Genomic DNA, 50667 nt, shown 5'->3' with positions numbered 1-50667 from the left:
TTTCCCTGTCTCAGTCCTGTGTTAGTATTCTGTGCACCAGTGTTAACACTGGTCTATATCTGTATTCCGGTTACCTGTCCGCTTCACCATCCAGCAGCTTCCAGACGAAGTAAGTTTTCCTGTCATCTTGTAGCGTCACTCAGGGACTTTAGTTACGTTCCAGATAGCAGGTTCGCCCTTGTCAGGGCGGTTTATCTGCTGCAGGCAGGGCCTTAGCCCACAGGGACGTTGCAGGGAGAGCTAGTCTGACAGCTAGCGTCAAGCCTGGTAGTGGCTGCGAGGTCGCTGGACAGGTGCAGACAGTAACTGTAGGTAAAATAATGTATCTGTAACATGGCAGATTTTTAGGATGGTTTTGGCCAATTGGGCATAAGGGCCAGTAAACCAGGCTGTGAGAAGATGTGAAAAGGCATGTAATTGGCAAGAAAATTGTAGAAGGGTAAGGGGTATTACAATGAAGACATGATTCTTCAATTTACTCAGAATACAAATAAAAAGAAAAAAGAAAGAGGATCACATGTTGCTATATCATTATTTATTGTATTACATTTGCTTTTAACGTATAAACTTTGGATATGTTGATATGTAATGTCATGTACAATTTAATATATTGTTATTCTGAATAATAAATAAAAGTTAAATTAAAAAAAAAATATATATATACAGGCGGTCCCCTACTTAAGAACACTCGACTTACATACGACCCATAGTTACAAACGGACCTCTGGATATTAGTAATTTATTGTACTTTAGTCCTAGGCTACAATAAACAGCTGAAACAGTTATCAAATGTGTCTGTAATGAAGCTTTAGTATTAATCCTGATTCTTATGACAACCCAACATTTTTAAAATCCAATTGTCACTGAGACCAAAAAAGTTCTGGCTGGGATTACAATGATAAAATATACAGTTCCGACTTACATACAAATTCAACTTAAGAACAAACCTACAGACCCTATCTTGTATGTAACCCGGGGACTGCCTGTACCGGTATATATATATATATATATATATAGATACGCAGGATAACAAAGCAACACATTGGGGGACATGTATTATCGCAGAATTGTTCCAGATCATTTATAATGAGTTGGCTCCCGAAAGAACAGATGTTTCTGACTACCCCTACTCCTCTGTTTTTTTTTGGCACAAGTGGGCATGGCCTTACTTTTTCACACTATCCGTCACATTAATGTGTATTTTGTCGGCGTTTTTTGGCACAAATTTTGCCGCAAGATAGACCAGGATAAAATTGGTCAGAGAGCAAAATTGAGGCGCAGTCCATGTAAGATTTTGGCGCACATTTCATTGATGTTGGCAATTTTATGGTGCACGACTGATTAGTTCCGTCTACCCATTAATTATTAACAGCCATGTGCCACTTTAATACATCGGACTGTGCTTTCCCGGAGACTGATCTCCGATGCCGACAGTCGTGCTTGCGCCAGAATTAGTAAATCATTAAAAATTATCCGCAACAATGCTGCGCCAAAAAAAAAGTAAACTCCTGGCATTTTCTTGATGCAGATACGATAATACATGTACCCCATTATCTCATTCAATGTTTTTAACAAAAATACAGAATTTCAAAGATAGAATCCCAACCTGTCTCTATCAGTTCTAGTGTTTACATTTTGGTCGTCCCTGGATCGAACCATAAGCCTGTGACTCTACAAACTACAGACAGAGGCAAGTCCCCGGCCACACTCTGGAATCTTACACTGACCATCACTGAGTGATAGGGTAAAAAAAAAAAACTATAAAACTGCGTAAAATTGTAAAGTAAGGTGTCAGATTTTGAGAACTTTCTTTCATGGGTAAAACCCCTTTAAAGGAAATGTACCACCAGGATGACGCATTGTAAACCAAGCACACTGACATACTGGTGAAAGCCCCCTCTGGCAGGTTCTGCTTTTCTTTTAGCTTCTTAGGACCTTGTTTTTACAATAAAAAGGTTTCACAAATTATGCAAATGAGCCACAGGGGCTCCAGACTCTATAGATGTCAATGGAGTTTGGAGCCCTGAAGGCTCATCTGCATCATTTTTAAAACCTCTTTTTCTTAAAAACAAAGGCATACAAAGCTACAAGAAGAGCAGCTTCCTTCAGAGGGGGCACACACCAGTATGTCAATGTGCTGTTTACAATCTTCATCCTGGTGGTAGATTTCCTTTAAAGAGAACTGGGATCAAAAAAGGGTATATAAGAGCAACCAGGTAGTGTGCTCCGGAGATCCCATCTTCTCAGTTTTAACGTATTGTTTTCTGTGTGGTTGAACACGTTTCAGCATTAGTATATGTTAAGTATAAAATGAACTTTATGGAAGATCAATCTTGCACATTTGCCTGACCATCATATTTGATAGGACTTTATGGGGCAGATTTACTTACCCGGTCCATTCACGATCCAGCGGCGCGTTCTCTGCGCTGGATTCGGGTTCGGCCGGGATTTATTAAGGCAGTTCCTCCGATGTCCGCTGCTCCGCTGAAGTTCCCTGGAACGCGCTGGAATACACGGAGACGGGCTGAGTGAAGGTAAGTGCAAGCTCCGCAACACATTTTTTGTTTTAAATGCGGTGGTTTTTCCGAATCCGTCGGGTTTTCGCTCGGCCACACCCCCCGATTTCCGATGCGCCACAATCCGATCGCGTGCGCCAAAATCCCAGGGCAATTCAGGGGAAATCGACGCGCATCGGAAATATTCGGGTAACATGTCTGGAAAACGTGAATCGGGCTCTTAGTAAATGACCCCCTATGTGTATAAGGGCTTTCCTAAATTTCATATTTAATGGAAATGCATATTGAGGAGGCAACCATAAGGATAGTCTGTTTCACCATGAAAATATATTGGGATGTCTATAATCTGATAATCTGCCACTGATCAAGTAGTGAGCGTCCCCACTTCCTTAGGTTAACTGGTTGTGCCCTTACATCTGGCACAGCCTGCCTGGTTCTTCATAAATTTGTGGGCCGAGAGAGTGAAATTTCAGGCGATCACTGCTGATACACAGTTGCGGGGCTGGCAGGAGAGAGACTTTCCCTATTGAGATTCAATGCCCCCTATGCTATATGCCACTAGTATCAATTCAGAGAAACTCTGCACACAATATTTTCTAATACTGGCAACGATCTGATGCTTTAGTTCTGATCACCTGTGTAAATTTGAATGCAACACTACTTTGTAAGGGCTGTAGTGATGTTGCTATTTGTGATGCTCCAGGACTTCTGTTAGCGATATACGCCTTGTCAGGCCCACTGGACCTCAGTGAACAATGACGTAAGCCGACACCTGGGACCGGAGTCTAAGTGGTACCTGGTTTTCACCAGAGCCCACTGCAAAGCGGGTTGGACTTGCTGCGGCGTGGTACCACCAGGTCGTTCCACACGTGCGACTCTGTCCGCGGTGACAGCCAAGGAGAGGTACAAAGACGTTGAGCAGGATCGTAGTCGGGGACAGGCAGGAGGTCAAGGCAGGCAGCACAGGATCGGAGTCGGGGACGTAGAGGAAGATTAGGACAGGCAGCACGGGATCAAAGTCAATAAGGGAACCGGGGTCACAACAGTAAATCACAATAACAGTGCAGAGCATAGGAACAAAGCTTTCTCTATGGCACAAGGCACGAAGATCTGGCGGGTGAGCAGGAAGAGGCTGGGTAATAAAGGGTTCTGGGAAGGACCAGCACCAATCAGCGGTGCGCTGGCCCTTTAAATCTTCGAGAGCCAGCGTACGCACGGCTGCCGGAACAGGAATAGGTAAGTGGCGTGGGTGCCCCGCTTGTGAAAAGAGAGGGGCATGGGTGAGCCCACAACCCGAGATATGAGTCGTGGGAGCACCTGTTACACTTCTACAGCTCTTACATTGCATTAGCAGTTTGTATACTAACTCTTAGGCCCCTTTCACAAAAACGTTGTGGGGATGTATACCCAGTATTCTTTCCGCACGTTGGCACACACGTGTGTCAACGTACCGTCCGTCGCAGGGAAAAAAAATAGAGCATGCTGTGTCTTTTCCCATAGCCACTAGATGTTCCTATGGAAAGGGGAGGGGTGAGCAGTGCTCATCTCTCCGCCTCTCCAGCCAAATGTGTGCTACAGCCGGGTCCCAGCCCGGGCTTGGCGAACGTTTGTGTGAAAGAAGCCTTAGGCTTTGTTCACACACTCCACTTGAATCGCGTTTAGACCTAAATACTTGGGTTTGGGAACGAACAACATGCGCTTTGCTGGTAAACAGACCGTATTTCTGGCTCCTAAACCCAATCTGTGTTTGGGAGTAACTCTTCCCCACTGTACCAATGTGTGAACATGCCTTTAGTGGTCAGGCATCTAGACAGGCTAAAATGTCATCTAGGGGTGAAAACAGCCTTCTCAACTATTTGAATTTTTCACATTTTGGTGGGGATTCCACTAGTATTTTGTTTGGGTGTTTTATGACTTGTTTTTAAAATGACTAATAATCAATAAAAGTGAAGTTTTACTCCATATTCTGTAATTCAGTGATGCCTTGCTAATATTCAGGGAGATGTTTATGTATGAGTGAAGTAAAGTGTTCTTGGCTACAAGAAATGTGCTAAAGGAAATATATATGGGGTATATATATTAATACAGTGGCTTACTGTAAAGGAAAGATTAAATGGACATATAAGCTATACGTTTATTACAGCCTTCTAAAAAGCAAAAAAATAGAGGAGATTACTGTGCCATTAAACCAAAAGTAACATGAGGTAGTGAGCAGGTGAGAACAGGTTCTCCTATTCTCACGCAGATCAGACATGAAGAAAGATAGCTGGGAAAGAAGGATGAGGCAGTGAGCCAGTTACTTCTACATGTATCTTATACAATGGGAATGAGGGAGGAGGCACGTTCCTATATATTAAATAGCTGAGAAATTTCAGGATAAGAAGGTGTGCTTGGTTAAGGGGGGAGTGGTAGCCCAAGGAGGCAAGGGTGTGGTAAAGTGCGGAGGATGGAGCCGGTAATACCAGAGATATAGGGAGGAAGGTATGTATTGAAGGAAAATACTATAGAAGGAAGATTAGATCTGGGTAGGTTTCTTCCAGTTGATTTGAGGGATCTGGCAGAATATGTAATCATTACTTACATGGTGAAAGCACAGTAAGTATATTAGGTCAGGAAAGATGATATGCTCCATTTTGCTCCACTCATACACATACTGAAAGATATAAGGTCTTGCTCTTCAGTTAGCCATGTACAGTCAAGGCCAAAAGTTTTGAGAATGATACAAATGTTCATTTTTACAAAGTCTACTGCATCAGGTTTTATAATGGCAATTTTCATATACTCCAGAATGTTATAAATAGTGATCAGCTTAACAGCAATTAATTGTAAAGTCAATATTTGCCTAGAAAATGAACTTTCCCCCAAAACACATTTAAAAGGAGCAGCTAACATCGTTTCAGTGATTGCTCCAGTAACACAGGTATGGGTGTTGATGAGGCCAGGGCTGGAGATCAATCTGTCATGATTAAGTAAGAATCACACCTCTGGACACTTTGAAAGAAGGCTGGTGCTTGGCATCATTGTTTCTCTTCATTTAACCATGGTTATCTCTAAAGAAACACATGCAGTCATCATTGCACTGTACAAAACTGGCCTAACAGGGAAGAGTATCGCAGCTAGAAAGATTACACCTCAGTCAACAATCTATCGCATCATCAAGGAATTCAAGGAGAGAGGTTAAACGTTACCAAGAAGGACTAGCAAGTGCCAGGACCGTCTCTTGAAAGTGTTTCAGCTTCGGGATCGGGCTACCAGCAGTGCAGAGCTTGCTCAGGAATGGCAGCAGGCAGGTGTGAGTAAATCTGCACGCACTGTGAGACTGCAGTGACTCTTAGAGCAAGGCCTGGTGTCAAGAAGGCAGCAAAGAAGCCACTTCTCTCCAGAAAAAACATCAGGGACAGACTAATATTCTGCAGAAGGTACAGGGAGTGGACTGCTGAGGACTGGGGTAAAGTCATTTTCTCTGATGAATCCCCTTTCCGATTGTTTGGAACATATGGAAAACAGCTTGTTCGGAGAAGACAAGGTGAGCTATACCACCGGTAAAGCAGCCTACAACCATTCATGTGTGGGGTTACTTCTCGGCCAAGGGAATCGGCTCTCTCATGCCACAATCTCGGGGAATAGTCCCTTAGGACTAAAGTCTTGTGGACTCCCTGGACCAACGCGGGGGATAAAGATGCTAGCTGCTAGCCGAATAACGAAGACTCCTGGAAACACTCAGTAAGGCTTTCTCTCCAGTAGAATGACCTGAAGATCCGGCAGGGGATGCTGGGAGTCGCCAGGCTATATAGCCAAGCCGGGAATGCCAGCACCAATAAGGAGGACGCTGGCCCTTTAAATTCTTGAAGAGTCAGGCCCGCACGCCCTAGAGAGCGGGGGCGCGTGGCCTAGTCCGCGAGCAGGAGCGGGACCGGAGCCGGGACAGGTAAGTAGTGATCCGGGGGAGCTGGACAGCGGCAGCACAGCAGGACACAGCTGCCCAACCGTCCAAGAGCAGTTTGGTGATCAACAATGCCTTTTCCAGCATGATGGAGCACCTTGCCATAAAGCAAAGGTGATAACTAAATGACTCAGGGAACAAAACAGAGATTTTGGGTCCATGGCCTGGAAACTCCCCAGATCTCCCCATTGAGAACTTGTTGTCAATCATCAAGAGATGGGTGGACAAAAAAAAACCAACAAATTGTGACAAAATGCAAGTATTGATTGTGCAAGAATGGACTGCCAGGATTTGGTCCAGAAGTTGATTGAGAGCTGCCAGGGAGAAATGCAGAGGTCCTGAAGAAGAAGGGTCAACACTGCAAATATTGACTTGCTGCATTAACTCATTCTAACTGTCAATAAAAGCTTTTGTTACTCATAATATGATTGTATTTCTGTATGTGATAAAACATCTGACAAACACACATAAAAACCAGAGGGCAACAGATCATGTGAAAATATAATATTTGTGTCATTCTCAAAACTTTTGGCCATGAGTGTAGGGTCAGCTCACCGGTCTGTAGCATGCAGGTTGGTCTGTGCTGTAGATCCCTCCTGGACTGCAGACAAACCGCACTAGAATTTCAAACTTGTTACCATCCAGCAAACAGGACACTCTGAAACCGATTTTTCAAAGATAAAACTTTATGCTTTTATTTCAGGACCATAGTCACAAATTTCCAGTTCCCACATATAACAGCTTAAAAAAAATGTAAATCTGAAATGCGTTTGAAACGCACTATGCATGCTTCCTCGTGGCTGTGATACAAACTGTTTGTTGTTTGCTGGATCGTAACAAGTTTGAAGTTTGGGTTCAGGTAGCCATCCCTGCGACTAGAAGGTGAAAAAACACATTTTCTATGTGCACAAATTTCTTCTTGAAAAGTATTTAACTAACCTTAAAGTGGCATTCTAGTCTTAGACAGTAAGAGGACCCTACTTTACTACTTCAATCAATCCCAGCTCTTTGCATCCTTAAATACATGTTGCTCCTCAGATTGGCATGTTCTTTCTCTAGTCTCCTCGTAGTTTCAGTAGCATCTATTCTCAGGTAAGTGGCGCCAAGCTTAAGTCCAGGCCTGCCTACCTGACAGTAGGTAGCCTAAAAAATATACAGGGTACTGAATCCAACAGTTATATAAAGCTGGAAGGAAATCACTGGCCCCAGGTAGTTTTTAGGTAATCAGACTTACATACCGATGGTACGATACTGAAACAGGATCTTATCATCTGTAACACTAAAAAGCTACAAATCCGGAGAAAATCGATTTATAAAAATATGTGAATTGAGCTTGGGCACTCCTGTAAGCATTATAAAAGCTGCTTGGTGCTCCGTTGGCTTATAATTATGATAAGCGCCTCTTTAGGCGCTTGTTCTTCTTACGTCACCAAGTCTCAGGGAGGGGAATGGCAGCAGAGGCATGAATAATTATAAGCCGGCGGAGCGCTGAGTAGTTCCTCTTCCTCCCATGCTCCACCCCAAGAGAAATTGACATATTTGTATGAATCAATTTTTTCCCTGGATTTGAGGATTTTTAGTGTTAGTGAAGATAGAATTCTGTTTTAGGATCGTACCGTTGGCATGTAAGTCTGATTACCTAAAAACTCCTTGGGGCCCGTGGTAAATTTCCTTTAAGATTATTGAGGGTTACAGGAAAAAAAAATCAGGCTGCTTTGTCAGGTTAGAGAGCATGTTGGCACACCCATTATAGAGATTCTGTAGGTACAGATCTAAGAGTTATGCTGCTTGCACACCTAACGTATGCTTGCCCGACTGTATCCGAGCAAGCATAAGGGAGGCACGCTGGAGAGAAGGAGGGATGAGTGCTGCTTACGCCTCCCCTCTTCATAGGAAACAGTTCCGCACAGCAGTCCCCACGGCCAAAGAAAGAGCCTGCTCTATCTTTTTTGTAGCAACGGCATGGTACGGTGTGCACAGGTTATGCTCACCGTACCACAGCCAGGTGAAATCTCAGGGGACATATATCAGGATATACATCCCAACAACGGTTGTGTGAATGTGGCCTTAGGCAATGCAGAAGCTTACGGCATTTCCTCCTACAATATAATAGCCTGTATAATTTCTGCAGATTTGCTGGATAAACACACTAGACAAATATAAAAAGGGGAAAATGGAGAACCAGTGAAATAAACCAAACAAATGAAAGCAGGGTTTGAATAAAAACAAGTACATATCTTTATTTTAGCATATATACAGTTTATTATACAATTCATCAATGGTCAAACTAACAAATAAATTCCAAAAAGGCAAATTGACAGAATGAGAAACAATTTTTTGTAAATCTCGTATGTCCTAATGGTATGACATGAAAGGGACCAAAATGCTGTAAAAGACACACAAACAATGGCCCTGGTTCACAGTTGTGATTTAAATCATACATTTTATGCTAGAAACTGGCACATTTACACAGTTTCAACCACTTAAAAAAACATTTACCAATAATTCATTTAGCCATAAAGAATAATGCATGGGACCTGGGAAGTAACCAGGAAAGGCTGGGCCCCATAGTTGACTTCTGCATGGGGTCAACATTCCCTTTAAAAAATATATACATCCATCACATTCCATACGTTTATCTTTCTTACACAACCCAGAATTCCAGGACAGACATCCACACCGTGGGGGAAATTTATGCCTATGGCAACCAATCGGAGCTCAGCTTTCATTTTATAAACAGCTGAGGGAAAATGAAAGCCGAGCTCTGACAGGTTGCCACGGGCACTTATCAGACACTTCTCTCATAAATCTCCCTCCTTGCCTTTACACATGGTATAGGGTAGGCACTGGTCTCTATCACTGTATGTGGGCCTTCCCGATAATCCAGCATTTTTTTGGACACAAGTATGGCTTTCCAACCAAATACCTCGAAAACTATGTTCTCAGACCTGATCTGGGTGATTTTTCGGGTTCACAGGCACTGACACTCATCGCTGCACCAAGGGCTATATGAGACTTCAAATGGCAGTGGCTGCAAAAGTATCCTCCAAACTCTGCTTAGCCCCACTGCACCCCCATTTAGAATTTTTTTAATCAAGCTCACATTCATTACATATGTGGATTGGTTCGAAGCCTTCTTGAGTAAGCTAATTGAAACCTTCTGCATTGCCCTGATGCCTCCTGAGATGAAGAAGGACATTAGAGAATGCTTTGCAGTGACAGTATTGTATCAAGAGCGACAGAGAGACCCGAGAGACCATGGAATTCTGTAACTAAGTGGTACCTTGCCTGGGATGAGATGGTGGGACTTGGCCTCCAGGTATGAGGTGAGGAGAGGTGTCATGTCACGTTTTATTTATTTGTGTTTAATTATATGTCTTAGACAATATGTTTAGACAATCGCACACATTTATACACATATGCACATTTATGTAGTCATATATACATGTATACAAACATACATACAATATATACACAGTATCCATACATTTATACACACATAATGTATAGTACATTTGCATTATATACAAACATACTTAGACTTACAGTATATACACATCATATTTCCACATATATACAATATAAATACACCATATACACACAAACTGAATATACATTGTACATACAGTATATACACTCCATATACACACATACAACATGCACATACACTTATACACTCATACACACATGTACGTACTCACTGACAGGCAGTCTTCTTATCCCAGCGGGGTGTCATAGATCTGACTTAATGCAGCCCAGTAGCTGCTGACCATTTGGGGGAAGTAGGTGGCAGGAAGTAGAGACAAGAGATCCTCAGTCCTGCCAGATCCTCCCTTGACATTTGTCATCTCAGCTGTTGGCTCAACTGTGTACTGTGGAAGATGCATACTGTTATATACATATTATCTTGTTATGTATATAACAGTGCACCTGCTCCATTCTTTAGTGCGACAGGTCGGGTGGCCAGGCCCCCTGACACTGCCGGCCCGATAGCAACTGCTATGGCTGTTACCCCTGTTGTAAGACCCTGCATTGGACAATTAGTCGCACAGTTCCTCAGGGCCAAATTTCCATCTTCGATATTTTCCTAACTTCAACTCAGATTCCAGCTCCACGAAAATGTTCACGACTTCGACTCCACATTCGTGTTTTCCTGGTCCCTCTAGCAGTGATGAGTTAAATGCAGGCATTCCTTCCCAGTGCCTTATTCCTCTGATCTGTAGCAGTGGAGCTTCACTACTGAGCATGTACATAAAGTCCAGCACACATTCATCTCATCTTAAAGCCTAGAAGTCCAATGAGTGACGTCATAACTTATGGAAGCGTTCATTGGTGCAGAAGGTTGGATAGTGGTGAGTGCAGCTGAGAAGTCCTTACTGCTCCCAAGTAAGTTTGAGACACCATCCAAAGGCTACAACCGTCATCACATGTTGAGGTAACATTGCTGAACGAGATGGAAACACAATTATACCTAGACACATGTGATCATGTAGGAAGCCATTGGATTGCGTCTCAAAACGCACTGTGTGGACACGGCCTAGATAGCAGCACACAATTATGGACTAGAAGTCTGATATGTCAGAGCAGAGACATGTTAATTCTTTTTGTTGACTATGATATACCTCAGAGAACGTGTTCCTAATACATTTGCACTGCGTATGAAATTATAACAAAACGCACTGTGTGCACGCAAAACTATTCGACGATAAACGATATTCTATTAAATAAAAAGATCTACGTGTATATAGACTATTGTACTGCACGGCACAGCGTCCACACTAGTACAACATATAGCGACTCTCCAGGTTCATCGTTATATATGAACGTTACAGTACGCATGCGCACAAGTAGTCTCTTCACGCTGTACTTGGGCTGTAAGCCCCCTTTGCCCGCTCGGGCTGTTCGTGGAAGTGCCTGACCGTTTATTTGACATTGCTTACTGCCTAAACTGCAACTACAATGGAGCTAAATTCATATCCATTAATAACACGTTCACATACGTAACTGTCTGTGAAAGAAGATGTTTTTCCTTACAATCAGGCGCGTAGTGAAACGGCCCGGCGACCAAGGAAAAGGCGGGGCCAGCGCTGAGTTTAGGAGGAAGAGGTAGCAGAGACAAGATGGCGGAGGTGAGGCTTCCTTACAGTGTAATGGTCTGTGTCTCTCTATGAGTTATGATGGAGGGGGAAGTGCTGTGTACCGTGTACTTAGTGTTATGGCAGCTCCTCGCTGTGTCTGCCCCCCGCACCTTCTAGCACCTTATACCCATCAGGAATTGGAGGGGGCGCAGGGTCTGTCTGTAACCATAGAGACACATTGTCTGCACGTATCATCTCTTGTATATAAACCATCACTGGGTTCTTCTACGGCTCCAATACAGACCTAAATGTCCCTGTGGTAACAAGCTGTAAACCCAAATTTATTAAAGGAAACCTACCACTTGAAGTGGCAGGTTTCCGATGGCAATACCGAGCACCAGCTCAGGGTGAGCTGGTACCGGAGCTTATTTTAGTTAGTGTTTTAAACCGCGGTATCGCGGTTTAAAACACTTTTTAAACTTTATAGCCGGCGCAGGGAGGTACGCGCTTGGCGCTTACCGTGCGCGCGGCTACATAGGAAGTGAAGGAGAGCCACGCGCATGGTAAGCGCCGAGCGCGTACCTCCATGCGCCGGCTATAAAGTTTAAAAAGTGTTTTAAACCGCGATACCGCGGTTTAAAACACTAACTAAAATAAGCTCCGGCACCAGCTCACCCTGAGCTGGTGCTCGGTATTGCCATCGGAAACCTGCCACTACAAGTGGTAGGTTTCCTTTAAAGCCTCTGCACCAGATTTTTGCACTTGTATTTATAATGTGTCCAGACACAATTCTGCATAGAAAGGGGCGTTCCGGTGCGCGGTTGGTCCTTGCGCCACATTATGGAGTGTCCTACAGAATTGTGTCGTACATCTTATCATGAAAAAGAAAAAAAGTTGGTGCACTCTGTCGGGGCAGTGCAGGGGGCACCAGATTCATGCATCTGGCGCACTATATGGGCAAACTGCTCCTAGTACAGACTGCAGTGTTTTTGATAATCGTGGGCCGCTGTGTTCTTACCTACAACATAGTCACTGATTATAACAGATCTTCTCCACACATAATAACAACCACTTATGGAATTTCTACTTAAATAGGAAAAAAAACTAGTATGTAGAAGATAAAATGGAAAAAGTTCAAGTCCGCACAGTAAAGTGACTCCTGAGAAGGAGGGGTGCAATGCCTCCACGGATTTCGGCTTGATCCTGGTTTGTAGTCAACGAATGGAAAAGGCAGGCAGCACTCCAAGGTTCAAATCAAACGTGAGTGATTTTTATTGACACAGGTAGCGACGTTTCGGTGTTGGACACCTTTTTCAAGGCTACGTCGCTGCCCGTTTCAATAAAAATCACTCACGTTTGATTTGAACCTTGGAGTGCTGCCTGCCTTTTCCATTAGTATGTAGAAGAGATTTTCTGCAGATCTGTAAATGCTGAAAATCTAAATTCACAACAACAAGAAGACACCCAGCAGGTGAATAAAAGAGCATACCTTTAACAGAATTTTTTAGGCACTATGCATAAAGGAGGTAACCTTCTGTGCTTTGGAGCCTGTTAGGAATAGAAGACTTTTTAGTTTTCATAAGACTGCATGTTTTACCGGATAAAAAATTGGAAGCATTTAGGTCTAAATATAAATATGAAAACATACATATATATATATGTGTGTGCAATCATGTTAAACTCCTCCTCGCCTCAATTGATTTGCATTTCTACATGCAGTGCACAAGTGAAGCTTCAGCTAAAATGGGGATAGGTTCTCAAACAACCCTTTTAATATTTACCTTAAATAGCATTAAAAGAGCAACATTTCATAGCGTTTTGTCATTAGGAGGAAAATGAGACACCTGAGTTTTTGTTTGCAGCATAGAAATACCTTTTTATTTATTTATTTTAGGCAGAGATTGTAGAAGGTTGCCGACTACCCGTCCTCCGCAAGAACCAAGACAATGAAGTGGAATGGCGTAAGTGTTTTACCTCTTTGTACAGTGTGCATGAAGCGTCAGCAGGAATACGTTCAATATGCTGAATACTCTATGGGCCCATTGAGTTTATTCTCATGACTGTGTTCAGACTGGAAAACCTGGTCATGTTTCCCAGACTAATTCCAGTTCTCTAACCTGAATATACTGTATATCATCATAACTATTTAGTTCTCATTTCAGGACTAGTGTGCCAAATCTAAATAATGTTTTGAGTATGGCACAAAAGTCCTGCAGTAAGGCTGCAATTACAGCTCATATAGATGCCTTTAAGTAAAAAAAAAAAAAATTAAAAAAAAAATCACTAAGTATCCATTTTTTTGTTGTCATTGTCCAGGGCTATAAGCTTCCTGCTTGTAAGATGTTCTTATAATAATTCCTTAATTTATATATCACACACCGCTTACACTGCACTAAGCTTGGCAAATCGCTCCCTTTCCCCAATTGGGCTCACAATCTAATCAACCTACCAGTATGTTTTGGAGTGTGGGAAGGAAACCAGAGGACCCGGAGGAAACCCACGCACACACGGAGAGAACATACAAACTCTCTGCAGATGTTGACCCTGGGAACAAGAGCAACACCTCCAAAATGACAAGAGATGCATTTCTCCATTACTTACAGAGTCTATTAGTATAAATGAAGCTTTATTTCATGGCGGGGATGAAGGGAGCTTTGGATAAATATTTACTTTTCCTTTTATTTCAGCTCTCGCAGAAATCCTGAGCGTCAAAGATCTGTCTGCAAAGAAACTTTACTATGTTCACTATATAGATTGTGAGTATGTCATGTTTTAATTGAATGTAATAACCTTTTTTCTTGAGCTAGCCTCTTTCCATCTTTCTAACAGTATGTTAGTTAAACCTGCAGACTTTTGGCAGTCATATGATGTGTATGGGAATCTCCTCCAATGTCAGGGAAAAGAGCATCATCTCTGTATGAGATAAATATCAAATTACTTTGTGATCAGGGAATCCCCACGTGTCACCAGCATTCCATCCATTTCTTTGGATGATTTCTTTCCGCCCCATATAAGTTAGTGGATCACTACTCGCAGGTTTTCAGTTGACTTTTTGTCCCACAGGTTAAAACCCCCCAGTAAAGTGACACTTATACCCTGTTCTGTGGGTAGGGGATAAATGTCTATGATGGGACAACCCCTTTAAGTATCTTAACTCTGTATCTTTTCCTTTAGTCAATAAACGATTGGATGAGTGGGTCACCTATGACCGCTTGGACTTAAAAAAGATTCAATTTCCGAAAAAGGAAGCCAAGACTCCGACCAAGAATGGACTGTCTGGATCAAGACCCAGTTCACCAGAGAGAGAAGTGGTGAGTGGCCAGCTCTTCCATCTACAACAGGTTATTGTTTGAAATAAACATATTGTGTGGATTCTGTAAGATAAAAGTGACACTTCATGCTGCTGTTTTTGTACGTGCATTATTGTGTTGTATCTTGGCTTAAAAACAGTATTCTGGGGACCATTAAGTGAAGAGACCTCAGTGATCAGGTGGACGTTTTTTTTATTGTTTTGTTTTTTTTCTTTGAAATGCACCCTTGTACGGATGAACCAGGTGTATGGCGTATGTATGGAAATAGAATTGTGTTGGAGATTATCTTTACTTATTGTAGATTTTGTCATATACGCTGTATGTAAAGCTGAAATAACTTTTTAATTAAAATACTCTGTTTCACATAATCAGGATGGATTTTCATCTACTGTCTGTAAGCAAGAAGTTCCCCTGACTGCACTGACGGCAAGCAGAGATCTTGAAACGGTGAGGAATTAAGAAGTATGTAAGAGAAGTATTTGTGCAGTGCTTAAATCGGTTGTCCTGTGCCCACAAATCATCTTCTAACCACAGGATAAGGGGTAACTTGCTGAACAGTTGGGGCTTCATTGGTGGGAGCTCCATGAATTGTTAAAACAGAAGTCTGTTGTTATTCAGTCAGCGGCAAACACGGTGAATGGAGTGTCCGACCTCTCGCTCTCTTTGTTTGGGGATTAACTTGTCCAGTGGTCCAATCAACAAGTTATCCCCTATCCTATGGAACTTTATCGATCAGACAACCATGTTTAAGCTTTAATTATGTAACAGCAAAAAAAAAAAAAAAAAAATCATCATTACATGTGATTATAGTATTACATGTGACAGCGCCCCCCCACCCCCCCCAATACTGGGATAAAGCTAATGTCACTTCTACCTTTTGGCCATAGTTTTTACAGATAAACCCTGCTACTTGTGAAGGTCCTACGTGATGCCTGATTTCAGCTATCTATCATCTATCTCATAAATATTAGCTGAACAGTCTGTTTTGGACAGGACCAGACACTTTCCCTGATGGCAAAGGATCTGTCATTTTTGTAACTGACATGTCCAATCCCTAAGAGACGTACTACTAATTTGTTACAGCTATCTGGCAGCAGCTAACTATACTTTCATTATGAAGACACATTTACACTCAGCCAAGCATGTATGTGGATATGTTGGATTAATAACTTTTGTCCATACACTCAGCTGGACAATACTAAGAAAACTCTTCTTGGCTCATCATCTGTAACACGCTGCCTGCAGATAATGCAGCATATTTACACTTCTGGTTCCCTTTAATTTAACCCTAGGTTGTAATTTGTTCCTGTCATTATGTCTAGTTACCGGCGGCTGCCCTGGCAATCTCACGTATAACCCAGACGAGTGGCAACAGTGTATGTATATCTGTTGTCAACCTATTGACACAGGCTAATTCTACCTGAAATGATATGTGTCTCTCCCATACCATATACTAATGGTAAAGTACAAGCCAAACATCTGGCCCTCCCACACCAGTGGGCAGGGGGTTATAAGCCTGTGTCATTCCTTCTCCACAGAGGAAGATTCCTGAGCTCATTCTACCTCCAGTTGCAGCCCCTGCGGGAGGAGGAAAATCTCTCCCTGTTCCAGTAAGATATTGTCCCCCCCCCGCCTTTAGTATTCTCCATGCTGCATATTTTGTCATAGACTTTTTTAAAACCTCTATGCATGTCATATTGCCTTTTCTAGCAGAAGCGGAAGGTAGAAGTTGTGTCACCAGCAACACCAGTTCCACCAGCACCTGAGACCACTCAGGCTTCTGTATTTCCACAGGTAAAACACTTTGTCTAATCCATAAATTTAGATCCTTGCAGATATTTACACGAGCAAACGTTTTTTTTTTTTTTTTTTGATTGGCGTATTCTACAACAGAGCCATTACAGGTTATTGATCCTCTCAATGATACACTAGGCACAAGCTCCGCATAACATTGTTCTGCTGCTTCCTCTTTAGAATGGAGCCGCTCGCAGACCAGCTGCACCCGCTGTACCTCCAGGACGCAAGCGAAAATCAAACTGCCTAAGTGCAGATGAGGTAGGAACCACAGAACCAGTGTAACTTCAGCACACTGTTTGCTTTTTTTGAGTATTAAAAAACCATTGTTTATCAGTGGCATGTCCCTTGGTGTGGACAGCTGTCAAATACACAAAAGTAATTATGATAGATTTTTTTTTTTTCCCCCTGGCTAACAAGGTACTTCTACGCTCTTCTCTAAATACAAACTTGTTATGTATTTCGTCTTCATACACTACAGTGATTACCATATGCAAATTCCTCTCATTATATGTTATCAATCACCCCTTGTAATGGGCATCAGTGAAGTTCTTAACTTGTATGTGCTCCATGTTCAGGATTCTCAGGACAGCTCTGATGGAATTCCTACTGCACCTCGAATGACTGGTAGCTTGGTGTCTGATCGCAGCCACGATGACATTATTACTCGTATGAAAAACATAGAGTGCATTGAACTGGGCCGTCATCGACTCAAGCCTTGGTACTTCTCTCCATACCCACAAGAGCTGACTGTATTACCTGTACTCTATCTGTGTGAATTCTGCCTTAAGTATGTCAAGAGTCTTAAATGTCTACAGAGACACCTGGTATGTAAGATGTTACAGAAAGTAATTAGATACTTGCGGATGTTTGCATCTGATTAAAGCCATTAAGTCCACAGATATTTTTATTTGTTTTATGTTCACAGACTAAATGTAACTTGCGACATCCCCCAGGCAATGAAATCTATAGAAAAGGAACCATCTCTTTCTTTGAAATCGATGGACGCAAGAATAAGGTATAAGAGCTCTTCAGTGAGTTAAAAGGGTTGTGCGGATGTTGAAAAAATACGAGCAAGCCAAGTTTGGCCAGCGACACATGACCATGGGCAAAACATGAATCAGGGGACTGTGTGTGCTGGGTGCATTTCATGGACTGAACACAGTTGCATTGTGGTAATATATGATTCAAGTCTCGTCTTCTTCCGTTAAGCAGCAGCACTAAACTATAGTCATGATTATTGGCTATGTAACATCTAAGGTGTTTGATTGGCTTATCATTAGAATTAACTAGTAGTATATGCACCATAAAGTAATGACCTTTCCCAAGGTGCGCTTTGCTGAGCTTTCTGAAGAGTCAAGTTTTTAAAATATTGACAATTTACTAGTCAAGGGGGCAGCCTCATCACCCTTACTAACAATATTTGACTGGGTAGATGGTCATCAGGCTGCCGGGAGATTAATTTTATATAATGACTGCATGACTTGTTAAGGTAAATTTGCTTCTAACTTTTATTAAAATGTTTTAACTTGACTTTTCAGCTACATGAAGTATAGTGAGGGGCCTTCTTTATCTAGCTTTCCTACAGCTTTTCCATTAAGGATGCACAATAGTTACTGATACTTATTTTTATTGAAGTGCCTTGTTTTTTTTTTTTCATCCAGAATTACTCTCAGAATCTCTGCCTTTTGGCAAAATGCTTTCTGGACCACAAGACACTATACTATGACACGGATCCTTTCCTCTTTTACATCATGACGGAGTACGACTCTAAGGGCTTTCACATTGTTGGCTACTTTTCAAAGGTTGGTCTATTTTGTTGGGTCTCGTGTGTAGAGGACAATAAATAGACAGGCCTCAAGGCATCTATAATTGAGACTTATTTATTTCGACTTGTCTCTTGCCAATTCTTTAATTCTTGGCTTCTATTTCCTTTTGAAATAAAAAAGTAATTTTTTTAAAAAAAGTAATGAGGATCCAGTATAATTTATGCAGTGGATCTGTTTTGGTTGCTGTAAAAACAACAGCCTTTACTACTTTGTGACTGACCAAGGTAGTAGAATGCAGTAGAAGTGACTGTATTAGCAGAAATGCACTCATGACATGAGTACTACCCTACATATGTGTGTTAGGGATTCCAGGGGGTCATGCTACTGTTCCCGTGATAACTAGGGATTACGGTTAGTGGAAAAAACGTGTAGTATTTGATAGCTTCTAATAATGGCGGATCAGTTTCTTGTCTTGATGGCCAGACTGAAGTTAATAAGATATTGGTGGAATATCGTTGTGATGTTCTCCAATTTGTGTGATAAAACCTCCTATATAGTAAGATATTTTTTTTAATAAAAAGTTATAATTGGTGTATGTAGTTTTAAAGCTACATTGTAGGCCCAAACATTTGCTCGCCTTGTGGGTTTCCTGCATTTCCCCTTTGTTATAAAATGTTCCTTCACAATAAACTTTGTTGAACCATAAAGCTGCATTGTATCCTACTATGATGGTCCTGGAAGTAGATGTGCTCACCTTTTGTAGGACAGGCAGAGTGATGTAACCCCCCCCCCCCCCCCTTGACAGAGTAAATTTATACAGCATATATAATTCTGTACTTGATGAAATGCTGTATAATTTATTAATGGTCCTCAGCAATTCTGATAAATTGACATTCAGAACGTACTTTCTGTCACAGGAGAAGGAGTCAACAGAGGATTACAATGTTGCTTGTATCCTGACTCTACCACCTTATCAGAGAAGAGGATACGGCAAACTTCTTATTGAATTCAGTAAGTCAGGGGCTAAGTTTACTGTTATACTGGGATTGTCTTCCTTTCTGCTCTCTCATGCTCTTTACTATTGTATTATCTTTGATAAGGTTATGAATTGTCTAAAGTGGAGGGGAAGACTGGCACTCCAGAGAAGCCGCTGTCAGATTTGGGTCTCCTCTCCTACCGAAGTTATTGGTCTCAGACAATTTTGGAGATTCTGATGGATCTGAAAACAGAAACTGGAGAGAGGCCACAGATAACCATTAAGTAAGATACATGGGTCATAGAGGTGTAAAGAAATACGTGTGCATGTTGTCTAGTTGTAATGTTTAATGGTACTAAAATACTGTATTTCCCCCAATGAAGGGGAATCTGTTACTCACTGGATGTCTAGTATGTTCACCGGTACTTATACCATGTTTTATCCCATCAGTGAAATCAGTGAGATCACCAGTATTAAAAAGGAAGATGTCATCTCTACATTGCAGTATCTAAATCTCATCAACTACTACAAGGTAACCATCTACAGCAACGTGTGTATGCAATTCTCCGCCGCTAGGACCTGTGCACTTTGTTTAGAGGGATTTTCCAAGCTAAAAATATTGATAACTCAATGTCACATTGCTGGGGGTCAAACAACCCCCACAGATCAGCTATTCTCAGCAGCTGATCGAGAATGGTACAGAAATCAGTGTAGTGGCTGATTTGGGTCACTGCAGTTTAGTTTTAAGTGACTCTGCACAGAATATTGAGCTGTCTGCTTGCTTAGAATAACCGATCTGTAGAGGTGCTGATATTGAGAAACGAGACATTTCTGAAACCCTGAAAGCCATGGATATTATTTTTTCGAGCTCCTACACTTTGCTCATGGTAGCAGGACTGTGGAATGGTTTCCTCCCCTTCCCTTTTTTTCCTTGTATGTTTCTGTGTCGTTGTATGTCATGGATTTCATAGTTGGGTCTCCTATAAACCATTGTGTGCTGCCCCTGGGAACCCGATCCCACAGACAGTGAACCTGTGGGTGATGCAAGGACTCCCCATCTGTTAGACTTCAGTAGCAGAGGTTATGGCCCTTGTTCATTGTGAGGCCTGCACTATTGGCTATGTTTAACGGCTATTATTTAATGTTATGTATTGCCCTTGAACAAGTCCTGTGAGACAGTTTGTTTTGGTCTTTTACTTATTTGTACTTAAGGTATAAGGGATGTATGAAGAGGGCTCACGGGCTGAGTCCTCTTCATACAGAGGTGGGGGTTGTTGCATATTGCAACAAACCCCCACCGCTAATAACCGCGGTCGGTGCTTGCACCGATCGCGGCTATTAACCCTTTCAACGCCGCCGGCGACTTTGCGCCGCCATCTTTATTACGATCGCCTTTGGGGGGCGGCGATCGGTTGCCATGGTAGCCTCGGGTCTTCGTTTGACCCGAGGCTATCTGGCATCTGCAGATTCGTTACAATGAGCCAGTGGCTCATTGTAATGAATGTGCTGCAAAAATGCCATATATTGCAATACAGAAGTATTTGGAGCGAAGAGTGAAAGTCTTAAAAACTGAGCCCACAAGAATGTGACGCACGCACATTTTTTTTTTCAATTTTTCCACATTTGGAATTTTTTTTCAGCTTCGCAGTACACGGCATGTTAAAATAAATAACATTACGGGAAAGTAAAATTAGTTGCGCACAAAATAAGCCCTCACACAGGTCTGTACATGTAAAAATTAAAAAGTTATGGATTTTTGAAGTTGGAGAGCGAGAAATGAGCCGAAAAACCCTGCGTCCTTAAGGGGTTAAAGGAAATTTACCGTTTTTGTTTTTATGCATTGTGAACCAAACATACCTTGAGAATGCTGTAGTGACACTGATGCAGAAACATATCTTGTTTAATTTCTGAAAAGAGTGGTTTTGTTGAAACAAAAATTATAACATTCAGGACATTGGGAAAGTTGGGTGCAGACTGTCTTCCATGCATAAAAGAGCTGCCTGAACTGTCCAGACAGGACTAATCAACCTTAGCTGGATGACTCTACACAGCAGCTGGGGGGATGGTGTACTGATTGTGTTGACAGAAGTAATCAGTGATAATGTATTTTCAGTCTATGCTGTGCAGGAAAAGGCTGGCGCAGCACATAATAAGTGTAGGAGGAGAAGTGCCGGGGCAGCGACACAGCCTCATTATCATAATTTTAGTCTTTTATTCAACTTAGATTAAACTAATCTGTGTTTCTGCATCTACAGCACTGTAGCTACAGCATTCTCAAGGTATGTTTGATTTGTTTTGATGTATTATGAACTAAACCTATGAATTATAGCTCCCCTTTAATCTTTGAAAATTTATGAAATGAGAAGGAACATATTGAGAAACGATCCTTTTGATATGTGTTATCCTGCAAAGTCCTGTATTGTACTGGATTCAATGATTGATTACTTTATGCACACCCCTCCATGATAACCATAGCACTGGATGTAGCAGATTGCGGATGTCTTTGGAACACCCCTTCAACAACTGATATTGGAGTGGTTATCACGGAGGGGCCATGCAGACAGAAATGGGTTACTTATCCTGTAAAGTTTCTTATAGTGGACCTTCCATAAAAATGGCTTGGAAAATTCCTTCTTGAGCTGCTGGGTTATTAACACTGTACATGAAATTTACCCATCTGCCATTGTTCTTTCAGGGGCAGTATATCCTGACGCTCTCAGAAGACATTGTTGAAGGTCATGAAAGAGCCATGTTGAAAAGGATTTTGAGGATAGATTCAAAGTGTCTGCACTTCACTCCAAAAGACTGGAGCAAAAGAGGGAAGTGGTAGACAGAGGAAGAATCAAAGGAGCAGCTGAGCTGTGACCTAAGACTAATGGACCATACTGCTCTCAGACACTTCTAGGAACCTTCATTCATGAATGTCCCACAGAGCACACTTTTGACTGCCTTTTTGAGTAATGAACACATTTTTATTACCTTTTATTTATTTGGAAGCTGATTTTATAGTGAGTGGTACAGTGCAGACTGGGGAAAAATGATGGTCAATGATTTGTGTGATCACCAGGATCTGAGGACTGTGGATGCAGGACGCAACAAACAAGGACACAGCAACATCTACAAAACGAGCACAAATATGAACTGACTGCAGGTGCAAGATATTGTTTTTATTTATAAACTGTGTTTTGCACCTTTTAGCAATATACAACAGTATAGATGTAAGGTGGTGACATAAGCGAGGGTCCGCCTATGCCATGCAGCTTCTGCCTGTTTCCTTGTAGCTGGAAGATGTTACAACCATTCTCTTAGGATGAACTTTCCAGGAGCCAATCTTTGGGATCAATCACTTCTGTTGCTGTTCAGGGAAATGTTGTGCAGCAGAACACAAGAAATCAATGGAAGGTTATGTAACATAGCAGATGTATAAAGCGCTGGGAGCCCGTTTCTATCAGTAACTCATCAGATGTATGGTTTTGTACACTACATGACTAATTCCACTCATACATGTTTCTTATCTGATGCACTTTGTCCTTAGCTTGAGAACATCTAATGCAGGCTTATTGCACTGCGTTTTTTCTTAAAATATCGGTTGCTTTTTTTTTTTTTAATAATTACATGGGTTTAGTGGGGTATGTGTAATAGGTTGTCAGCTCTGTTTAAGAAGAGGGAATATGCTTCGTAAAATTTAAACTTCTATAGCTAAAAGAAAAAAATACTGATATCATGCAGTTTTACTATAATCCCTGAGCCTAAAGCTTATCGAGAGGAGGAGTGGTGACCACCTCTCCATAGCGATGCATGGTATATGGTGCAGTAACATGGGGAAGTATAGGACATGTCCATCTTTTCTCCATGTCTGGACCTGCAGCGTGCGCCCATTGCCGGCCTATGGGGGGGGACATATGTATATACGTCCCTCTACAGTCGTGTGAATATAGCCTAACTTTCACTTTATAATATTACTATAGAAAAAAACTAAACAAAAACAAAATACAATATATTCCTTTAAAATGACTTTCAAAAACTGTGGGGCAGGTACTAAATCGATTCACCTGTGGAATATGATCTAGGAAATACAGTACACAATAGAATAAGAAATTGTATTAATATCGTACACAAAAAAAATTGGCATAGAAATTAACATACCGTATGCAGGCAGTCTCCGACTTACGACGTTCCGAGATACGTACAACCCGTAGATATGAACGGGACCCTCGGCGCCTTGCGCATGCGCATTGCACTTCCGCGCTGAAGCGGGGACAAGGAGGTGCCAGGGATCAGGTAACTAAGGATGCGATCTCACGCTTCCTTAGTTACAAGTCAGTGGGCAGAGGGCTTCTAGGCAGTCCACTGCCGGAGCTTGCAGGTAACTACTTCCCGTACTTGCTGCGTAGATCGGCAACCCATATACGATCCCTGGCATCACTGTGGCTTGTTTGTCTGGAGTTACTGTGCATCAAAATATACCAGTTCCGACTTGCATACAAATTCAACTTAAGTACAAGCCTTCGGTCCCTAACTTGTACGTAACCCGGGGACTGCCTGTATACTTGTGTATGAGGCGAGTTTTTCAGCACAAAAAAAAAGTGGTAAAAAAATATCACCTCTGCTTATACACGAGTTGATTTAAAAAAAAAAAAAAAACCTTTCACACTCCCCTTCTGGCGTCCCCGATGCTCGTCGCGGGTCCACTTCGGTATTTTTTCCCGCTGTAACAGCCGGCAGAGTCGCGTCCATTGGATCTGCCGGCCAGAGAACACTATGATGCGGTCGCTTGTGACGTCATAGCATGCGGCAGGTCACATGGACGCATCTCTGCCGGCTGTTAAAGCTGAAAGAAGACAGAAGAGGAAGCTGTGACGAGCATCGGGAAAGAGCAAGGTGAGTATGTAAGTTTATTTTATTTTATGCAGGCTGGCTATATACTGGGAGGCTGTGACAAATGCATTTCCCACCCTCGGCTTATATTTGAGTCACTTTTTTTTTTTTTTTTTTTTTACAGTTGTTGGTGGTAAAAAATGATGGGCCTCGGCTTATACTCGAGTATATACGGTATCAACATGGGTTTATGAGAGTTTATGGTCTGTCAGACTAATCTGATTGATTGGTTATTATAAGGTCAGTTCTAGTCTGGAACTGGGGGAGGCTGTGCATGTTGTGTATCTGTACTTTTCCAAGGCATTTAATACAGTGTCATATAAAAGGTTGATACATCAAATGAGATTGCTGGGACTGGGGGAAAATCTGTATTTGGGTAAGTAATTGGCTTAGTCGTAGAAAACAGAGGGTTGTTATTAACCCCTTCATACTCTGCGACGGATATATCTGCCACAGAGCTATGAATGGTGTATGAAAAGGGCTGAGCCCTCTTCATAAAGAGATGGACTTTGCTGCATAATGCAGCAAAGACCCATCACTACCACCCGCGGGTGTTAACCTCTTCCCTGCCGCTGGCGGTACTTAAAACATATTTCTTCAGATCCTCACTCCCCCGAACCTCATCGGGGGCGGTGATCCGTTGCCATGACCGCCTTGGGTCTTCGTCAGACCTGAGGCTGCATGGTTTCCTGAGATTTGTTACAATGAGTGGCTCATTGTAATGAATCGTATGCAAAAACTCAGAAATGGCAAAAAATTTGTAGTGTACAGTGTTAGTTAGCGTTATCGGAGGTTTCAGATAACGCTAGCAGTGTAACACTGCTGTGTTTGTTTTAGCACTAGGAGCTGCTTACTTTAGTAAAGATTCTTTAGTGTAGATTCTTATTTATTCAACTCGTCTCACTCAGATCCTCCATTTCCTTCTGTCCTGTCCCTACTGAAATCCTGTTTATGTTAGCTAACCGTTGTATCCAATCACAGACCTCAGCAGTGTCCTTCACATTGAACGGTACTGGCTGCTGATGTTACCACGGATGAAGGGGAAGACCCAAGGTGAGTTTGAAATTTTATATTAAGCTACAGTAAAATGGATTGTTCTAAAAGGAGTTTACTGTCAATGACCACAAGAAAGAAAAAAAAAAGCTGGGTTGCCATTGGCAACTAAGAACATTCTTACTTATAGACAGCTTGAGAGATCTGCCACAATGGGTGACATTTATCACAATCTGGCGTATGATGAAACCATGCCCCTCCAGATACATCACTTGGCTTCCGCCGCATTGGTGTACAATTCCTGCACCAGGATCGCCGCTCTCTGCCTGCACTTGGTGATTGCAATGACTGAGGGATTGCTAGTCTTTCCATTGTAACTGACTGGAAACACTTGCACCTGTGTTTGAGCACTCCCGGCTTTTGGCTCACAATATCTGGAGGCCAGGGGTCACGATCACACAGGGTATTCACAGGGTCTAGTGCAGTGCAATCATGCACCGGGTTAACATTGCATATCCATCGTGTTTACTCAAGGTAATGGAAACGCCATGTTAAGTCAGTGTGTGAACATGGCTTGAGCCTTTGAATTGTGGTTTGAAAGGCAATGTGAGCGCTGCCTTACAGAGGTGTGTACTGGGGCCAAACAAAGCTTTACGCCTTTAAACTCAGGTCAAGGAGGTGTCCTGTTAAAGGACATCTATCACAAGGATTGCAAACCAAGCACACTGACATGCTGCATAATTATGCTAATTAGCTGGAGATGCTCCAGCTCTATAGGTGTTAATGGAGCCTGGAGCCCCTCGGGGGAATTTGCATAAATGTAAAGCCTTTTTCCTTAAAAGGGAATATGAAGCTATGTGTTTGCGTGGGTTTCCTCTGGGTCCTCCCACACTTCAATACATACTGGTAGTTTGATTAGATTGTGAGCCCCATTGGGGACAGGGACCAACTTGGCAAGCTCTGTGCAGCGCTGCGGAATCTGTGTGCTCTGTATAAAGAATTATAATTATTAAAAGAAGAGCAGATCCTACAAGAGGGGGCACAAAACTGCATATCTGTGTGTTTTAGTTATGTAAACCAAAGGACATCGACCACCAGATTTACTGTTGGTAGACTGTCCCAACTGTCATGCTCGTTACCTTAGGGGGATCTTCTCCATCGGTTTTAGGCCGCTTTGTAAGGTCTGTTTTTCCAAGAAAACGATTTTATAAAAATATGGTAATAAGCCTGAGGCGCTCAGGCATATGTCAGCCTTACTTCTCCTGGCTCCGGCCACTAATAAATTATGCACGCCCCCCGTAGTAAAAACTCATATAATATCCCCGACTGTCTGCAGGTCTTGCGCATGCGCGGTAGCACTTTTCTTGCAAAGCCGGCTGGAGACCAACCGGATTTCATTGCGCAGCCGCACTGGTCTCTAGATGGCTACGTCACCGGATGTCTGCTGAGGGATATTACATGAATTTTTACTACGGGGGCGTGCATCATTTATTAGTAGCCGGAGCCAAAAGACGCTTGGCTGACGTATGCCTGAGCTCCTCTGGCTCATTATCATATTTGTAAAAAATCGTTTTCATGGACAAACGGATGAAGACCCCCTTAAGATAATGAGCATGACAGTGCGGACAGTCTGCCAACAGTAAATCTGGTGATAGATGTACTTTAACCCCTTAATGACCACCCTATCGGGAGGTGAGTGCATACTTGTATCCTCAAAACACAGAAAAGTTTGGTGGGTTATACAAATATCATCCACATACAGCTTGTGCAGCTGCAGAATTATAGCTGTGAATTCTGAACCTTAGCTAGGACTGGGCAATGTTGGGAACCAGACAATTTTGTTTTTTGCTTAGGTCAGGATCAATACTGATTTCCCTATCCTATTGTATACACCGTAATGTATTTCATATTTTCTATAAAATATTGTAAGGATTTCTCACATGAACAAAGTCTTTGGCATTTGTCATATTAATACAGCTACAACTAGAAACTACTGCACACTGTGTGTATGACTTATGGATTTTAGTGCTGAAAATCTGCTGTGTACAAACCCTATCCACACTGCCTAAATAGTTTGCAGCTCAAATGGATTTAATTTTTTTACATTTTCAGCATGTTATTTTTTTTTTTTGGCGGATTTCAACTTTTGCAGTTTAGAAGCTGCATCCCCCACATATTACTGTACAGGGAAAATATCACGACAACAGTATCCAGTTTTATTTATTTATTTTTTATTAAAACTATTTTGTGAACGGCAAGACAAATGAGGATTCTGATGACAAGAAACATGTAGAATGGGTTATATACACAGTAATATAAAGAATGATGTACACCAGGGTGACATTAGGGTTTCTTGTACCAAACAGTAGATTCAGCTCCTATTCCACTGGTGCATGAATCTGCAAAATAAAAAGTATCAGATATAGAAGACCAACTTTTTAAGAGAGGAAACCCTACATGACGGTGGTAGATTTACATACTTCTCAATGTACAGGTATTCGATGAAATAAGGGGAGACTAATGAAGACTCACATTACTGTCTTTTACTCAAAGGAAAACCTCAGAGACCGGGCAAGCCCCTCCCTCACTGTCCTTGCATTTAAAAAAAATACAACACAAACTGAAATTGTGAACACAGCCTTAAAGTTGTTTTGCCAGGTACATGCATTTGGACTCTTTTTGCCACAATGTGTTTGTAATGCATCACAATGTGCTGAGCAACTGCTCCATGTGATCATGGCTCTAGGCCAGGAGTCGGTTGCTGGTTATCCACTCCATGTGAGCACGGCTCTAGGCCAGGAGTCGGCTGCTGGTTATCCACATTGGAAATGTCTAATCCACAGTGACTTCCATTAGCAGCATAAGGGATAGGATTTATACAACACAATTCCAAATTCTGCGTTGAAAAACTTCAGTGGATTCCACTCCAATTCTAGAATTAACAGCAGGTTACTTATTGTTCAGCGATGCCCACAACTAAGGCGTGAGAAAAATGGAGGTTGATCTCCGCTTCCCTTAGCAGATCTGCATCTGCCTTTCAGAATTTTCACAGACTCTCATGAATTATATAGTCTGAGTACTCTATAAATAATTATTTAGACTAGGACAGACTCTACACCCATCTTCCGTAAGCCTTCTGCATACAAACATGCTGGGCCTGTGGAAATGAACACACTTACAGGTCAGGTACCACAGATCAAGCACAGTGCATTGGACAGAAGTCCTTGCATCACAGAGCAATATGATGCACGGACTTCCTTTTTGCTGGCTGAACAGAAGCACCAATGCTGCAGCAGCAGTCCAGTGCAGCGTGCTTTAGGACTTGAATCCATCACACAGTCCGGTTTTCGCAGACCAAGCATGTTTGGGTAGCAGCCACCATATTACTTTTCCTCAACTAAAAATACTCTTTTTACTCTTCAAGAAGAAAAGAGAGAAAAAAAAAAACACATCTTAGCTGAGCATACACTCAGATTTTCATGGGTCAGCTCTGGTAGTGATATAAGGTTATTTAGATATATTTTAATAGTAAAAGGAAAGCTTTGGGTGATCACTGACTGATAGAATTCTTACCGCAGAAGCTATTTTTGGCCATGCCAGAGACTGTACTAACACATCATCTGCAGACGCTGGGGTCTCCAAGTTCCACTGTGTGAATGACTGGAAGGTGGATCTGACATTTAAACAACGGTCCTGGAAATAAAACAGAGATCAAAAAGTTCACATTGATTCAAAATGCAAAATGGTGTAGAAGAATACATGACCCAGTAAATAAAAAAAAAATGTCCTTGTCCAAGGCAATAGTCAGTGGGACCAGTCAGATATTATAGACATGAGGGCCTCTGCCAGGGAAGAGGGTATGGGCAAGCTGGATTTCAATATCAGACTTATAAGTTTCCTTGGGATATAAGATGTACTTTTTTATTTTGGTCCTGGTCCCATCTTATAAATCAGAGTTGAGGCTGCATTCACACGTTGCACTTGAATTGCAAATATGTCAAGGAGGAGTAAGGTCGGATTCAAACTACGTTTTGTGTCATATGTTATAAGGACACGTCATGCGGATTCAGACGTGTCCTCAAAACGTATGGCACAGATGTATCCCACTGTATGCCTATATAGTAGTATACGTCACCCAGGGATGTTGCTGTCCTAATATGGACAGTGACATAACTGCGACCTCCCTCCTGCAGAGCGATGAATGTGGGAAGAGATGTAATAAGCTGCATCCGCTCCCCACAGCCTCTGCTGAGCACATACGTTGCTCAGGCGGAGGCTGCAGGATGAACATACCTAACTTGCTGTGTCTTTCTATTCTGCTTTTTTGGCAGACAGGATGTGTAATGGGCAGACAGAGGCAACAACCAGGCCTCCCCCCTGCCACTGTCAACCTACATGCTAAGCGTATACTCCATTGCTTTACCCACGTATACACAAAAAACGTGATGTGAATCCGGCCTAACTTATACACTTGTGTGCAGAAACTAACATCGAGTGTTTTGTTTGTTAACAAGGATAAAAAAAAAATAAAAAAAAATGTGTTCCCAGTTCCCAAATGCAAGGGTGCGTCTGCGTTTGGGAGTCACTTCTCTCCGAAGTGCTGGACTTCCTTTTCAAAGCACAATTTAAGCTGCGGCGTCAGCTCAGCCGTGTTCAGGATGGGACATGTGTTCCAAATACGGATCACATCTTCCTGTCTGAATGGGTGCATAAAAACAAATATCCTTTAAGGCTTCGTTCACACGTTTTAAAACGCAATTCAGATGCAAAGCGGAGGGGTCTGGCCCAATCACCATCTGCATTGTGGTCCTGCCGAGCCCCTTTTACATGTAGAGAATGTCAAACCCCGAGCACTCGTTAGCGGTCGCATGCGTTTCTGTTATAATGCGTATGTGATTGGCCGGAGCCGCTCTGCATTCACCTGGATTGCGTTTTGAGGTACAATTCAGACAAAATGTGTGAACACAGCCCCAATCTGTGGCCGTCACCTCACCTCTTCCTCTGAGCAGGGCCTGTGGTCTTCTTTCAGGACGATGCCCATGTATCCAGCCGGGGCCGTGACCTCTTGCCCCCTGAGAATGCGGCCCCTGAAGGAAACTTCTTTTCCTAGTTAGAAAACGTGTAGTTGAGTCGTGTCATCTCTGCCGCCATACTTACCCCTCACAGCACAGTGTATAGAGGGTGCAGTAGTCACTCACCCGCCGGCGTGTCTCTCATGGCAGGGCTGAAGTACTCGCGCACCCTGGCCGGCCCCTGCCGCTGTATCTGGCACGGTAAGAGGTGCAAAGCTTCCTGAGAGGCCGAGCTCAGAGCCCCCAGCTCCAGGCGGGCAACAGTATGAGGCTTCCCTTCCGTCATAGCCGTGGAGGATGTGTACATACACACATGGCATCCACCTCACACAACACACTCCCGCCAAACAGGCAGCAGCCGGAAATGACGACGGAACAACGCTCTGCTTGTGTAGCCCGGTATACCCACCATATGTCATAGTCATTGCCTGGAAATAAATAACTGCAGCGCGATTGTTACAATAATACATCGAAATATAAGTGAAAAACAGCGGGAGACAAAAAATATTATTTGTCAGAAGTGGGATTCGAACCCACGCCTCCAGGGGAGACTGCGACCTGAACGCAGCGCCTTAGACCGCTCGGCCATCCTGACAGTTGGTGGATAATGGCTGTAGAACCTGTATGTGACGCTGAGCAGCAGTGACCTGTTACAGCTCAGCAGATCTTTCTTCTGGTAGAGTGTTATTTAAAAGAGGAAAAATGGGTATTTGGTAACATCTTAATATTAACCAAAAATATAAGGCACCAGATAGTATGTTTAGGTATCGTTGCATCCGAAAAATGCCCGATCTATCAAATGATAATAACGGTTTTCACTGCGTTTAACCCCGTAACGGAAAATAGAGCTCAATGTCACTTTGAAAAATATAAAAAATTTAATAAAAAGTGATCAAAAGGTTGTACAGTCTTAAAAACACTAGCATTAAAAACAGCGTCAAAAGTCTCAAAAAAATTACACCCCCACAGCTCCGTACACCAAAGTATGAAAAAGACGCCAAAATAAAAAGAAAAACTTTGTACAGGAGGTTTTAATTTTTGTAAATATATGAAAACATTATAAAACCTATACAAATTTGTTGTCCCCGTGATCGCACTGTCTCAAATAATAAAGTCATTTGGGTGCAAGGTGAAATCCGTAAAATCCAAGCCCACAAGAAAATGGCGCAAATATGATTTTTCACCATTTTCACTGCAATTGGAATTTTTTTCTGCTTCCCAGTGCACTACATGAAATAATAAATACCATCACTGTGAAGTGAAAATTGTCACACAGAAAACAAGCCGTCACAGATCTCTTCACGTGTAAAAATAAAAAAGTTATAGATTTTTGAAGGTGGGGAGTGAAAAACGAAAAAAAAAAAAAAAAAAAGGGCCAGGGGTTAATAGGGAGCCATTCAGGAGCCAGAAGAGCCGGCTCTTCTTAGTGAGCGGAGCCTAATGAGCCAGCTCACTAAGAAGAGCCAGACTTCCCATCACTACTTGAAGCCTACAGCTGGGTGCAGGAGAGAGAAGTGGTAACTACTCCTCACCCCTCCCCTCTCCATTGAAAGCCGAGCGGTTATGTCCTCCATCAGGTATGGTGGCCGCCCGGCTTGGCCCTGGTGCGTTGAAGACAGTGTGCAATCGACTAAATACAATACGCACATACCGTATTTTCCGGACTATAAGGCGCACATAAAAGCCTTGGATTTCCTTGGAAATCCAAAGTGCGCCTTAGGCCGGCGCCACACAGGGCGCTTTGTCTGCGCTTGCAAACGCAGACAAAGTCGCGCCCACCGGGGCGGGCCTCAGCCCGATTGCATCGGCGTTTCTATGGAAACGCCTGCGATCGGGAACGAGCCGCCGGTGTTTCGCGTTAAATTAACGCAAAACACCGGCGGCTCGTTCCCGATCGCAGGCGTTTCCATAGAAACGCCGATGCGATCGGGCCGAGGCCCGCCCCGGTGGGCGCGACTTTGTCTGCGTTTGCGTTTGTAAGCGCAGACAAAGCGCCCTGTGTGCCGCCGGCCTTATAGTTACATAGGTCCCCGCTACCGGAGACAGCAGATCTCCAGCGGGAACTGCAGACCACGCGGCACGAACAACTTCTGCCGCGTCGGTCTGCAGTTCCCGCTGGAGATCTGCTGTCTCCGGTAGCGGGGACCTATGTAAGTATGGTCCGCTGCCATCCTCCACCTCCCCCTCACCTTCCCCGCTCACCTTCCCCGCGTTCCGGGTCTCCGCTCCGCCCCCGGACCTCCGCCACGCCCCCGACCCTGCGCCTTATAGTCCGATGCGCCTTACATATGGAATTATTACATATATAAGGCGCATCGGACTAATGCGCCTTATATTCCGGTGCGCCTAATGGCCCGGAAAATACGGTAAATATTTTTTTCTGTCTGTAGCAGCAGACACAAGACCTTGCAGCAGGACTCCTGCGATGTTCCATGGCATTGTAGACTTCTGGCAGATCAGAGGGCTGAGCGCTCATTACTGTATGCACGACCATTACTTGTGCGCAGCCACCTGATCCACTGGAAGTTCACGAGACACGGGACATCACAGAACAGGACATCACAGGAAGTCTAGAAAGAAACCGACAATCATGTGATTGTTACTCCTCTGAGCAGAAGGGGCTGGTACAATATGGGTGACCTTATTAGGGTACCATACTTCCCCCCAGTAACCTTTCTTATTAGGGGCAAACACCTTCAATAAGTCTCCGGGGGAAAAAATCAACCTGTCCAAGGGCCCCTTAAGCTGATGAAGTGGACATGCGGATGTCCACCTGGGATGATCCGATTTATGTAATGTCTGCCCAGCAGATTGGGCCCCTTATGAGGTCACCTCTGTCTGCTGAGGACCTTGTGACACATGCAGTGTTCCATCTGTGGAATGTTCCGAACCCATAGAGTATCCATCAGTCCTTGTTTTGATTTGGACCAGACAACCTTCCATTTACACAGCTGGCATGTGCAGCCAACCAATGAGATGACAAAACAGGAGCATGTGCAGGTGTGTACTGTGTCTTCATCACATTCCTAGGGTGATGGCACACGTTCAGTTTTTCAGATGCAGTTTTTGAAGCCAAAAGCAGGTGTGGATCATTATGTCGGAGACACATAATTTAAAGGTGCTGCTCCTCCTCCTACTTTTACTCCATTCCTTGGTTGGGCATCAAAAACTGCATCGGAAAAACTGAACGTGTGACAAGGATTCACCAGGTGGGTACATGACAAGTAGGAAGGGGAGAAAGATTGCATGCAGCAAACGCATGATTTTTGCCCACAACATACGGGTGTTTTGTGAGATATTGATCCCTTAAAGGGGTTGTCCGACTATTAGAAAAAACAAGCAGAAGGGCTGTATGAGGCGCTGGGACAGGAGACGGGTGAGCGTTTGTAGTGCGGCACATCGGGCACCGGAGGAGGAGAGCAAAGTTTAATTTTATATATATTAGCTGCTTTGTGGGCTCACATTCGGAGGGAACATTTTTGATAAAATCTTTTCAGGCGGCCATGTCACTTTTGAGGCTGCATTCACACGTTGCATTTTTTATGTGTTTTGACTGCATTGGAAAATACAACTGGGAGGGGATCTGCCCTGTGCGTCCTGGAATGAGCACCAGTTATCAAACTGTTAATTTTTTTTCTATTCTTTTTTTTCTTTCCTTATTGGACAAGAATTTTTGACTTTTATGCAAAGTTCGCCATGGCAATGTTTTACATTGCTGCTCCTGATTTATCTTAAAAGTCCAAATGTGGAAGCGTCTGAAAAAGTAGCAAAATGTTGAGCAATCTCAGTCTGCAGATCTTGCTATGGCAGCCACAGAACCAACCGACCGACCGGACCACTCACCGGTCAGATCGCAGGGCAGCACCGTGAAATACAGCTCACATGAAATACACACAGAAAACAAGTGTATTTTGTGCTTGTTCCTTTTCCAAAAGTAATGTACGTCGCTGAAAAGGTTGCAATTCTTTTGCACAAACATAGGGGGAGATTTTGATTGTATGCCGATACTCGTGACATACAAATGAGAAAGCCGTGTACTCATAGTACAGCCCTGTGTAGAGCTCATTACTTGTTCTGCTCTCTAGTGACATCAGGTGTCAGGATGGCCGAGCGGTCTAAGGCGCCAGACTCAAGACGAATAGTCTTCCCCAGCTGGGTGTTCTGGTCTCCGAATGGAGGCGTGGGTTCAAATCCCACTTCTGACACATCTTTTTTTTTTTTTTTTTACTTTACTGTTATCAATTTAATTACTTGTTATTTGTTTGATGTTTCCGCTAATATAATCAACATTTAACTATTAGATTTAATGTTACATTAATGCAGTTCCCAGAAGATGTATAATAAAAGCACTGAAGCTCTCCAATAATTTTTGTTAATTGTGCAAACAGTGCAGTGCATGGTTCAAGAACTTAGGCCTTATTCACACTGCCGCATGGGGCACGTATATACGGCCGACGTATATATGGGCGATATATACGTCCCCCATAGACAGCAATGGGCGCACGGTGCCCTACGGGAGCGGTACGGTGCCGCACCAGTCCGTACCCCGTGAAAAAATAAGACATGTCCTATCTTTTCACGGCATACGGCGCCGTGCGCCATACATCCCTATGGAGAGGGGCTGGGTGAGCAGCGCTTTCCCCCTCCTCCTCTCCCCGTATGGCAGGCAACGGTAGTGTGAATCCAGCCTTAATCGTAGCATTTAACTCATCTGTGACAAGTAGTTTTCTACTGCTCCCATACTAGCCGTGGGAGCAGAACTGGGAGACCCATCACTGCATCTCACTGAAGCAGTGCGATACATAGAGGAGAAGAGCCGGCGGCTCTATGGACTCAGGGCGCATTCACACAATGGGGCACATTTAGTTACCCGGTCCTGTCGCGATCCCTGATCCGGACGGTCCAGCGAAGAAGAAGTCCGGCTCGATTCACCAACATTGTGTGCCCCAGATCCTCCATGTGTTGCTTCCCCGCTGAGGTCCGCCGGAGTTCACCTTCTTCTTCCCGGTGTATGTGAGTGCATGTCTTGCGACACAATTTGGGATGTTAAATCCCATGCATTGTCCAAATCCGTCGGTTCGTCCAACGGCCCAGCCCCCAATTTCTGTTGCGTGAAAGCCGGCGCCGATGTGCCAAAATTCGATTGCGTGCGGCAAAAACCCCTATTAAATCCGTCGCTACACGGAAATCGGCGGGAAACCCTACGAAAATGCGGTCCGTGGACCCTTAGGAAATTAGTCCCAATGTGTCTTTTTGGTTCGTTTTAGAGCATGCATTTTTTTGGCAGTTTTTGACCATTTACAATGCTTTTGGCTGCTTAGAACCTTTTTGTCTATTAAGATAATCAGGAAAAACGTGTGCTTTTTTTAACGGACTGAAAACGTGTGACATCACCCTGACAGGGGAAAACTTGTAAGAAAAAAAAAAATGGAATTAAAAAAACAAACAAACTGTGAAAATGTCCCCCCCGGGTTCTATTATGACCTCATGGGGGACGTGTGTATATATATATATATTTATAAATGACCGAGACAAAATAGTGAATTCATTAATAATGTTTATTTTGGGATAATTTGAAAAATTAAAAAAAAAAACATGTACTATAAATTTTTTAAAAAAGTCTTATTCACTTTTAACCACAAATAAAACAAAAAAGTAAACTTTAAAGGTTTTTTTACATTTTCACTAGGTCTATGTGTCCTGAAAAAAACATCACGCAAAAGGTAGCACACAAAAAAAGAAGTACGAAAAGTCGCTACAAATACCCTGGTCACTAGAGCCTTTGCTATTTGTGTCACTAAGGGGTTAAGTATGGATGAAAAGATTCACAAATTAGAAAATCAAAAGAGATTTGTCAGAAGTGGGATTCGAACCCACGCCTCCAGAGGAGACTGCGACCTGAACGCAGCGCCTTAGACCGCTCGGCCATCCTGACATATAAGCTCCTCCTTAACCTATCAGAATAGAGCCTGATACAACTGCTGGTGTTCTTATTTTTCTATTGCTTGTGTGTTCTGCAGCAGATGATATGCCAATCCTCGTTAGTATAGTGGTAAGTATCCCCGCCTGTCACGCGGGAGACCGGGGTTCGATTCCCCGACGGGGAGGCAAAATATTTTTTTTTCAATGTATTTATATTTCTCATGATATTTGTTAAATTGTCATCATAAACTCAGATAGTTTATATGCCCAGTGGGATTATGTTGTAACAACATCTGGATTAAATTATATATAAACTGTATATTTTTATTTACAATTTAAACCTTCATGAATGAGATTAATTCTAATTGTATATAGTTTTAAAATAAATGCTAAAGGAATCAACACAAAGTAATTTCTATTTTATTAAACAGATCAAATTTCATTTTATTTACAGTGGCATCTGTGGCACCTCAGAATTATAATTTAAAGATTAAAAAAAAAAAAAAATTAGGTCCCACCGAGATTTGAACTCGGATCGCTGGATTCAAAGTCCAGAGTGCTAACCATTACACCATGGAACCTTACATAAGCAATCCTTCTGCCTGAAATCTGAAACACTAACAAGTGCTTAATTTGGGAGCATATATAGCTATTCTTGTATCTGCCAAGGATCATAGCCTTGAGCAAGCAGGCTTTGGTGAGCTCTCCTTTTTACTCCTGCAAATGAAGACAGGTTGCAGCTTGTCATTAAATTAGTCTGCAGCCATACTTTATACTAGAATTCTCCATGGCTACTGAGTTTCCACCACACCAAGTTGATCCACACTTCTTGCCTCTCTAAATACTAGGTAGTTGGGCAAAAGCCGAAAAACAGATATAACTTCCCCAGGTTTCAAAGATTTGACATAACCTTTCCTCTTTACCTTTCAAACAGGTTATGTGTCGTAACATTGTTGGCGCTTCTGTTTAGTGCTTGTATGATGCAAGGAATCCTGTCCCTAACCATGTGTCGGTTCCTTGACACAGGACACTGCATGGTGCTAGTTAACTTAACTGGGTGTGAAACTGCCATTAAACGGTCTAGTTACTACCTTAGGGTGAAGACACACATTGCGTTTTTAGGCCGTTTTTGGGCCGTTTTTAGTTAGTGCGTTTTCAGATCGTTAAAAACGCATGCGTTAAAAAACGCATGCGTTTTTGACCAGTTTGAATTAAGATAATTGCTGAAACCTGTCAAAAACACATGCGTTTTCAAAAACCGGATGCGTTTTTCAAAAACGCATTCTTTTTTAACGCATGCGTTTTTAACGATCTGAAAACGCACTAACTAAAAACGGCCCAAAAACGGCCTAAAAACGCCATGTGTGTCTTCACCCTTAGGCCGGTGACACACGTTGCGTTTTGAACCTGTTTTTGGGCCGTTTTTAAACAGTTTGTTAAAAAACGGTCCAAAAACAGTTCCGTTTTTGACAAGTTTTAATTGAGATAATTGGTAAAACCTGTCAAAAACGGGCTTTTAAACGGGCTGCTTAAAGACGGCCCAAAAACGGGTTCAAACGCCACGTGTGCCCCTGGCCTAAGTCAGGTGGTAACATCCACGCTTTTTTATTACTTGTAGTCATTCACTAAGCTAAGCTAAACAAGCGCTTCCAGGGAGACATTCCTATACTTTGTTCATTCCCCAACTTCATGGAAAATGCACTGCTTCCTTCAAGGTGGTTTTGTGGGAGGCACATAAGTCGCTGATAAGAGGGCATGCACTGTGCTGTCCAGACCGGTAATTAGATTTCCCTTTTAGGGTGATGCCACCCATTAGCGTTTTGATTCCGTTTTGTAACGGAATCAAAGGGCACTGGGGCGGCCCGCATCCCATTGCATGTTCTGTGCAAATGCATGCGATCAGCAATTAGCACCCAGTGGGGCTTATTTACTAAGGTCCCGTGGCCGCATTTCCATGGGGTTTCCCGACATTTTCGGGGATCGCACCAGGAATTGTGTCGCACGCACAACAATCCGATGGATTCGGACTACACGCGGGATTTAACATTTAAAATTGTGTCGCAAGCCAAGCACTTACATACATCTGGAAGTAGAAGGTGAACTCCGGCGGACCTGATCAGGGAAGCGACAGATGCAGAATATCGGGCGCATGCTGGTAGTGAATCCCGGCAGACTTCATCCTTGTCGGACATTCTGGATCGGGGATTGCGCAAGGACCAGATAAGTAAATGTGACCCAATGTCTTGCATTTACACAAAACAAGATAACCTGGCTGCAAGCACAACGCATTACATGGGGCAGAGAACTCTGGGAAGAAGAAAGGAACACCCTCGATCACATGTGCAGACATGTAAGCCAATCAGCGACCGGCAGGCTTATGTGATGTCACAGCCCTAAAAAACAGATGGCCATTTGCAATCCCGTCATTTCACACTGCATGTGCTGTCTCGGGTGTCTAGCTGCTTGTTCTCAGTAGCTGATGGAGTGATTTTTGCTCAAAGTCCAGGTTGTCCGTTTTGGGTGATCTGTATACCCCAAATTTCAATTCTTTTTTGTTGCTAAAGTTGTTATCAAGAAATCTGTGTCAAATCAACATAGTTGATGGATTGATTTTTGCTCTGACCTCCTGCTGCTGCGACCACCTCAACACTCTGTCATTGTGCCAAACTGTGGCCTATCGTGTTGCTGCCACCACCAGTATTTGTCATTGTGCCACTCTCTGGCCTCATGCTGCTGCTACTGCTGCCGCCCATCTACACACACTGTGATTGTGCCACTCTCTGTGCCATCTTGCCATGAAAAATCTTTAATAGTCTTCAAAAACTTATTGGTGTCTTTAAGATGGTATGTGGGGGAGTAGTGGTCTAAGTAGCCAATCGATTTAAAGGAATTATTTAATTTTGAAATTGACCTGTTCAAAGGGATTGGAAATATAAATCTTAAGAAATGGTTTGAAAAACAAAAAATTTATGTGAATAAAGAAAATAGTGAAAAAAGTGGGGAAGCTCCGGTCTAGATAGGTCCCTTGTTTTTTTTTTGTGCATGACCCTGGTATCGGCAATGGGAGCAGCAGACCTGCAGGCTTGAGGCGTGATGACTTGTTACGGGCACAGGAAGCACAGGAACCCACAAAATCTTGAACGTCCTTGACCAGATCTGGCCACCAGTAGTAACGAGATATGAGGGAAACAGATCTCTGCACCTTAAGGTTCCCAGCCACACGGGAGCAATGTCGCCAAGTTAGTATCCTCTTCCGAAGAGCAGGTCATCTATAGATCTTGCCAGGAGGGAGCTGCCTTAGGTCCACAGGAGCCACAGCAAGCAGTCATTGCGGAGGAACGATATGACAAGGACCCAATTCTTCCCCAACAACATCAGAGGCACGAGAGAGGGCATCAGCTTTGATGTTCTTCTCGGCTGGATGAAAGTGAATCATGAAGTTGAATCGCGAGAAAAAGAGGGACGAGTGTGCCTGGCAAGGATTGAGACGCTGAGCAGTCTGGAGATTCAGGAGATTCTTGTGGTCAGTGTAGATATAGACCAGATGATGAGCTCCTTCCAGAGGTAGCGCCATTCCTCCAAATCAAGCTTCATGGCCAGAAGTACCCGATCACCAATGAATTAATTCCTCTCGGCAGCTGAGAAGGTCTTTGAGAAGAAGCCGCAGGTGAGGGTCCGACCTTTGGGCCCTTTCTGGGTGAGGATGACCCCAGCACGAATGGATGAGGAGTCAACCTCCAACTGGAATGGTTTCTCCATATCAGGCCGTATGAGAACTGGTGCAGAGGCAAAGGCAGACTTCAGCTTGGTAAAAGGCTTCTTCAGCTTCTGGAGGCCAGAGTCTCGGATTGGCGTTCTACTTAGTCAGCTCCACAATAGATACAAGAGGAGAAATGTGGAATAAACTGACAGTAATAATTAGCGAAGCTCATAATGGCACGGAGTCCCAGTGGGCAAGGCCACTCAAGTACGGCAGACAACTTGGCAGGATCCATCTGTAGTCCTTTGTTCGAAATGATGTATCCGAGGAACGGAAGACTACTCTGATGAAATTGGCATTTCTCGAGCCTGGCATATAAGTGATTGGCCCTTAGGCGCCTGAACTTGCCGGACATGGACTGAAGGTCAGGAGAAACCACCAGAATATCGTCCAAGTAGACAACGACACAAATGTAGAGCAAGTCTCTGAAGATATTGTTGACGAGTTCTTGGAACACCGCTGGGGCATTGCAGAGTCCAAAGGGCATTACCAAATACTCAAAATGCCCATCACGAGTATTGAAGGCCGTCTTTCATTCATCGCCTTCACGGATGCGGATGAGGTTATATGCCCCTCACAGATCCAGCTTGGTGAAAACCTTGGCACCCCATAGGCGATCAAAAAGTTCAGTGATGAGAGGCAAAGTAGCGTTTTTTCACCATTACTTCATTGAGGCTGCGGTAATTGATGCACAGACGGAAGGAACCATCCTTCTTGGCCACAGAGAAGAATCCAGCACCAGCAGGAGAAGATGACTTGCGGATGAATCCCTTCCGCAAATTCTCCTTTATGTAGGCTGACATAGCCACGGTCTCAGACTCAAATAATGGGTGTACCTGACCTCGTGACGGAGATGTCCCCGGCAACAGGTCTATGGGGCAGTCATAGTGGCGGTGCGGTGGCAGAATCTCCGCTTGCTTCTCAGAGAAGACATCTGCAAAATCCTTATAAGCAGCGGGAAGGCCTGCCAGCTGCTTGGGAGAGTCCACAGAAGACATTCCGGACACCGGTTGAAGAGCCATGAGACAGCGGGAATGGCACTCTGGTCCCAAGCTAAGGATTACCCCAGTCTGCCAGTCGAGCACCGGAGCTGCAACCACAGGAGGCCCGAAAGCACTGAGGACAAAGAGCGGGGGAGCACATAAAACGACAGTCTCTCCTTGTGCAACACCCCAATTTGCAGAGACAGGGGCTCAGTACTATACTGGACCAGGTCATGGAGAATCTGTCCACTGACAGAAGAGATAATCACTAGCTTCTCTAGGTGAACCACAGGAAAGTGATGCTGGGAGACCAAGACAGCATCCACGAAATTCCCTGCAGAGCCAGAGTCCAGGAAGGCAGAGATTTGAAGCGGGTTGCCTGTTCCACCTAGGGACGCTTCTCCCAAGTACCCTAGGTGCAGGTGTTTTCCTGATCGCTGTGGACTGACTGGACAAGATGAAAGAAAGCGCTCTGGGATGGCACACTAGAGTCAGAGATTCTCCTGTCTTTGTCTTGAATGTTCCTGGGGAGATAGACAAGCTCTTTCCACTTGCATGAGCTTCTCTGCAACAGGCACGGAAGACGGCTGAGGTGGTCTTTGGAAGGCTGGGGCCAAGCGGGGCAGATGACGGGTTCCAACTTGAGGTTGTTCCAGACGTTTATACTAATTTGCTGAGAAGAAGAAGATAAGTGGGCTCCAGAATCATAATATAATCAAGGACAGACTGGCTTCTCATTAAATGTCAAAGGGTATTAGCTGACAGGCCAGCAAACAGGTTACCTAAAATGAAGTTTGAATCATGACATTAACTTGACAATGGTCAGGGAACATGGCCGCCGTATCTAAGATGGCGGACAGTAGTCAAGATGGCGTCCGAAACCATTGCGATCTCCTTAAAAAGACAAACCCTTTTTAAAAGTTGCGACCAGTAGCTCAGAAGCTAGGGTAGGGAACTGAACCACATAGTCACCGACAGATTGACACAAGTTCAGGGTGGTCTCAGCAGAAGAATGTGCAGGGAGCACTGGATGATAAAGCCCCTGCACAACTTGGGATCCCCATCATATTTAGATGGCATATCTAGACGCAGTCTGGGTTCTGCGGAAGATAATGCGGGCCGCAGTAGCAGAGGGTACCACAGGAACCGAATGCTGCTGCTGCCGCTGGGACGACAATAGCTGCTGTAGCATAGCGGAGACTTGTCTGAGTTGCTGACCTTGCATAGCAACTTGCTGGGTCTGCTAAGCCACGATGGTGGGAAGATCTGCCAGAACAGGTTGCAAACCTCGGTGGGCTCCATGGCCGGATCGTACTGCCAGGATCGGTGGTAGTGGATCCTCTGTGCCACTGTGGCAGATGACGTAAGTCATCACCTGGGACCGGAGTCTAAGTGGTTCCCGGTATTCACCAGAGCCCACCGCAAAACAGGTTGGACTTGTTGCATTGTGGTACCACCAGGTTGTTCCACATGTGCGACTTTGTCTGCTGTACTAAAATCACTGCTTTTATTTCAAGCCTGCAGTCATGTGCACAGAAACATAAAAATCCTTGCAGATGTCATGAAAAGGTGATGAAATACTGAAATGCTATAGGAACTGCAGAAAAAGACAAGGAAAACAATAGCGAGGACAAAGTAGTTTCCAGACAGTTTACACAAAATGATGTTTGTCTGGCTAAAACAAGATGGCTTTTGGTTGAACAAAATGGCGCCCAGAAATATTATATCTCTCACACAAGTAAGTTGTCATGGTATGGAATTATATGAATCCCTTTGAAATGAAGGCATGCAAATACTTCACCATGACCTTTGTAAATATCCTGAGGGAGAGGAAATACCAAAAGGCAATGCTTGAAATTGGAAATGATGAAGTTCCCCTTTTATGTAAAGAGCAACTCTCAGATACTTTTAAGCGTTGCTTAGGTCCAGGGTCACCATAAAGTGGCCCTTCTCTAAAGACTGCACTGTAGACCATATTGTATCCATCTTGAATTTCCATTAAAACATTTTTACATTTTTTAAATTGAAAATGGCTCTGAATGACGTGTTTGGTTTCCACACCAGAAAAACAGAGGAGTAGTACCCTTTTCCCTGTTGACTGGACAGGACAGGCACCAAGACTTCTTTCTTCACTAAGGACAGAATCTCTGACTCCAATATTGCTTGATTCAAGTGGTCTTTTACCACCAGGAATCTTCTGGAAGGAGCAGAGTCAAATTTGATCTGATAGCCTCCCTCTATCAATGTCTTTACCCATGGGGAAGAAGATAGACTGGCCCAGGCGTGGTAGAACCACCTTAGCCTTCCCCCAACGGGAAGCCTGTGTCATTGGTCTGTGCGTCCTTTATTGACATTAGAGTTGAAGAGGAACCCATTTCCATAACCCTATGGTCGCTTGAGATCTGTCTGGTCCACCTCTTCTTCGGAAATCCCCCAAGCGCAGTGCTGGAAGTACCTGGGTTCCATTGGGAAACCTTTCTTTTTTATCAGACGCTTTCTCTAGAATGTCATCTAATCCTTTTTCGAACAACTGGCCGCCTTCACAGGGAAAAGCACATAACTTAATTTTGGATCCAGCATCAACACTATATAGCAGTGATGGCGAACCTTTTAGAGACAGAGTGCCCGAACTACAACCAGTTAAAAGAAGAAGGGCAAATTCAGACCATCATTGTAGCTTCTCTCCAAGTTGCCTGGGACAGCAGGAACATTTGATGGGTTTGGTCCTGTTTGGTGAACTCCTGTCCTGGGGTGATGGCCTGAGTGCCCACAGAAAGGGCTCTGAGTGCCACCTCCGGCACCCGTGCCATAGGTTCGCCACCACTGCTATATAACTTCAGCCAAATTGTCCTCATAGCTGCAATCGCAAAGCTGCTGATCTGTCAGCCATCTTTATCAGATCCTCTGATGCATTTGCAACGAAATTTGTTGCTTGTCGCGGGATTGGTACTGAGGCCAGTATCTCTTCTGTTGGTGTGCTAGATATCAGGTTATGTTCTAGTTGTCCAAGCCAGACCCCCAAGGTACGTGCTGGGTATGGAGCCGCTGTGTTGGCCATTGAATTTTACCAGGATTTCTTCAAGAGACTGTCTGCTTTCTTTTCCATAGGATCCTTGAGTATTCCTAGATCCTCAAAAGGAAGAGATGTCTTTTTGGAAATTTTTGCTATAGACGCATCCACCTTCAGTACCATGGAAAAGGCATACTTCCTTTTAAAAATTGTTCACACTCCCGTATGCTTTTTTGGGATCTTTCCATTCATTTTTAATTAAAGCTTCTATATTTTTGTGAACTGGAAAAACTCCCATTTCTTCTCACTTAGGCCCTACAAGATCTGATCCTGGATAGACAAGGTTTCTTTTACTTCTTCTAATCCCATGGTTGCTCTCAGGGATTTAAGTAAAGAATCTGTATCCTCTGGTGTACAAAAAGGCTTTCCCGAACCATCTTCTTATTCCACATCTGAGACTTCACCCTTCTCTTCTACCACAGGTTGCAGAGCAGGAGGTATGTCTGTTACTGTCATCCTGGAAGTAGATGGCTGGGGCTCATTTGCAGGTGTTAGCTTTTTCTCAACCATATTTATTCATTTTTAATCCCTTCCCTACATTTGATGTAATAGTGCTGCATGGCGGGAGGTGCGTTCCCGCATTTTGCAGTACTATTATGTCATGCTTCTGGCACCGCCTCCTAAACGGAGCCGTCGCCAGAAGCTGTGGGTGTTGGCTGTATATAATAGCAGACATCCGCCTCTAAACCCGCGATCGGAGAATCCTAAACACGCTAATGGGGAGGAATAGAGAAGGTACCCCGCTCCCCTGGGGCACCCCCTTTCACTGGATCCTGCTCCCACGCCACCAGGTTGCATGGAGAATCGCCTGGGGACTTATGGCGGAGAAACAGGGAAGGCAAGCCCATATGTAGCCCGGGAACCCAGTACCCTGTGCAGCCTCCTCGTACTTAAAGGGGTGCTCCTAGCTGCACATCTTCACTGCAGAGTGCCGCCAGGTTCCATCCATCCCGAGGGAAAACTGATAAGTTGTAAGGAAGGGCTATATTTAAAGGGCTCCAGTCCTTTGTTTCTTGTCCCTGGGGGTGGGGGAATCCTCCTGTGGTGGCGCTGTGAAGGCATAGGGAAAACACGTTTCTGATTCCCAATGGCAAGCAATACAGTAAAGAACACGTTTTTAACACGTTTTTGGGCCATTTTTAAGCAGTTCGTTAAAAAACGCATGTGGTTTTTGATTGTTTTCCAATTATTCTCATTAAGATAAAAAAACTGTCAAAAACGGATGCATTTTCAACAAATGCATGTGTTTTTCAAAAACACATGTGGTTTTTAACAGACTGCTTAAAAAACGCCCCAAAAAACTGGTTCAAAATGCCACGTGTGCCGCCGGCCTTAGCAGTTTTTTCCCCAGCCATCTTTTTCAAAGTTTTTTTTTGTATTAGATCCCATCTTTTTTTTTCTATGGAATCACAGGCGATTGATAACAGTATCACATGCGATTCTCTGGAAACGCATATGTGATCAGGCCGAGGCCCGTCCCCTGTGCACTAGCGTCGCGTTATGAACGCAACCAAAGCGCAACGTGTGAACAAAAAGGGCATAAGGGCTTTTAGCCTTATGACCTTTTTTATAACCTTTTAGTTACAACATAAAAACAGTCCTGGAAGGGATGCTTGACAACATTAGCCATGTAAGACACCAGTAGTGAGCTATAGTGTTTTTATGCCTTTTTGTGCAACTTTTAACAGATTTGCGCCAAAATTGCAACATTTTCATATGTCAAACATCTGGAAACTAATGACAATTCAGGTTCAGCACTGAAACAAATAAACAAACTTGGTAAAACGCCACAAAAAAAAAGTACAAAACTGCTTAAAAGGTGCAAAGAAGACAGTAAATGTGATGAGCATGTATCAAATAGAATCCCCCCCCCCCCTTCCCAACCTGTGTGTCGTCTCCAATGCACCCTAAAATTCCTCCCCTGCCCTCTCTGGACATATCCTAACTGCTGGACTATATTTTATGACCCCCCAATCTATCTCTAAGGTTCTCCTGACAGCACCATTGAGTATTCTGAAAAGGTGTTATCAAATTTATGAACTCTTGCCTCCTCAAAAGAGTTTCAATAAACACTTTACAAAAGATGGATTTGAAGCACTTGTTTAAAACTTTGGAGGTTGGGTATTAGTCTGATGGTCCAGGGAAGCGCACTCCAGAGAATCGGGGCATTTTGGGAGTCCTGGAGACGGGAGTGGGAAATTCAAATTAAGATCGCTGGCAGATCAAAGAGCACAGGTAGGGCAATAGACTGAAAGGAGAAGCAGGGAGTTGCAGCAATATGCAGTGCTTTGTGGATGAGGGTTATTATTGTTTCCTTTATATGCTTTCTCTATGCATGATTTATCTTTTCAACTTTGAAAAATCAGTACTAGAACTACAGTTTCTGTCTCTCTATACATAAAAGAATTCTTTATTACCCACACCTTAAAACCATTCAAAGTATCAGTATCAGTAGAAACAGTGACACCTACAGGATTTAAACAGACTAAAATATATCACTAATCCGCAACTTACAGTTACCTATATATTTTATTTTCTAAAATACACGAAGAAGGTTTACTATATTTTATTCAACAAAACATGATTGCATTGAGACATTTGGCTAAACACTTTTTCAGGGTCATGGGTGAGTCTCAAAATTTGTCTAACTAAAAAAACATATACGTAGTCGGCAGGATTCGAACCTGCGCGGGGAGACCCCAATGGATTTCAAGTCCATCGCCTTAACCACTCGGCCACGACTACCTGTTCTTAGACTTTAAAATGGCAAAAAAATTCCATGCACCACTTCAGGTGATTCAGGTGACTATTTTCTAGGCTTGTTAGTCTTAAAGGGCACCTACCACCCACATTCTACCTATAAAGGTAGAAGGGGTGGTAGGTGGATAAATGGGACGTGAGGATAGCCCTTTTTTGGGCTAATCCCCACGTCCCAGGTGTCTTTTAGAAAACTTTATTGGAGGCATATGTAAATTTTATTATGCGGCTACTGGGGCGTGGAGTAGCCGGACATGAGGCTACTAGTCGCGGCTACTCCACGCCCCAGTAGCCACGTTACTCCGCCTACCATTTAATATTCGGCCTGGTCCCCCGGCATCTGCGGCCTTCTGCGCATGCGCAGTAGCTCCGGCCCCGGAGACGAGGACGCGCAGCCGAAGGCCTGCGTTCTGCGCATGCGCAGAACGCAGGGGACCAGGACGAGGACGCGCAGCTACGAGGAGCTCCTCGTAGCTGCGCGCCGAAGATTAAATGGTAGGCGGAGTAACGTGGCTACTGGGGCGTGGAGTAGCTGCGACTAGTAGCCTCATGTCCGGCTACTCCCCTATAGATCACGAAAATTAGCCCTCCGTCGGACCCCTCGTTGCTCTGTCAGACAAATGGAGCAGACGTTCGCACATGGCCGTTCTTGCTCCATTAATCTGTATGGAGCTGACGGAGATTGCCGGGCCTAATCGGACCCCCTAAGAGCCCTACTGATCAGCAAGTTAGGCCCTATCCCGTGAATAGGGCCTAACTTTTGTTTGTGGGAAAACCCCTTGAATTTGTTTTACATGTTTGTTGTGAATCTACCCAGCGTCTGCCAGAGGATTTGGGTGCGATAGAGGAAGGGCCCTCCATGATTCACAAAGGTGGCAGTAGATGATTATTTAGGTGAAGCTTCTGCATATTAATGAATTAGACAAGACCCTGTTGGCATTACAGATTTCAGAAACTCCAGACAGATTCTGTGAGCCATTATTTTCTTAATTTTTGACAATGGAGTTGTATGAAGGCTCATTTTTTTTAGGGATGAGCTATATTTTTTTGCTGGTACTAGTTTGTGATACTACTTTTGAGTACATTTTTGTGCAGATTTTCATTCATTTTGAATTTTCCATTGCTATAGCATGCAACATTTAGGATCAACAATGCTCTATTTTGACCTCTTACCACCAATGCCCTTTTCTGTTTTTAAGTTTCCATTTTTTGCTCCCCTCATTCCAAAAGCAAGGCCTTTTACATTTTTCAGTTTGCAGATATGTATGAGGGCTAGGTTTCTGCTTAACATTTTTGGCTCACAATACTGGAAAAACATATTTGAACCATATTCTTATGGGCTTTGTTTTTACATTGAGGGACCGGTCACGTGTACCACTAGTGCTGCGTTTACAAGCACAATGCTAGTGCAATTGGCGCATGCCTTCACCTGAACGCACCTTCATCCTCGCTGATTTATTCTTTGACTCTCATCCCCATATGAGCATATGATCTTTGTTGTTTCTGACCCTGCGCGGTCAGATTTATTATGCCATCTCCTGTTTGTACTGATTCTTGTTATGTTTTCCCAATAAATGTTGATTATACATAAAAGTGAAACACGTGTGGCATGCATTTCACTGGAAACGCTAATGAGATTGGGCTGAGGCAGCTGTGCTAGCATTGCGCTAGCGGAACGTGTGATCACAGCCTTATACAGGTTTTATCATGTTTAACATTTATATTAATAAAGTGGAGCTGTGTAAGGTGTCATTGTTTGCGAGATAGGCTGACGTTTTTATTTATACAATTTGTTAAATTATAAAACCTTTTGATTAAAATGTTTATACAGGCAGTCCCCGGGTTACATACAAGATAGGGTCTGTAGGTTTGTTCTTAAGTTGAATTTGTATGTAAATCAGAACTGTATATTTTATCATTGTAATCCCAGCCAGAACTTTTTTGGTCTCGGTGACAATTGGATTTTAAAAATGTTGTGTTGTCTTAAAGAGAACCCGTCATGCAAAATAACCCCCCTAAACTAAATATATTTTCATAAACTGCCATTAGAGAGCATTGCCTCTATCCCTTCATTGTCCCTCTACATGCCTGTAAACCTAAGCAATGAGGTCCTAAAGCTGTATGCAAATGACCTGTGAAATGTCCAATGAGTCATTAGCATATTCAAGCTGTCCACTCTATTCATGAGTGGGAGGCACAGCCACACCCCCAGTGCATGACTGACAGCCTGTATAATGATGTGAGGCTGTATAATGATGTGCTTCCTGGTGCTGGTGGCCACGCCCCCTGAAGCCTGTGTGTGCATGTGTGTGTGTTTAGGAGAGATACAGCAGCTCCAGGCAGCCATGTTACAGCAGAACATGTCAGATTCATGTGTAGCTGATGTCTGTGTCTCTCACCTGTATATTAGGAGGACGCAGCATGTCAGCAGATGCAGGACACACACTGGCCATGCTTTACTATACAATACACACAGACATGAGCAGGGGGAGGAGAGGGGAGGGGTAACAGGGGTGACATCACTGCCTCTGACCATGTGACCAGCCTCATTTACATGATAAAAAATATGTGATTTTACAATGAATAATGTATGAAATAACTAGATAAAGGCTGGGATGGGATCCTTGTGAGCTGCTCCAACAGGAAGAGGTGACAGGACAAGTGACACAGACCTGATGACAGGTGTCCTTTAAGAACCAATATTAACACTAAAGCTTCATTACAGACACCTGTGATAACTGTTACAGCTGATTATTGTAGCCTAGGACTAAAGTACAATAAATTACCAATATCCAGAGGTCCGTTTGTAACTAGGGGTCGTATGTAAGTCGAGTGTTCTTAAGTAGGGGACCGCCTGTATATGGCAAAAAAAAGTGACATTTTGGACACTCTGTTCCATTCTGGGGTTCACCGCAAATTTAATATTTTGGGCATTGTTGGAAACAGGGAAACTTTACATGTCTATGAATATATTTATTTGTATTTCTTTTCTAGAGAAAGGAAGAAGATATTAACTAAAGCTGCTTCAGAAATTTATTCCTCAGGGCGCCTTCCCACCTGGCGTTTTTCTCGCGTTTTTCTCGCATTCAAAATGAAAATGGGAGGGGGGTTTGCCTGAAATGCATGTGTTTCCAATTAATCGAATGCGTTCATTGCAAACGCATATGCGTTTTGGTCAAACCCCCCTCCCACTTTCGTTTTGGATGCATTTAAAAACGCGAGAAAAAGCAGCACCTTTTAATTATTTGGCTCAACTTATTATGATCAACACCTGCTTTTGACTCCAAAAACTGCATCTGAAAAACTGAACGGGTAATCCGTTGGGTTAAACGGGTGCGATTGACCCAATAGTAGCATTTGACCCACATACACCACCTCCTATGTGTGGTTTTGCGATAAAATTTGCGTTCTTTTGAAAATTCTCAGTTGATAAATGTGGTGTTGCACACTCTGTGGTGTATTTTTTCCACCATTCTGTGACTTTAGAGTTGAGTCCCCCCCCCCCCTTAAAAAACGCAGAAACAATGGTTGCGCAAAAATTTGCAACAATTATACGCCAAGAAGGTACATAGGACTAATGATAAATCTACCCATAGAGTGAGAGGATCCTGGCATGAAAGAAGGCAGTTGCAGGGAACGCATGGTGATAAGTATAATTTAATTATAGTTTTTTTTTTTGCAGTGGCTGGGGCAGGGGACTGGCTGGCTATATACTAGGGGTCTGGCTGACTATATACTATGAGGCTGGCTATATACTGGGGCTGGCTGGTTAAATACAGGGGGCTGGTTATATAATGGAGGGAAGGGGGCTAGCTGGCTATACACTAGAGGCTGGCTATATACTG

General features: G+C 43.4%; 2 protein-coding genes and 5 non-coding genes across 10 annotated transcripts; 2 read left to right on the top strand and 5 right to left on the bottom strand.

The window, feature by feature from the left end:
* The first annotated feature begins 11311 nt into the window (after nt 1-11311).
* KAT5 (lysine acetyltransferase 5) lies at nt 11312-22842 on the top strand. 4 transcript variants are annotated; one of them, XR_011849010.1, is made up of 17 exons: nt 11565-11588; nt 13432-13498; nt 14225-14293; nt 14712-14848; nt 15221-15295; nt 16171-16224; nt 16387-16458; nt 16559-16642; nt 16823-16903; nt 17221-17469; nt 17571-17660; nt 18307-18447; nt 19329-19422; nt 19512-19671; nt 19838-19919; nt 22083-22344; nt 22455-22842. XR_011849010.1 is itself a non-coding variant. In XM_072117942.1 (16 exons), the coding sequence occupies exons 1-16, from the start codon at nt 11580-11582 to the stop codon at nt 22215-22217; spliced, it is 1629 nt and encodes a 542-aa protein (XP_071974043.1). In that variant the 5' UTR covers nt 11312-11579; the 3' UTR covers nt 22218-22842. The 4 variants fall into 4 exon arrangements, 3 of the variants coding, with proteins under 3 accessions (XP_071974043.1, XP_071974042.1, XP_071974041.1); XM_072117942.1 differs by having other exon boundaries at nt 11312-11588; nt 14712-14878; nt 22083-22842; XM_072117941.1 differs by having other exon boundaries at nt 16562-16642; nt 22083-22842.
* Nucleotides 22843-27467: 4625 nt separating this feature from the next.
* Nucleotides 27468-30775, bottom strand: RNASEH2C (ribonuclease H2 subunit C). The gene is made up of 4 exons (XM_072117943.1): nt 30457-30775; nt 30252-30364; nt 28832-28951; nt 27468-27657 (listed from the first exon to the last, which is right to left on the bottom strand). The coding sequence occupies exons 1-4, from the start codon at nt 30635-30637 to the stop codon at nt 27637-27639; spliced, it is 435 nt and encodes a 144-aa protein (XP_071974044.1). The 5' UTR covers nt 30638-30775; the 3' UTR covers nt 27468-27636.
* Nucleotides 30776-30842: 67 nt separating this feature from the next.
* Nucleotides 30843-30925, bottom strand: TRNAL-CAG (transfer RNA leucine (anticodon CAG)). The gene has a single exon. It is a non-coding gene; the product is annotated as a tRNA-Leu (tRNA).
* A 3501-nt stretch (nt 30926-34426) lies between these two features.
* On the top strand, nt 34427-34535 carry TRNAL-CAA (transfer RNA leucine (anticodon CAA)). The gene is made up of 2 exons: nt 34427-34464; nt 34490-34535. It is a non-coding gene; the product is annotated as a tRNA-Leu (tRNA).
* Nucleotides 34536-36182: 1647 nt separating this feature from the next.
* Nucleotides 36183-36265, bottom strand: TRNAL-CAG (transfer RNA leucine (anticodon CAG)). Its single transcript has one exon. It is a non-coding gene; the product is annotated as a tRNA-Leu (tRNA).
* Nucleotides 36266-36761: 496 nt separating this feature from the next.
* Nucleotides 36762-36833, bottom strand: TRNAQ-UUG (transfer RNA glutamine (anticodon UUG)). The gene has a single exon. It is a non-coding gene; the product is annotated as a tRNA-Gln (tRNA).
* Nucleotides 36834-46728: 9895 nt separating this feature from the next.
* On the bottom strand, nt 46729-46810 carry TRNAS-UGA (transfer RNA serine (anticodon UGA)). Its single transcript has one exon. It is a non-coding gene; the product is annotated as a tRNA-Ser (tRNA).
* Nucleotides 46811-50667: the final 3857 nt, after the last annotated feature.

The sequence above is a fragment of the Engystomops pustulosus genome, chromosome 7, assembly GCF_040894005.1.
Source record: "Engystomops pustulosus chromosome 7, aEngPut4.maternal, whole genome shotgun sequence".
Lineage (NCBI taxonomy): Eukaryota > Metazoa > Chordata > Amphibia > Anura > Leptodactylidae > Engystomops > Engystomops pustulosus.
Note: the sequence above shows the minus strand (reverse complement) of the source record. Positions and strands in the feature narration are given on the sequence as shown.

What these genes read in the sequence shown, in the direction of transcription:
- KAT5 (XM_072117942.1), top strand. An exon ending in AGACAATGAAGTGGAATGGC is followed by an intron (nt 13,499 to 14,224) that starts GTAAGTGTTTTA and finishes CTTTTATTTCAG; the next exon opens with CTCTCGCAGAAATCCTGAGC. An exon ending in TCGATGGACGCAAGAATAAG is followed by an intron (nt 17,661 to 18,306) that starts GTATAAGAGCTC and finishes TTTTTCATCCAG; the next exon opens with AATTACTCTCAGAATCTCTG.
- RNASEH2C (XM_072117943.1), bottom strand. Translation starts at nt 30,637, where the DNA reads ATGTACACATCCTCCACGGCTATGACGGAAGGGAAGCCTCATACTGTT. An exon ending in CATGAGAGACACGCCGGCGG is followed by an intron (nt 30,365 to 30,456) that starts GTGAGTGACTAC and finishes TTTTCTAACTAG; the next exon opens with GAAAAGAAGTTTCCTTCAGG. An exon ending in GGCCCTGCTCAGAGGAAGAG is followed by an intron (nt 28,952 to 30,251) that starts GTGAGGTGACGG and finishes TTTTATTTCCAG; the next exon opens with GACCGTTGTTTAAATGTCAG.